The sequence below is a fragment of the Helianthus annuus genome, chromosome 16, assembly GCF_002127325.2.
Source record: "Helianthus annuus cultivar XRQ/B chromosome 16, HanXRQr2.0-SUNRISE, whole genome shotgun sequence".
Taxonomy (NCBI): Eukaryota; Viridiplantae; Streptophyta; class Magnoliopsida; order Asterales; family Asteraceae; genus Helianthus; species Helianthus annuus.
The window spans coordinates 156227277-156299365 of record NC_035448.2 but is presented as its reverse complement, the minus strand read 5'-3'; the positions used below and the strand labels follow the sequence as shown (position 1 = coordinate 156299365).

At 39.2% G+C, this 72089-nt stretch overlaps 4 long non-coding RNA genes and 1 pseudogene across 4 annotated transcripts; all 5 read left to right on the top strand.

The window, feature by feature from the left end:
• Positions 1-29949: 29949 nt before the first annotated feature.
• Positions 29950-32195, top strand: LOC110902153 (annotated as a pseudogene).
• Positions 32196-32359: 164 nt separating this feature from the next.
• On the top strand, positions 32360-33321 carry LOC110903477. Its single transcript, XR_002571985.2, has 4 exons — positions 32360-32511; positions 32770-32824; positions 33072-33159; positions 33237-33321. It is a non-coding gene; the product is annotated as an uncharacterized LOC110903477 (long non-coding RNA).
• Positions 33322-33398: 77 nt separating this feature from the next.
• LOC118488379 lies at positions 33399-33784 on the top strand. Its single transcript, XR_004884445.1, has 2 exons — positions 33399-33533; positions 33630-33784. It is a non-coding gene; the product is annotated as an uncharacterized LOC118488379 (long non-coding RNA).
• Positions 33785-34312: 528 nt separating this feature from the next.
• On the top strand, positions 34313-35647 carry LOC110903478. Its single transcript, XR_002571986.2, has 4 exons — positions 34313-34497; positions 34606-34652; positions 34732-34768; positions 35549-35647. It is a non-coding gene; the product is annotated as an uncharacterized LOC110903478 (long non-coding RNA).
• Positions 35648-43858: 8211 nt separating this feature from the next.
• Positions 43859-44231, top strand: LOC110903479. The gene is made up of 3 exons (XR_002571987.2): positions 43859-43881; positions 43956-44000; positions 44158-44231. It is a non-coding gene; the product is annotated as an uncharacterized LOC110903479 (long non-coding RNA).
• Positions 44232-72089: the final 27858 nt, after the last annotated feature.

Here is a 72089-nt window from a genome sequence, read left to right as displayed (position 1 = left end):
TTTACTCAAAGAAAATGCAAGAAATCAAGTAAAAGCAGGTGCAAAACCAAGTGTTTCAACACACCAAAACTTGTAAAAACCCGGTTTTAAACAAGGTTAAGAGCCAAGCTCTGATACCACTTGTAGGTCCCTATCCGGTGGATGACGAACCTCAAACCTTGTTATACAAACCTACTAGCAAGTGCGGAATCCAAGCTAGCAAGCAAACCGAGTTAGTAGCAAGTAGAGAAACAAACACACACAAGTTCACCGATTAACACAACTTGTATTAATGCAATGAGGGTTCGGTTACAAGCTCAATGTTTACAGAAATGTTCTATAAACTCTCAAAATGTATGTGTGAGTTTGGACAGAATTCTCGCAACCTATCTCTCGGTATCTTTCTGTCTGTGTGTCTTATGAAACTCAACACATGCATGGGTATTTATACCCAGCTCAAGATGCTATGTCCGAAAGATTCGACAGATGGTCCGAAGGATCATCTGTCGACCACATGTTACACGAAAGATCAGCATGGACCTCGAAGGATCATCCTTCGAGGTCTAATGATCGAACCATATCTTTCGAGCATCTCGAAGGATCAGTTGTATCCTTCGAGGCTATCCTTCGATCCAGACAAACATCTTTCTAACTGTTGACTAAGTCAAACCGGAGGATGGTTGACTTTGTCAACTTACAGAACTGACATGGACATCGTTTACATACAGACCGAATACAGACAAAGTACAGACACAAGTGCACCAACAGGAACATTCTTCCGTCACAGTCCTCTAACCAGCACTCTTTTCTTTTAGCCACTCGAGCGGAGATGTGTATGGCCATCGGTTGTCTAGACAACATGAACTTTTTTCCTGTTTGATGGGGCACTTGTCCGCTACAACTTGCACACACCACTGAATGCAAGAAAGTCGACAACTCCCAGCCGCATCATGATTAACAAGGGAATTTCTGGGATCGACCAGGATGGTGTATCATCATCTTCGTAATAGTCTTGGATCTCTTCCTTTTGCTTGCATTTTGATTCTGCTTTCCAGACATCCCTACAGTATTGAAGGAAAACTGACTATTCAAGCTCCTGGTAATATATGGAAAGGCTCGATTTATAAGAAAAAATAATGCGAGAACAAGATTAGTTTATTTACACAACCTTGAAAATTTTTCAATCTTGAAAATTTTAAAAGTGTAAGAAATTTATTGAAATGCATCTTTTATTCATCTATATTGAAATAAAATTTACAAATTAGACAAACAGCACACATAGAGTATCCTTCCAGTTTTGTAAGTTTGGTTACGTTGGAAACTAGAAATCGCAAAATGCAATAACAAAGATACCACTATAAACAAATTTACTTGATCTTAACAAAACTCTCTAAACGAACCATCATTTAGATCTCTGGAAACATAGAAATCTTCAAACAGATTGTATTCTTATCAAGTAACTCAATTTTAACAGTGTAATATTCAATAGCATAAATCTTTTTGAGAAAACAAAATCTCAAAACTTTAATAGTACCTTTCGTATAGGTAAGAAAGCAAAATCTCAAAACTTTAATAGTACCTTTCGTATAGGTAAGAAAGCAAAATCTCAATAGAATAAACTTTAATTTTGAGAAAACATAGTCTCAAAACTTTAATCAGTGACTATGGCACCATCCACGCTATTGCCATCTCTACTCAGATCTAAAAGCAAGAAGTAACAACTTATTCCGTATATGTTCAGGGTCTTCTCCTTCATCAACAAGCATTTCAAAACACATTCCGGGAGAATAATTAACGTTAAGTGCTTCCATGACCTTATCATAGGGAACTATGAAAGCAGAAGCACACACCCTGCAGTAAATTTTGATGTTTAATTACATACGATGAGACCATTTGCATTTAAGTGAAGAGGTGTTGGGGTAGAGAAGGATACCTAGGATGGTAAATTACTTCCAAGTTAGTTCTTGTGTTCATGGCATAAGATGCATGTGTTGGTGCACTTGTGTCACACCCCCAAATTCCACGTGTCACCGGTGGGCCCGGTGTGGGGTACAGTGACGTAGTTGGCATCGTCATAGACAATCAACACAATATAATAATGCACAGCGGAAGCAGAATAGAAACATTTCAACTTTTAAATAAAGCGTAATAATAAATATCACAGTAGTTGAAATGGATCCACAGGCGGATCAATAAAACAGAAATAAATAGTTCAACAGATAAATGTCGTCCGAGTTTGCGAGACTATGGTGGACGCTCTCTAGGAAACAGCCAGCCTATTTCCGTATAGTACCTGCACTTAATCTTTTGGGAAAAATACGTCAGTTTACACTGGTAAATACAAATCGACTGACTCATTTTGAAAATGATTAAAAATTTATTTAAATGCACAAGGCATAAATATTTTATTAACTTGGGATAATTATAAAATATAAACTTGTGAACGATTTACATGCACTTATATCTCTGGTGGCCCGGGATCTACTGTCTGGGCTAGAGATTTAATTGACACACCACATCAAAGAGTTATACACGACGGGTGTACGCCTACACCCCGTGCTCTGGTCGTGGCCATCTCGTAAGATAATGCCAAGGATATCCGGGACATGGTCAATAACCCCCCAAAGCCTTTAAGTAAAACAAGACTGTTTAAACGAAGTCGCACAAGCTATTCAAGACTGAACACCTATAAGGAGCAGGACTTGTGCGCCCGATCAAGCGGTATTTTAAATACCGTACCCCAAGCCCGTATAGGGAAAATAAGTCAAAATGTATTTACCTGAGCAAGTATAAGTCACAAACGATAAGTGGTGGTAGCTTTTACCGGGCTTCCTAATCTGGAACAAAGGTTTATAATTAACCTATTAGATTCCTAACGGCCTTTTATTTAAGCTTAAGCTTTGACCGGTTAGTTTTAGGAATGATACGGTTTACGCACGATTAAGCGAAAGACCGGATAGAATGTGATTTAGACCCGATAAGTTTGAATACTTGTATAATACGGGTATACTAAATACATTCTGGATTTTGAAGCAAAAACGATATCGTTTGACCCGTTTCGGTCATTTTACGCAAACTAGTTACGTAAACCGAACCGAACGCGAAAAGGGCGATGCGGGTAGCCAAAAGATTCAAATGCAAGTTCCCTGAATTAATATGCTTAGAATATGATATTATATCAGTAAGTTATGTCCTATATTGCCCGGGATAATTTTAAACTCAATTTATGCCTTAGAAGGGCATTTTGGTCATTTAAAAGATAATAAAAGGATAAAATTAGAAATCTGAGTTTCGGGTCTGGTTCATACAGTAAATATACTTAATATAACATATCATATCAGTGGGGTATGACCCATATATCAAATATATCATTTAAAACCAAACTATGCACCGTAGGGGCAATTTAGTAATTTCACAAGGGCTAAAAATGCCAAAACTGGAAACCTGAGTTCAAAATATTATACTTACTGTTATTATATGAAAATATGTAATTTACATCAGTAGGTATAAGTCTTGTAGGTATAAAACAAGTACAACGCTTACTATGCGCTTAAAACGCTAAAAATACGATTTAAGGGCGTTTTTGGGTTTTCACAGTAAATCTGAGATTTTTATATTTCCAGAAGTCTTATAATAATTTATTCATCATACAAAATCAGTAGAAAAAGGTTTCGGGTCAAACGGATGTGTAAAACTCATTTTATGGCTAAAACGGTCAAACCGACATAAGCCGAAATGGCTAGGTGATCGAGGATCCGTTCAGCCAAAAATTAATTAAAAATCATCAAAATTCCCAGAATATTATATATAATCAGTTGGTAAAAAGTTTTGTACCAAAACGTGGCCAGAAACGGGTTCTACGCAAAAAGGACCGTTTATGTAAATTTATAATATAGTTTTACGCTAATGGCCATAACTCACAATCTGGACCACCAACTGATCCGAAACTTTCGGTGCAAGTTTATATAATAAAAATAAAGATTTCTATCCTTTCACTTTTCCAAAAATCCCGTTTTAAATCAAAAAGGGCAAAATAGTCAACTTTATGCATAAACCGGAAACAAGCATTCGAATAGGCTAAGCATAGACTTAATCAACGAAAATTCCAGAAAGTTTAACTACAATAAAAATAGTCAAAAATACTTTTCAATACAGATCTTGAACATGCATGTACGAATCCGAATCGATAGTCTACGAAATAATCGTTTTACAAGACTTTCGGTTCCGATTCGTGGCTATACTATAGATTGTCGAGTTGATGATGATTAAAACACATTCATATATATACTACAAGTTATTTTCAATGATCAATCAGGTTGCATGTCATCTATATCATTAATCATGTCATTTTTCGCAAAAATCACTTCTGTTGACTTTTTAGAAATAGGTTTGACTCGACATTAAGCATGCATGTAGTGGGAATCAGTTAGTACCCTTTAGAGGGTTTGTTTCCCACACAAATACCAATCTATAACAAGTTTCAATTCGAGAAAATACTGAAAGAAATCCGTTTAATCAGAAAGTCAAAGGTTATGAACACCCAGTTTGACTTTTACTAATAATCACAACAAGAATGGATTAGAGAACGAATTGAATGCTTACAATGGTCCTATAGATGTTAAATGATCACTAGTAGTCGACCTTGATCTTCAGAAATTCCCCAGAAAGCCTGCTTGAAGTTCTTGAATGTTGAGAGCTTATGTTCTTCAAGTGCAAATGATCAAAATGAGATCAATTCTTGTTTTAAATCAGTATTTTCGAGGTTCCTGTAGTTGTAGGCATGCAAGGCATGCTATTGGGTCGATTGGAGGTGCAAGTGAGCTGGATTCCACTCAAAATCGGAGCCAAAACAGCCCAATTCGCGACTGTTGTCGCTGGGCGCTGGGTCGCGGCCCGCGTGGCACCTCAGGCGGGGCGCCTGGGGGTCAGCTGGTCAAACTTGGCTCATTTGTTGCACGTTTGGTCCTTGAACTTTAGATGCGATGGTTTGGCTACTTATCTTGATCCGTAAACCCCCAACCTTGGCTTTTAAGGACCTTAGGACTTTTACCAACATGGTAATGCCCTCGGATAACTTTGCGCTCAACCGAAAAGCCCTGAATTCGACGTTGACGCTTTTAGTCCCTTAAGTACGGTTTTGGCCATAACTTTCTCATACGTTGACGAAACTTCATGAAATTTTTACCACATATTCTAGTGAGTATATTTTAGCTATACAAAGCTTCGGGTCTGCCAAAAGTTCACTCAGAGGTATAAATTAAACATGTTGACACTTTTGGCCCCTATAGTTTACGATACTTCACTTTTGGGCAATTTCCGCGTCGTATGATCCATGAACCATCCGTTAAATGTTATAAACATTATGTGGGGTTATCATTGAGCCTATTTATCCATTGTTGACACTTTGGACCCTTACGTTCCATAGTTTTCACTGTTTGTCACTTTTAGTCCCTCTAAAGTATGTTTTCACATAACGGAACCTTATGACACGTGTCAAGACATTATTGGACGAAATTTTTTCGAGGTGTTACATCCTCACCCCCTTAAAAGAAATCTCGACCCCGAGATTTATTCAAACAAATGGGGATATTTCTCTTGCATCGTGGATTCCACTTCCCACGTGTATTCGGGACCTCTACGGGCATCCCATTTGACCTTTACAATAGGCACATGCTTCCTTCGAAGTTTCTTTACCTGTCGATCCTCAATCGACAAAGGTTTTTCAACAAACTTTAGACTTTCGTCTATGTGTATATCTGTATGCGGTATAACCAGTGAATCGTCAGCGAAACACTTCTTCAAATTACAGATGTGAAACACATTATGAATGGCACTAAGCTCTTCAGGCAAGTTTAACTTGTAAGCGACTGCCCCGACACGTTCGATTATCTCGAAAGGTCCTATGTATCTTGGGCTCAGCTTGCCTTTCTTTCCAAATCTCATCACACCTTTCCAAGGTGATACTTTGAGCAATACTTTTTCACCTACATCGAAGTGAAAATCTTTGCGCTTAGGATCCGCATAACTTTTCTGCCTATCCCTGGCAGCTTTCAAACGATCACGGATCTGAACGATCTTGTCTGTCGTCTCAAAGACGATATCTGGTCCAGACAACTGGACATCTCCAACTTCTGCCCAACAAATGGGCGATCTATACTTCCTACCGTATAGGGCCTCAAAAGGCGCAGCCTTTATGCTGGAATGGTAGCTATTGTTGTAGGAGAATTCAATCAGTGGTAGGTGCTTATCCCAACTACCACCTAAGTCGATCGCACATGCACGAAGCATGTCTTCCAAAGTTTGAATAGTACGCTCACTCTGACCATCAGTCTGAGGATGGTAAGCCGTACTAAAATTCAAACGAGTGCCCAACGACTGTTGGAAACTCTTCCAAAAATGTGACGTATATCTAGTATCTCTATCAGAGATAATAGATATAGGTATACCATGTAGCGCTACTATCTTATCGACGTATAATTGAGCTAACATATCTGAGCTATACGTCTCTTTGATGGGTAGAAAATGAGCTGACTTAGTCAGTCTGTCAACTATGACCCATATGGTATCATTTCCCTTTTTCGTCTTTGGCAACTTGGTGATAAAATCCATTGTCACCATTTCCCATTTCCATTTGGGAATTTCAGGTTGTTGAAGCAAACCTGACGGCTTCTGATGCTCAGCCTTGACTTGCGCACAAGTCAAACACCTGGCCACATACTCGGCCACGGACTTTTTCAAACCAATCCACCAGTAGTTCGATTTCAAATCCTGGTACATCTTATCAGCTCCAGGATGAACGGAATATTTAGAGCTGTGGGCCTCCTGGAGGATAACATCCCGAAGTCCTCCATATACTGGAACCCATATTCGTCCGTTTAGTCGTAGCATTCCATCTTTGTCGTGGGATAACTGCTCCTCAGTTACTCCCAACTTTTCTGCAGGATAGTTAGCTTCCAGCACAGCTTCCTTCTGTGCAGCTAACACCCTTTCATTCAAATTATTTCTTATTTCAATGCGCTTAGCATTGATTCTGATCGGTTTAACCCTTTCCTTTCTACTTAAGGCGTCGGCAACCACATTTGCCTTGCCTGGATGGTATCTTATCTCACAGTCATAATCATTGAGTGTTTCCATCCATCGCCTTTGACGCATGTTCAATTCCTTCTGATTGAACAGATGCTGGAGACTCTTGTGATCCGAATAAATGATACACTTGGTTCCATACAAGTAATGTCTCCATAGCTTCAAGGCAAATACAACCGCACCCAATTCCAAATCGTGGGTGGTGTAGTTCTTCTCGTGCACCTTTAGCTGGCGAGAAGCATAGGCAATGACTTTGCCTTTCTGCATGAGTACACAACCCATGCCAGTATGTGATGCATCACAATACACCACAAATTCATCTATACCATCGGGCAATGTCAACACTGGCGCATTGCTCAGCTTCTACTTCAGAATGTCAAAGGATTCCTGCTGCTTAGGGCCCCAATCAAACTTAATCTTCTTACGGGTCAACGAAGTTAGGGGCGCAGCAATCCTTGAGAAGTTCTCGATAAATCGCCTATAGTATCCTGCCAATCCGAGGAAACTGCGAATCTCGGTAGGAGTCTTCGGCTCCTGCCAGTTCATGACTGCTTCTACTTTAGCGGGATCTACTTGGATACCACGCTCGCTCACTACATGTCCAAGGAATTGGACTTCTCGAAGCCAAAATTCACACTTCGAGAATTTGGCATAAAGCTTCTCTTGATACAGAAGTTTGAGAATACAACGAAGGTGATTCTCATGTTCAGCTTGGCTCTTCGAGTAGATAAGAATGTCATCAATAAAGACTATGACGAACTTATCTAAATAAGGTTTGCAGACACGATTCATGAGATCCATGAACGCGGCTGGTGCGTTAGTGAGTCCAAAAGGCATCACTAGGAACTCGTAATGTCCATAACGAGTCCTAAACGCGGTCTTGTGTACGTCTTCATCCTTGACCTTCAACTGATGATAACCTGACCTGAGGTCAATCTTTGAGAAGTAGCTTGCTCCTTGCAGTTGATCGAATAGATCGTCGATCCTGGGTAACGGATACCGATTCTTGATAGTGACTTTGTTAAGCTCACGGTAATCGATGCACAGGCGCATCGATCCATCCTTCTTCTTAACGAACAAGATTGGCGCTCCCCAAGGAGATGAGCTAGGTCTGATAAAACCCTTAGCTAATAGATCATCCAACTGCGTCCTCAACTCCTTCATCTCCGTTGGTGCCAATCTGTATGGTGCTCTTGCTACAGGTGCTGCACCTGGAATGATGTCTATCCGAAACTCTACTTGTCTCCGGGTAGTTCTTCAGGGAATACCTCAGGGTATTCCGAAATAACAGGAATATCTTCAATCTTCGGCTTCGGCTCATCTATGGTAACTTGTGCCATATAAATGACACATCCCTTCTGCATGCATCTGGATGCTTTGAGCATGGACACTTGCTCCGGCAATCCATGCTGGGTGTCTCCTTGAATAGTAAGTGACTCACCGGACGGAGTCTTAACTATTACTTGCTTTCTGTTGCACAGAATCTGGGCTTGGTTACTAGACAACCAATCCATGCCTATCACTATGTCGAATCCAGCTAGCTTAAAGGGAAGCAAGGATAACGGGAAAGAATGATTCCTAATGGATATAACACATCCATCTAGAACAGTTGAGGCGGTTTCTAAGGTTCCATCGGCTAATTCCACCTCATATTTCACGCTTAAGGTTTTAACAGGAAGGTTCAACAGTTTACAAAACTTATTGTCTACAAATGACTTATCAGCCCCCGAATCAAACAAAACTCTAGCAAATATATCGTTTACAAGGAACGTACCGGTAATGACGTTATCATCAAGGACGGCTTCCTTTGCGTCCATTTTGAAGACTCTCGCATTAGTCTTCTTTCCTTCCTCGGCCTTCTTCGCAAACTTTGGACAGTTGGGCCGAATGTGACCTTTTTCGTTGCAACCAAAACACGTTGCATCCTTCATCTTCTTGCAATCCACAGCCTTATGATCTGTGGATTTGCAGATTCCACATCGTTTCTCTGAAGACTGGGATTTTGTTTCAAACCGACACCTCCCAAAGTGGTGTCTCCTACAAAACTTGCATCTGGGTTTTTCACCCGACTGATGATCACTTTTCCTAGACCCCGACCCTTTCCTGTGGTCGTTGTTCCCTCTATGTCGCTTTTCAGATCTTCGTGAGGTGTCATCCTCACGTTTTCGTTTGTTCTCCTCAGAGCTCTTCATGGCTCTCAATCTAACCACGTCTTGAGTGAGGGAGAGGGATAGATCCGCTACGGATCGAAATGTTGTAGGTCTTGAAGCTTTGACGCTGGCTTTAATCTCCGGTGCCAGACCCCCAATAAATCGAGCAATCCTACGCGGCTCCGGGGTCACCAAGTAAGGCACTAAACGAGACAGCGTGTTGAACGTAGTAAGATACGTTTGACAGTCGAGGTTCTTCATGACTAAGGATACAAAATCCGATTCAATTCGCTCGACCTCGTGCTGCGGACAGAAGTTCTCTTTAATCAGGGCCACGAACTGTTCCCATGACAAACCGTACAGTGTGGCCTTACCGGCAGCTTGTAGGAGTGACCTCCACCATGCTAACGCATCTCCTTTGAATGATTGGGACACGTACTTAACGACGTCCCTATCAGCACACCCGCTGATATCAACCACAGTATCCATCTCGTCAATCCACGTCATGCAGTCGACGGCTCCTTTTTCCCCAGTGAAATCTCTGGGCTTGCAAGATACAAAATACTTGTACGTACAGGACCTGCTGTACGTGTCATGCTTCAGCTCAATCTCCTGCTTTGGGACGCTGCTGTGGTTGGAGGAATGATTATCATCCTCAACTTTCTTTGGCTCACTCTTTTTAGACGGCGGCTTACTATGAGCCCCAGAGTGAGTCTTAGCTTTGACATGCGTCACTGAACGGGTTCTACTCTGAGTACCACTAGATTCTCTGAACTGCCTATCCATAGCCTTGGCGACAGCATTATCAATCAGTGCTTGCAATTCTGCACCGGTAACGTGAATCTTTGCATTATCTGAGCGTTCCCCAGAATGACTGTTGGTTTCTTCCGATTTGGCCATCGTAGCTTTAAGCTACAATAAAGGACAAGGTCTTTTTTTAGAACCTAACAGCATTATCGTCCTAGACGATTTATTAACCATGGTATCAAAAACCTTAGCAGTTAATTTAATAAATTTCATTCAGGCTCTTGTTAGCAATCAAGGAATGAAAATATATATATTGGCACCATAGGCCTAGTCACAAGGACAATCACTAAATTATAAATTTAGATTTTTATAGGACTATAAATTGTATAATTAAACAAATAATCCTTTACTAGACAGAGAGTCATAAACCACAACTGTCATTATATAACATAGTTATAACCCGTAGGTATCAAGCCATTAATAGACTTGTGTACAGATAAAAATCTGTAGATAATTCTTTACTAGGCAGGGAGTCATAAACCACAACTGCCACTATATGACATAGTCATAACCCGTAGGTATCAAGTCATTAATAGACTTGTATACAGATAAAAATCTGTAGATAATTCTTTACTAGGCAGGGAGTCATAAACCACAACTGCCACTATATGACATAGTCATAACCCGTAGGTATCAAGTCATTAATAGGCTTGTATACAGATATAATCTGTAGATAATTTATTAAAAAGGGTGGCTTGTGTGATTCTACAGATCACGCTTAGCCAGAATGTTAACATGTTCTCAGATGTTAACAGGGAGTTGAATCCTTTCAACCAGGTTTTACCATCAGGGCCAGGCCTGTTAATAAGGCATTCAGGCTAGGTTATACCTTACTAAGATTCTTATGAAATGGCAATCAAATAAAAATTGATATTTTCCATTATTTTAATATTATTCATGCATATAAATAAAATGATAAATTCAAATTAACCATTTAAATTTCCAATAAAAATACCAGTACATAATTGCCCTAAACGGGACTTTGAAATAACATAACTAGCATGAATAACATGCCCGCGCAGGGGCTAAACAAGTACAACAATAACAAAATAAAATAAAACAAACCCACGCAGGGGTTAACAAGATAACATACCCACACAGGGGTAGAGAATGATAGATTTACCCACGCAGGGGTAGAGTACTGGAAATAATGTCCACGCAGGGACATGAGTACATGAAACGATAACCGAAGGATTTCAACGATCCTTCTTGCCCTTACCCTTGAGCAAATCAAATACCTTCTTAAACAGGCCACTGGTGCGTCGGCGATCCTCTCGCATATTGTGCTGAAACTCGCGTCGCATGCTATCAATCCCCTGCAGGATCTCCTGAACCTGCGGTGGCGACATCATAGGCGCCGGTGGTGGTGGCTGGTAGTGCTGTGGCTGCGGCGGCTGGTAAGGCTGCGGCTGCGGTGGCTGCTGGTAACCCGGAGGGTAACCAAAAGTAGATGGGCCAGCAGCCCAAGGGTCTCCAAGTGGACCACTATGTGGGAGTGAGCTGTAGTTCACAGCTTGCCAATAAGGGTCTCCCGTGTAATCATAACCCTGAGGGAATACCTGCTCGAACGGGTTGAACTGAGCGGCACTAGCATAAGCCGGAATCGGCTCTCCAAAATTCTGCGGCGGCAGAGGCGGGATCGGAACAGAAGTAACCTCCGATACGGGATGCTGAGACTCCCCTGTCTCAGACTCCCCGGGTAGAGACGTGTAGCGGCTGCTACTAACACGTGGAGGGGTGCCTATGCGAATCCCTCCGCGCGTAGACATGCGCGCATTCCTCCTCGGCCTCTGAGGTGGAGGAGGTAAAACTGGCGGCGGCGGTGGTGACGGAGTGATCACGTCACGCCACAGGGCCTCAGATAGGTCCTGCGGTAGAGGCGGCTGCTGCTGGAGCTGCTGCTGCTGCGAGTGGTGCTGTGAGTGCACCGGCGAACCATGGAGCGATTGAAGCATCGGAGTACCATGGAGTGATTGAAGCATAGGAGAGTTGTGGCTAGGGGTGAAGTACCAATCATGCTGCTTGAACCTCTCCTGGAAGCTGTCTACACCATTAAATGGTGATCCTGTGTATGGCGACCCATCCGATATCTCAATCGGGTGGTTTGGTGTGCCTGATGGTGGGAGCGAAGGGTCCGTCTCCTCGTCTACGTCCATCTCGTGACCACCAGAAAAGTGGTCCTCCTGTCCAAGCGGGTTATGGCCCACTGGCTCCTCCACATAAGCATTAGGGTTATACAAACCCTGGTAGGCTGGCGCTGGGTGCTGGTGTGGTGACTGGTGCAACGGTATGTATGATCCAAGCGAATCATGGGGCCCGTTCTCCGAATGGGGCCCAAACGAGTGGGGTAATGACGGAGAAGTGCTCGCGGAAACCGAATGCCTAGCAGGCTCGGCAATAGACCTCCAAAGGTCGTTAGCGGCTGTGTGGTGTGTAGCAGATGGGGCCCGCCTATGCGAGGGACCAGCCTCATGATCGTGCGATGTAGGAAATCCTCCACGACCTCTCATCCTTGGCGGCATCCTGTTCCTGTCAAAAGTCAAACAAGTTGCACAACAAAATATATAAGACAATGCAATAATAAATAAAAAAAAAATTAAACGAAATGTCGAACATTTCCTAAGTTCCTTGTCTAGACTCGAAAATCGAGAATGTGCAATTGTGTAACTGAGATTAAACACAAAAGACTAGTGTTTAATTCACTCAGCGTTGGCTCTGATACCAACCTGTCACACCCCCAAATTCCACGTGTCACCGGTGGGCCCGGTGTGGGGTACAGTGACGTAGTTGGCATCGTCATAGACAATCAACACAATATAATAATGCACAGCGGAAGCAGAATAGAAACATTTCAACTTTTAAATAAAGCGTAATAATAAATATCACAGTAGTTGAAATGGATCCACAGGCGGATCAATAAAACAGAAATAAATAGTTCAACAGATAAATGTCGTCCGAGTTTGCGAGACTATGGTGGACGCTCTCTAGGAAACAGCCAGCCTATTTCCGTATAGTACCTACACTTAATCTTTTGGGAAAAATACGTCAGTTTACACTGGTAAATACAAATCGACTGACTCATTTTGAAAATGATTAAAAATTTATTTAAATGCACAAGGCATAAATATTTTATTAACTTGGGATAATTATAAAATATAAACTTGTGAACGATTTACATGCACTTATATCTCTGGTGGCCCGGGATCTACTGTCCGGGCTAGAGATTTAATTGACACACCACATCAAAGAGTTATACACGACGGGTGTACGCCTACACCCCGTGCTCTGGTCGTGGCCATCTCGTAAGATAATGCCAAGGATATCCGGGACATGGTCAATAACCCCCCAAAGCCTTTAAGTAAAACAAGACTGTTTAAACGAAGTCGCACAAGCTATTCAAGACTGAACACCTATAAGGAGCAGGACTTGTGCGCCCGATCAAGCGGTATTTTAAATACCGTACCCCAAGCCCGTATAGGGAAAATAAGTCAAAATGTATTTACCTGAGCAAGTATAAGTCACAAACGATAAGTGGTGGTAGCTTTTACCGGGCTTCCTAATCTGGAACAAAGGTTTATAATTAACCTATTAGATTCCTAACGGCCTTTTATTTAAGCTTAAGCTTTGACCGGTTAGTTTTAGGAATGATACGGTTTACGCACGATTAAGCGAAAGACCGGATAGAATGTGATTTAGACCCGATAAGTTTGAATACTTGTATAATACGGGTATACTAAATACATTCTGGATTTTGAAGCAAAAACGATATCGTTTGACCCGTTTCGGTCATTTTACGCAAACTAGTTACGTAAACCGAACCGAACGCGAAAAGGGCGATGCGGGTAGCCAAAAGATTCAAATGCAAGTTCCCTGAATTAATATGCTTAGAATATGATATTATATCAGTAAGTTATGTCCTATATTGCCCGGGATAATTTTAAACTCAATTTATGCCTTAGGAGGGCATTTTGGTCATTTAAAAGATAATAAAAGGGTAAAATTAGAAATCTGAGTTTCGGGTCTGGTTCATACAGTAAATATACTTAATATAACATATTATATCAGTGGGGTATGACCCATATATCAAATATATCATTTAAAACCAAACTATGCACCGTAGGGGCAATTTAGTAATTTCACAAGGGCTAAAAATGCCAAAACTGGAAACCTGAGTTCAAAATATTATACTTACTGTTATTATATGAAAATATGTAATTTACATCAGTAGGTATAAGTCTTGTAGGTATAAAACAAGTACAACGCTTACTATGCGCTTAAAACGCTAAAAATACGATTTAAGGGCGTTTTTGGGTTTTCACAGTAAATCTGAGATTTTTATATTTCCAGAAGTCTTATAATAATTTATTCATCATACAAAATCAGTAGAAAAAGGTTTCGGGTCAAACGGATGTGTAAAACTCATTTTATGGCTAAAACGGTCAAACCGACATAAGCCGAAATGGCTAGGTGATCGAGGATCCGTTCAGCCAAAAATTAATTAAAAATCATCAAAATTCCCAGAATATTATATATAATCAGTTGGTAAAAAGTTTTGTACCAAAACGTGGCCAGAAACGGGTTCTACGCAAAAAGGACCGTTTATGTAAATTTATAATATAGTTTTACGCTAATGGCCATAACTCACAATCTGGACCACCAACTGATCCGAAACTTTCGGTGCAAGTTTATATAATAAAAATAAAGATTTCTATCCTTTCACTTTTCCAAAAATCCCGTTTTAAATCAAAAAGGGCAAAATAGTCAACTTTATGCATAAACCGGAAACAAGCATTCGAATAGGCTAAGCATAGACTTAATCAACGAAAATTCCAGAAAGTTTAACTACAATAAAAATAGTCAAAAATACTTTTCAATACAGATCTTGAACATGCATGTACGAATCCGAATCGATAGTCTACGAAATAATCGTTTTACAAGACTTTCGGTTCCGATTCGTGGCTATACTATAGATTGTCGAGTTGATGATGATTAAAACACATTCATATATATACTACAAGTTATTTTCAATGATCAATCAGGTTGCATGTCATCTGTATCATTAATCATGTCATTTTTCGCAAAAATCACTTCTGTTGACTTTTTAGAAATAGGTTTGACTCGACATTAAGCATGCATGTAGTGGGAATCAGTTAGTACCCTTTAGAGGGTTTGTTTCCCACACAAATACCAATCTATAACAAGTTTCAATTCGAGAAAATACTGAAAGAAATCCGTTTAATCAGAAAGTCAAAGGTTATGAACACCCAGTTTGACTTTTACTAATAATCACAACAAGAATGGATTAGAGAACGAATTGAATGCTTACAATGGTCCTATAGATGTTAAATGATCACTAGTAGTCGACCTTGATCTTCAGAAATGCCCCAGAAAGCCTGCTTGAAGTTCTTGAATGTTGAGAGCTTATGTTCTTCAAGTGCAAATGATCAAAATGAGATCAATTCTTGTTTTAAATCAGTATTTTCGAGGTTCCTGTAGTTGTAGGCATGCAAGGCATGCTATTGGGTCGATTGGAGGTGCAAGTGAGCTGGATTCCACTCAAAATCGGAGCCAAAACAGCCCAATTCGCGACTGTTGTCGCTGGGCGCTGGGTCGCGGCCCGCGTGGCACCTCAGGCGGGGCGCCTGGGGGTCAGCTGGTCAAACTTGGCTCATTTGTTGCACGTTTGGTCCTTGAACTTTAGATGCGATGGTTTGGCTACTTATCTTGATCCGTAAACCCCCAACCTTGGCTTTTAAGGACCTTAGGACTTTTACCAACATGGTAATGCCCTCGGATAACTTTGCGCTCAACCGAAAAGCCCTGAATTCGACGTTGACGCTTTTAGTCCCTTAAGTACGGTTTTGGCCATAACTTTCTCATACGTTGACGAAACTTCATGAAATTTTTACCACATATTCTAGTGAGTATATTTTAGCTATACAAAGCTTCGGGTCTGCCAAAAGTTCACTCAGAGGTATAAATTAAACATGTTGACACTTTTGGCCCCTATAGTTTACGATACTTCACTTTTGGGCAATTTCCGCGTCGTATGATCCATGAACCATCCGTTAAATGTTATAAACATTATGTGGGGTTATCATAGAGCCTATTTATCCATTGTTGACACTTTGGACCCTTACGTTCCATAGTTTTCACTGTTTGTCACTTTTAGTCCCTCTAAAGTATGTTTTCACATAACGGAACCTTATGACACGTGTCAAGACATTATTGGACGAAATTTTTTCGAGGTGTTACAACTTGTGTCTGTACTTTGTCTGTATTCGGTCTGATATAAACGATGTCCTGATTTGTGTTGTAAGTTGACCAAGTCAACCATCCTCCAGTTTGACTTGGACAACAGTTGAAAGATGTTCTGATCGAAGGATAGCCTCGAAGGATACACCTGATCCTTCGAGGTGATCGAAAGATATGGTTCGACCATGGTTCGACCATTAGACCTCGAAGGATGATCCTTCGAGGTCCATGCTGATCTTTCGTGTAACATGTGGTCGACAGATGATCCTTCGGACCATCTGTCGAATCCTTCGAGCAGACCTGCTGAGCTGGGTATATATACCCATGCATGTGTTGAGTGTGAGTTAGTTCTGCCATTTGCACCGAGAGATAGAGAGTCTTCATTGAGAGCATTCTGTCCAGAACTCACACACACACTTAGAGAGTTTATAGAACATTTCTGTAAACATTGAGCTTGTAACCGAACCCTCATTGCATTAATACGACTAGTGTTAATCGGTGAACTTGTGTGTTTGTTTCTCTACTTGCTACTAACTCGGTTTGCTTGCTAGCTTGGATTCCGCACTCGCTAGTAGGTTTGTATAACAAGGTTTAGGTTCGTAATCCTCCGCGAAAAGGGACCTACAAGTGGTATCAGAGCTTGGCTCTTAACCTTGTTTAAAACCGGGTTTTTACAAGTTTTGGTGTGTTGAAACAATTAGTTTTGCACCTGTTTTTACTTGTTTTCTTGCACTTTCTTTGAGTAAAAACGTGTTTAAACTAACCGGGAGTGTTTAAGGTGGGGTTGGGTAACTTGAAAAATTGTTTTAAGTGACTTTGTATTTTCTGGTTAAATCTCCGGTTAACATTCCGGTGACTGGTGTTGAAGATAAGGATTTCATTTTTGGCAAAATTTTCAAAGTTGGTGGGAAAGTACGTCTGACCATACCTTTTGCCGAAAGTTGACCTTACCAACCTGTCACCTTTTCACCAACCTTTCACATCAGATCAGATTGTGTCAGAGCTCTCGAAAGATATCTTTCGACATCGAAAGATCATCCTTCGATATCTTTCGACCAAGGAGGGCTCGAAAGATTAATATCCTTCGACCCATTCTTCGAAGTCTGAAACATATCCTTCGAGAAAGGAATCATTTCGAAAGATTAGTGTCCGAAAGATTAGGATCCTTCGTATTGGTGAATCTTTCGAGATCTGTTATTCGAAAGATAAAGAGTTAACTCGAAAGATAAGGATCTTTCAAAAGGGAATCCTTCGAGCTCTTGAATCTTTCGAAATCATTGTTCGAGAGTCAACAGTAATCTTTCGAATACTGTTGATCCTTCGAACAATAAATCGATCTTTCGACTGTGGTCAGTTTTCTGCTAACAAGTTTCTGTGATTTCAGATCCTTCGACCAGGATCCTTCGGCTGTGTATCTTTCGGATCATTCTTACTTAGCATTTATTTTGCTTATCTATCATGAATCCGAGTTGGTGGGGAAGTCCGGCTCCAGACAGTGGAAAATACATGAATACTAGTCAATCTCCATCATGGGCCGAATCTCCGGTATCTACATCCTCACAAACAAATGCCACTCCAGCTGGTCAATGGGCGTTTGTTTCAAATCAAACTCCGAGTATTCAAAGTCTTCTACTAAGCGAAAGTGAAACTGGAAGTTTGAACAGGCCTCCAAAGTTGATGCATCTTCATGAATATCCAGGATGGGTTGATCGTTTCCATACATACATTCTTGGTCAAAATACAGAGTTGTGGTTACGGTTCATTACGGAATTCGATCAAACTATCGAGGTTGCTGCTTCTTCGACAGCTACATTTGCCGATCTTCCTGATGATCAAAAGAAGACGTATGACTTAGAAAAGAAAGCATACGCTATTCTCACTCAAGCACTGAGCAAGGATATTTATCATCAGTTCGTCTGTTTCAAGACAACGAAGAAAGAAGCTGTGGGATGCATTGAAGACAAGAGGAGTAGGTAATGAAGCCACACGTCAACTAAGACGAGATCTACTGAAGAAAGAATTCGATGGCTTCACATGTATGGATAAGGAGTCCTTGGGAGATATGACAAGCCGTTTCTATCACCTGCTTACTGAGCTGACAAACTTTGAAGTCACAACAACTCCAACAGAGGTGGTAAAGAAATTTGCCGATGCATTGCCTCCTCAATGGAATAACTTCCTGGAAATCTTGAAGTACAACGGAACGTTGAGAACTACAAATATCAACGATTTTGTGCAGCTTCTGGAGAACAAGGATCAGGAAGAAACGTTGAAGGCAAAGAGAGTTGCAGTGCCACAGAATCCAGAGATGTATTATGGCACCTCCACTACGTCATCTGCAAAAGCCGGTTCACATGCTCCACTTCAAACGGCGTTTGTCACAAGCACTGATATGTATGGCAATCCAGTGCAAGTTCCTGTAAAGCCGCCTCCAACCACAGATCTGTATGGAAATCCAATACAACCACCTCCTCCTCCTCCTGCTCAACAACCACAATATGCATGTTATGGAGGAACATCATCTGCTGCAGGTCAACAATCAAAGCCAAAAACAGTACAGCTTGACACTTCAAGTTTTTCTAAAATCAGTGTAGAAGTAGCTAAGGAACACATGGAGCTGCTTAACACTGTAGTGAGCGCGTACTGTGGGTTGATAGAAGGTCAGATTGGAAACATTAATCTGACACAAGAAGATTACAGGCAGATTGATAAGGAAGAGATGGACTTGATGGACATCAAGTGGGCCTTTGCGAGTGCAGTGAGAAGAGCAAAGGATTGGATGGAAAGTACTGGCAGAACCAGCTTGGAAAGTAAGCGAGACACCAAGTATGGGTTCGATAAGCAAGCTGTTAAGTGCTTCAACTGTGGTGAACGGGGCCACTTTAAACGGGAATGTACAAAGCCAGCCCAGCACGGGAATCAAAACCCCTTCAGGAACCAAGGCAACCAGCAGAACAGAAACAATGATCGTACATTGGTGCCTGTCAACAACCAAACCAACCGAGCACTTGCAGTTCAGGTGGATGAAGGTTGTGACTGGTCAATCCAGTTGGGTGGTGATGCTCCTGATGGAACAGCATGTTTTGCTCAGATTGTGAAGGAGCTAGTTCACACCAGTGGTGGAGAATCTTCTGCCAGTGGTGATGAATCGTCTGAAGATGAAGACTCCTCTGGATACAGCAGGAGTGTTGATGAAGAATCATCCAACTCTGGTGATGATCATGTGGGTGAGACATCTAATGTTTCGGATGATATTGACATTGATGAGCTCTTGGGGGAAGCTGTAGCAGAAACTCAAAGAAGATCTATTCTGGTGGATCAGGCTGCTTACTCTTCGTCTTCTCTCCATTCAGCCTTTATGGCTAATGTCGACGGTTCATCAAGTCAGGTATGTGTCGATGAACCCACTGCTGTTAATTGTGATGAATGTGCTAGGTTGCATGCTAGATGTGCTGATCTTGAGAAAAGTATGTCTGAGTTGCAAGGCAAACATGATGCTTTACAAGCTAGTTTGTTTGACTTGCAAGACAAACATACTACTGTGAATGAGAATTTGAGTGACTTGCAAAGTAAGCATGACGCTTTGCAAGAGAAATATGATGTGACCTTTCTCCACAATCAGAAACTGACTGTAGATCTCTCTAAATGCACAGAGGCCAACATGTTTTATGAAAACCATGAAAAGGAATTTAAGTCAGTAATTGAAACATTAAAGAAAGATAAAACTGAACTGACTAAAATGGTTTCAAGAAAACAAACTGATATTAATTTGTATATATCTCGCCTTGAGAGTATGCAAAAAGAGATGGCTTGTGTGAAAACCGAAAGTGATGCGATCCAACTCAAGCTAGACAGTTATTTGAGTTCTAGCTATGTGTTAGATCACATCATTGACGTTCAGAAGGAAAAGAGAGATGTCACATGCATAGGCTACAAGAAGTGTCCACCACCAGTGAGACATAATTATGACGCCATGCCTGATGAAGAGGACAGAGTTTTCTTTGAACCTTCTGTGCCTCTAGATGTTAAGGAGTTTGCTGCAGGACTCGGATACCAAAAGGAAGTATCCTCAGATTCAGATGTGTCAGCAGATACATTTGTGAGTGCTGAACAGAATCAAGATCCTTCAGTTGTGATTGAGGATGCTGATTCGTCTGATGATGAATCTGATGATACTGTCCCAGCAAAGTCTGATGCGGTAGTCAAAAATGAGGACATACCTCTTGAGAATCACATTCTATGTGATCCCCCTGTTCAACCCGCTAAGACTGTTGCAACTGAGTCCTCATCTGCAGGAGAGCCGGAGAGTGTGAATTTGCTGTACACTCTAGTTGGTGATGATAAAATTTACTCAGACAAAGATTTTCCCATTAAGAACGTTAATCAATCCTTAATCTGCAAAGTCTTTGAGAATTCGACGAGTAAGTTCTTGGGAAAGGCAGGACCTAAAGTTACAGTTACACAGTGTCCTCCTATTCCAAAGGCTGAAATTCGAAAACAATTTGGCAACAAGAAATTACCAACAGTGCCAACACAGCAAAATCACACCAAACCCAAAGGTAAAGCACCGGCTCAAACTAACAAGAAGCCGAACCAAAAGAAGAAGAAAAATGTTAACTTTGTGAAATCGACGGGAACAGACAAAATTGAAAAGTTTGAAAATCAATCTAACTTAGATTTTGTCAAGAAAGCTATTGTCGAGAAAAGAAATGAATCAAGCAGTTCAAAGCCTAGTACCTCGGGTTCACAAAGTTCAACATCATCGGCTAGACGATCACATGATTCTTCGGGGTTTGTAGAACGAAGATCATGTTTTGAGTGTGGAACCATTGGGCATATTATTAGAAACTGCCCATATCTTCATAAACAAAAAGGAAAGGTTGATGATCCCCGTGGCAAAACTGACCGTAAGCCAACTGTTTCCACAAAACATGATCCCCGCCTTGTAAAAGAAAGGGAAAAGAAACAGAAACGCCAACAGGTCAAAAAGATAGAAAAAGCGATTAAAACCGATGTGGTTCAAAAACAATCTGTTATTGTAAAACCAGACAATTCTAAAACTTCAAATCATCAAGAAGTTAAACTTTTAAAGAAAAACACTGGTGAAACCAAACAGACTTGGAAACCAAAAACGGTTACTGAATCAGGGGGGCCATCACAATTCACCAACCATCAAAGACAAGAAGTTATTGTCATTGATGAAAATGGAAGACCCAAGACCACAATGGCTTGGGTCCCCATCTCCAACTAATTGATTGAGTTCATGTGCAGGGTGCTTCAGGAGGAACTATCAGTAGTCACTGGATTGTTGATAGTGGGGCATCCAGGCACATGACAGGCGACATGAAGCTTCTCTACGACGTTAAATCTATTAGAGGAGGTTATGTTGCTTTTGCTGGAGATAAAGGTGGATACATTACGGGAGAAGGAATGATATCTAACGGGATTGTCAGCTTTGACAAGATCAATTTTGTGCAACAACTTGATCACAATCTTCTTAGTGTTTCTCAAATTTGTGACAAGAAATTTTCAGTACACTTTGATGCTAATGGATGTTATGTGCTGAAACCCGGCTTCAAAATTCCAAAAGAATGGATTCTCTTGTCGGCTCCAAGGATAAATGATTTGTACGTCCTTGACATGAGCCAGGCTATTACTACGTCTGCACAAGCAACTTGTTTCGTTTCCAAAGCCACAGAAAAAGACACTATCTCTTGGCACAGACGAATGGGTCACATTCACTTACGCAAAATGAATCATTTGGTTTCAAATGAATTGGTGAATGGTGTTCCTCTCAAAAATTTCCATCTTCAAGACATCTGTGTTTCGTGCCAGAAAGGAAAGCAAACAAAGAAGAAGCACCCTACAAAGAAGATCAACACAGTGGCAGTTCCTCTTGAACGTTTGCACATGGATTTGTTCGGTCCTGTCAAGCACAAGAGTATTCGGGGTGATCAATACTGCCTCGTGGTTACTGATGATTATTCAAGATTTTCTTGGGTTGCGTTCATGGCACACAAGAGTGAAACCTTTGGCATCATCAAAAACTTGATCATTCAGATTGAGAATTTGTATAAGTTAAAGGTTAGGCGGATACGTAGCGACAATGGTACTGAATTTAAAAATCATTCCATGGCGGAGTTCTGCACTTCAAAGGGTATTCTTCATGAGTTTAGTGCAGCTTATACTCCTCAACAGAATGGTGTCGCTGAACGTAAGAACCGCACATTGATCGAGACTGCTAAGACAATGTTGGTAGAGTCACAGTTGCCCATTCCATTCTGGACTGAAGCCGTGGCCTCTGCATGTTACACACTGAACAGAGTCCTTACAGTCAAAAGACACAACAAGACCTGCTTTGAGCTTCTTCAGAAACGGAAACCAGATTTGTCTTATCTAGAACCGTTTGGAGCTCCATGCACAATCATCGATCCTAATGGAAAGTTTGGGGCAAGAGCAATTGATGGATACTTTCTTGGGTATGCCACCCCTAACTTACGAGTCTGGAATCTAGAGACTAAAAGGGTCGAGGAATGGTCTGAGGTCAGAGTACAAAGGCACACCTTGCCAGTCAAAAATCCGGGTCAACCTTGGATGTTTGAGTACGATGACTTCTTCAATTCGATCAATGTTGAAGCCGTTGAAGAAAATGCTGCGGCTAGGATGTTTTTCGAGAGTGACAATGCAACAGTTTCACCGGTGGTTCGTCCAATTCTTGTGAATCAAGAACCATCTTCTTCGGTGAACAACAATACTCTCAACAATGAGGATTTTCATGATGCAAACGAATTGAACGAATCTTCAGAGGATGATGAATTTCTAGATGCAGATCAGGAAGCTCCTACAACAGCAGTTCATGGTACTTCAGAGGGTACTCCTCCAGTGGATACACATAGAGCAGCTGAGGCTACTGCATCATCCTCTTCGTCAATTCCGGGTCTTGAATTGGTTGTTGATCTTAATCTTAACAACCTGGGTATAAATGTTCCAGTTCCAGATAATCCAGAAACAAGGATTCATAATACCCATCCTCAACAAAACATCATTGGAAATGTGCAAAGTGGCGTTCAAACAAGAAACATGTTGCGAAATAACAACAATGCAGGCTTGTATGCAGCTATTCGGGAATCCGGGCAACAAAACGATTGGTCCTTCGCGTGTTATGTCTCACAGGAAGAACCAAGAACGTGGAAAGAAGCCTTGAAGGATAATGCCTGGGTTGAAGCAATGCAGGAAGAACTGCAACAATTCCAGAAGCTGGGTGTCTGGAAATTAGTAGAGAAACCTGCTGGATACAAGAAGATTGGTACCCGTTGGGTTTTCAAATGCAAAAAGGATGACCGCGGAGTTGTTATCCGAAACAAAGCTCGTTTAGTCGTTCAGGGTTTTCGTCAGATTGAAGGGATCGACTACAACGAAGTCTATGCACCTGTTGCACGTCTCGAAGCAATTCGAATCTTTCTAGCATATGCGTCCTTCAAAGGATTCAAGGTCTATCAGATGGACGTGAAAAGTGCATTTTTACACGGTGTGGTTGAAGAAGAGGTGTACGTCGAACAGCCTCCAGGTTTTGAAGATCCTATCCATCCCGATCGGGTTTGGTTGCTCAACAAAGCTCTTTATGGTCTTCATCAAGCACCACGAGCTTGGTATGCAACCTTATCACACTATCTGCTGGAGAACGGTTTTCGTAGAGGTCTTATCGACTGTACTCTTTTCATCAAAGAACAAGATGGAGATCTTCTTCTGGTACAGGTATACGTTGATGACATTATTTTTGGTTCTACTAATGATGTCTTGTGTAGGGAATTCGAGCGCATTATGCAGGATAAATTCGAGATGAGTGCTATGGGGGAAATGACCTTCTTCTTGGGCCTACAAGTACAACAAACGGAGTCTGGGATATTCATCCATCAGACTAAATATGTTGGCGACATCTTGAGCCGGTTCCAGATGTCTGATGCAACGCCCATTAGTACCCCATTGCCAACTAATCACGGAATTACTCCAGACTTGAAGGGAGAAGCTGTTAGCCCTTCAATCTATCGCGCTATGATCGGATCTCTTATGTACCTCACAGCATCAAGGCCAGACATAATGTACCCGACGTGCCTGCTTGCCAGATATCAAGTCAACCCGAAGGCCTCACATCTTGCTGCTGTTAAAAGGATTTTTCGTTATTTGAAGGCGTACCCTGACACCGGTCTGTGGTATCCTAGGGATAATAACTTTGAATTGGTAGCTTTCAGTGATTCTGATTTTGGCGGATGCAAAATCGACGGCAAATCAACAACGGCTGGATGTCAGTTTTTAGGAAATCGCCTAGTTACATGGCAGTGCAAGAAGCAGACGTGTGTAGCTACATCAACATGCGAAGCTGAATACATTGCTGCCTCAAGTTGTTGCTCCCAAGTTCTTTGGATCCAACAACAAATGCGGGACTACGGTTTTGAATTCCTAACTACTCCTATTTACGTTGATAATTCTGCTGCTTTAGATATCACTAGAAATCCTGTGCAGCATTCAAAGACCAAACACATCGAAATCAAATATCACTTCATACGTGATTGCTTTGAGAAAAGGCTAATCGATGTTGTTAAGGTCCACACCGATGACCAACGTGCCGACTTATTTACCAAAGCATTTGACAAATCAAGATTTGACTTTTTATTATTGGTAAACGGCATTAAGGTCAAGCAAGAGTAAAACCAACATCGGAAAATCATTTTTGTAAATATCTTTGTGTGTTTTTAAATTTATCTTAGTTTGTTGATTTTAGGGGGAGTAAATCCAAAAATCTGAAAATCCAAAAACATCGAAAAATTTCAAAAACACAAAAACAATAGAAAATCAAAAATGAGTTTCCTGGAGAGCAAAAGAGAAAATGATAGTACATCAGTGGTCTATCCTAACCTCTTTAAACCTTAAATGAAAAACGATAAGCAGCTCTATATAAGATGTATCGGTAGGCTCACAATCATTTTAAAGTGTGCAGGGTGATATAAATCTTAATCGACTGAAGACCAGGTGGGAACCATTCATTGGCATATGGTCTTAGTACCGAAATTTCGTTTGATAGATTGCCGAGGTTCTGAGATATTCGGTCTTTATGCTGCTTATCATCTGGGTATCATGGTTGTATCTTTTACCGAAAAATAACGGGGATGCAAGTCTAGATCTTCCATGATACCATACATACGTGTACATATTGCATACGACCTCAATAAGTGATAAACAATCACATGTCCAATTCAAATAAGTGATAAAAATATCACATTTATCCGGGTGCCAAGTTCGTCTCTCTGCTGTACGGAAGTACTGACCTGTTCACGGACTTGCACCTGTGCCCTCATGCATACGAAAATCAAGTTCCTCATCAATAAGTGATTATATCACATAGGGCTTGTTTTCAATTCAAAATAAGTGAGTATCTCACAATTTATACGGTCAAACAGATGATAATCGGTATACTCACCGGTAAGATGAACTCTCGTGCATACCTTGATACGGGAATGTGTCGTGATGTGGATGAACACCGGTCGGTAAGTATAAATCATACATTAACGTATCCTCTAAACATGATTACATCTGATAAGTTGAGCTTAAGTGGACAACAATACCGATAATTGTTATAGGATGCTTATCTTAATGTTAACTAACTGAACAACAAGAGTGTTTTGGCATGACCGTACACTGATATGATTCTCTTACCCTCGAAACTCGCAAAAAGAATGTTTGTATATATTTATTTATTTACTGCTTAATTTTTATTGTTTTTCTTTTAAACAGTTTCGTCGTTTGGTGCATATCAGCACGACATTAGCGGTGATGTCGTTTGATAACACTCAAAGGATTTTAAATTGTTGTCTTTTAATTTCAAAAATCCCAAAAAGATTTTAGGTGTGTTTTAATTTAAACTTTATAAAAGCCAAAAAGATTTTATTTCTATTTTAATTTCGATCGTACGATGTTGGAACTCGAGTCTTCGTTGCCTGAAACCTGAACGAAAACCGAAATGACTAAATCTTCATAAACGGTCGAAATTTGCATGTTTTGAAAGTTAAAGACTTAAATTGACAAATTTATTAAACTTTCAAACTGTCGGACGGTGTTTGATTATGACATGGTCATTCGTGTGTCATTTGTTTATACTATATTCCAAGCAGTTGTTCTCATTACGCGTTTAGATTTCTTGCATGTGCAGATTCTAAAGGCTGGGAGAACATAGTCGATGACAAGCTCTGGAATGAAGACACGACGAGAAGGCGCTCAAGTGATGAAAATGATCGAGTTGCCGCTGCCCATCATCAACACCACAAGGATCTTACTTCATAAAGTTAAAGTATTTCACGAGCATAACTCAAGGGGGAGCTTATGTTAAGGGGGAGTTTGTCAACACACTTCCTACATGATACGGGTAGTTTGTTGATACACTTTCTACTTTCAAGACGTGAAGACTTTGAAGATCCTCCGACATTGAAGACATGATAGGACATCAGAGTCTTGAAGACCTGAAGACCAAAGACCGTCGAAGTTCAAGACGAGTCTACACTTTTGGAAGAACAAGACAAAGCTTAGAGATCAAAGACAAAGCTACAGCCAAGGGGGAGTTTGTTGGTGCACTTGTGTCTGTACTTTGTCTGTATTCGGTCTGATATAAACGATGTCCTGATTTGTGTTGTAAGTTGACCAAGTCAACCATCCTCCAGTTTGACTTGGACAACAGTTGAAAGATGTTCTGATCGAAGGATAGCCTCGAAGGATACACCTGATCCTTCGAGGTGATCGAAAGATATGGTTCGACCATGGTTCGACCATTAGACCTCGAAGGATGATCCTTCGAGGTCCATGCTGATCTTTCGTGTAACATGTGGTCGACAGATGATCCTTCGGACCATCTGTCGAATCCTTCGAGCAGACCTGCTGAGCTGGGTATATATACCCATGCATGTGTTGAGTGTGAGTTAGTTCTGCCATTTGCACCGAGAGATAGAGAGTCTTCATTGAGAGCATTCTGTCCAGAACTCACACACACACTTAGAGAGTTTATAGAACATTTCTGTAAACATTGAGCTTGTAACCGAACCCTCATTGAGAGCATTAATACGACTAGTGTTAATCGGTGAACTTGTGTGTTTGTTTCTCTACTTGCTACTAACTCGGTTTGCTTGCTAGCTTGGATTCCGCACTCGCTAGTAGGTTTGTATAACAAGGTTTAGGTTCGTAATCCTCCGCGAAAAGGGACCTACAGCATGGAATAGTACGCCACGTCGCATAGTGTTTCCGTGTACATACACATCTGATTTATGATAGCGCATATTTAACATTAAAAAATACAAAATCATAATCTGAAAAGAAAAAAAAAAATCATATAACAAGGATATGGACATTTGAATTTATAATACCTGAGAGATACCCCATGAACAAGCAACATGTTATGATCCAATCCTCGGACTAGAGTGAAATCAATGGATACCCTGAGTGGATTGATGGCTAACACACACAAAAAATATATACTTTTATAATCAGAACACGTTCGTGACAGAAAACCCTCAGACCAAATCGTGAATTAATGTTTTCAATTAGCCAACACATTTAATTTAGAAAACCGAAAATCCTAAAACAAACACATTAGAAAATGTAAAAATAAAATCTATACATGTATTCCTTTAAATTATGAAAAGCAAAAATCGACAGATCAGAGGGTTTTGAAAACAAGTCGCTATTTTGATACATGTATACCAAAGATTATAGTTGAACTCTTAATGCACATGATGTATAGTTAGATAACAATCGGAAAATGACTTACATGGACACTGAATCGGATATCTCATCTTGCCCTAAAGTTACTGTGTTAGAGCAGGCTGCGGCGTCCATGAAAATCGAACATTGTATAAACCAAATTTAGGCAAATTTAATAAACCAAATCAAACCGATTAGATCTCACTGACTCAAGAAGAGCACAAACTAAAATCATGTAAGAATAGGTTAAACCAAATTTAGGCAAAATAATCAGAGTTCAGATTCATAGACGGAAATCGGTAAGATGTTACATTGTAACTGCAACAATTAAACTAAATTTTGTAACCCTAAATCTAAAAAAAAAAGTCAGCAGGTTTTAACTGAGAAACCTGTGGAAGCTAAGTCAACAAGAAAAGAAAAAACACAGTGTTTGCGACAATAGCAAACAGCGATTAGGTAGGTTAGAGATACACAATAGTCAAACTAACTTAACCCAAACTTATGCAAAATAATAAGATTTTGGATTAAAATATCCGATTTGTAGACGAAAATAGGTAAAATGTGAAATTGAATGCGTAACAATGAAACTAGACTTTGTAACCCTAAATCAGAAAGAACATAAGGCCAAAAGATTTAACGGATAGATCTATGGAAGAAAACAAGCAAAGTGGAAACATTCAAACAGAGAAACCATGAACGAACAAATACCTGCAATCGCAAACAAGCGGCGCTGAAAATGGAGACGTTGATGGAACAGTCGCGACAATGGCAAATAGCGACTGGAAATTAGGGCCCAGACAAATTAGACGTTGATGGAACACATAACATTTTAATATTTGTTTTAAACTAGAAAATAATCTATCTACATTAGAAACTCTATAGAATAATACATTCGGGACCAACAAAATTCATTAATTAATCGATAAATTAATAATTATTAAATTAATAATTATTAATTTATATATTAATTAATATTTTATTAATTTATAGTAGAATACTTAGTTTACAAACACCTTTCAAGCTTCCACTTAATTATTTGTTGATGCATTTTTGTGTCTGTTATTAGTCTTGTAATTTACGATGTATTTTGCACGGTCTTTTATCGTTTATCGAGTCTGTATTTGCCGTCGACCAAGTCCGATATCATCCTATCCACTTGTGTCCGACTTGTTTGTCTCCTTTTGGTTTGTAATGCTCTATGAACAATGCATGTTGCATGTAAAGGGTAGTTCTGTCTTTGGTAGGTGTTTATTTGTTAACTGTTGTTTGCTGTCTGTTTGTAGCAAACAACTGAGCTATTGCAGCCTTCGACGAAACAGGTTGTTTCGTCGAACACAGGACCACGAAACAGGCTCTTGTCCATTTCACTGTGTTTCGTCGTGGTCTGCGACGAAACAAACTTGTTTGGTCGGACTTTGGGATTCTTCAGGCCCAAGTATATGGACCCTTGTGTTTCGTCGGCCCACTTGGTGTTTCGTCGATCACTAAGGCCCAGGCTGCTATAAATAGACACCCTCTGTTTCGTTTAGAACTTAGAGATGAGAGCATACCCAAAAAGTCATTTTGTCTAGACTGTGTTTGTATCAGTTTGTATTCTCATCCAGTTTAATCAAACGATTGTGTTTCTTTGGTTAAACCATTGTTGTTACTGTTTTCTATGTTTGATTTGGCTTAGTTACGTGGATTCCGCACACGTGACTTTGTTTGTTATAAACAAGGATTTGGTTGTGTAAATCGGTCCTCCGATTTCGGGACCTACATTATTGTATACAATGCATGTATATCAAATGAACGGCCCAATTTGAAAGAAACCTTCAATCTCCCACCTTATTATGCTTCTTGTGTTCAATGTATCACTTTATGGACATTAAAAATATTTTCTATATAAATACAAGACCAAAATAGGTTAACACAAACAAATCATACACACAACATGGCTTCCCATCTTAAAGGTGTGAAAAAAACAACAATGACAGACGAGATTCAAAGAGCATTATGCAAGCACAACAAGGATAATCTAAGTCTCACTCAAAAGCAATTGCAAGAATGGGTTCATAGTAACTATGGTTTGCAGATGAGTCAAGCGACAATATCGAATACAGTTAAGCGGTATTTAGAGTATCTCTCACTTGCTCCCGAAAGATGCGATGTTAAGCGTCACAAACCGGCAAAATTTCCTGACCTAGAAAAATCTCTCTATGAATGGATTCTTCAATATCATGAAAGATATGTATCCAGTGGATACTCCATACTTTACTTTTTCTATTGGTTGGCTTGGAAAGTTCAAAGCAAGATATGGAATTAAAAATTTCCGGCGTTGTGGAGAGAGTGGATCTGTTGAAATGGAGGGCATGGAGGACAAATTAAAATCCATAAGAGACAAAGTTGATCAGTTTGAAATGAAAGACATCTTTAATATGGATGAAACAGGTTTGTTTTTTTATTATTTTATTTTATATTTTGTACTTTAGTGATGTAATTATTTACATGTTTTGATCTTAAACAGGTTTGTTTTTTAGACTTCAACCGGATCATTCCCTTGCAACAATGCAGCTTGAAGGGAAAAAACAAGACAAGGAAAGACTAACTGTTGCTATTTGCTATAATGAGGACGGTTCCGAAAAACTTCCTTTATGGATTATTGGGAAATATGCTAAACCAAGGTGCTTCAAGAATGTAAACTTGAACATTCTAAATGTTGGTGCACTTGTGTCTGTACTTTGTCTGTATTTTGTCACGATATAAAACGATGTCCTTTGTTAGTCCTGTAAGTTTGACCAAGTCAACCATCCTCCTGGTTTGACTTGGCCAAACAGTTAGACAATGGTTGTAGATGAGTTGTCGAAGGATGACTCATCGAAGGATGAGTCATCGAAGGATTGTTTAGATCCTTCGATGAGCTCGAAAGATAAGCCTTCGATGGATGTTGATGGACCTCGAAGGATATCATCATTCGAGGTGTATATGTGGATCCTTCGATAGGTTTCAGATCGATAGATGATCTTTCGATCATCTATCTGATCCTTCGATCAGCCTATCTGATCCTTCGACCAGACGACCTGTGTTGGGTATATATACCCGTGTAATGTGTTCACTTCATTTGGGGGACGAGAGACAAGATAGACAGAGAACACAGAACACACACACACTGTTTTAGAGGGTTTGCAAAACACATTTGTAAACATAGCTTTGTAACTGAACCTTTCATTCGTATTAATACAAGTGGTGTTAATCGGTGAATATTGTGTGTCTTGTTTGTGCTTGTTTCATCTCGGTTTGCACTCTAGCTTGGATTCCGCACTTGCTAGTGTGTTAACATAACAAGGTTAAGGTTTAACCTCATCCTCCGAGGGACCTACACTGAACTGTGAGTACCGTGCTAACTATGAGAAAACAACACCAGAAGTTCTTACCATGCTAAGGAAAATTAGAGACGAGATTCAAGGGGAAATTGATTTCAACAAAAAAACAAAAGACAATTGAGTCATTTTTCAAGAAACTTTCATAAATCATTCATGTAATATGCTATATATAAGGAATTATTAATTTATATTTTATATGGGGTTTAAAGAAATTATCAAAAATGTATTATCTTATAATTTTAGCGAATTATTAATTTAGCACCCTATCCCCGAGTCGGGACCGGCAAAAAATATTATCTTAGAGAATTTATTAAATATTCGAGTATTAATTTATCGAGTTTCTACTGTATCTACTATAATAAAAGAAACTATTTATAGGACACATGTCACTCATTGGAGCCATCTATTTTTTAGCCTATTAAAATTAAATAATTGTTTCTGAAAATGTTATATTATGAGATATATACGAAGAGTTATCCATTTACTATATATAATCTATACTATTATAAAAAGGAGAAGTGATGGATAAGAATGTAATTTCACCAAATATACATGTTCTTAAGCAGCATGTACAATAGGAGTTTAAGCAACACAATTGGAATTGAAGAGTCATTTTAAGACGCCTACAGAGTCATTCTCGGAATCATATTTTCCCAACAGTTCTCAAGAAACCCAAGCGTTTTGATTGTCCCCAATTCAAGCCAATCTAATTGATAATCATTGAAATTGATGGCACTATCATTCTCGGTAGCTAAATGTGATGGAAGATGTTCTTAAACAACACAGTAATCAACAACTTGATTTGGATTCCCCGTAGAGCAGAGGAAGCTGGTATGTGCGAGCGGCGGCTAGGATTTTGCCATATTTTAGGTGGAATGGGGTCAGAGCAGGATCTCCATCCCGATTGGGGTCAAACCGATCGAATTCTGGCTCTGCTATGCTAACTCTATTAGCTACATGCGATGTTATTGGATCGACAGGTATTATTTTATTGTGTTTTCTCGCAGAGTGCTTCAGGAGGAGGAGTGCTGGATTGACTTAACTCAAATACAAGGAAGATGAGCAAGAAGAACCCACTTGTATACTTGGACGTGTCTATAGATGGAGATCCTATTGAAAGAATGGTTTTTGAGGTGCTCTTTTTGTGCCATTACCAGCTTTTATTAATATTATTTGTTTTTTAGATGTTGTCGTGACCGGTTATTTATTTTTTAATGGGTTTTCAGGTGTTTTTTGTGCCCTGAATGACAATTTTTTTGTTTCTTTTTTCAGTTTGCATGATGTATATATACTTCTGATCTGTCATTTACATAGTAATGCTATAAATGCCAACTTATTACTGTTAAGGCATTGCAATGGCTATAAACTTATTTTTCTGTATGGTTTTGCAGCTCTTCTCAGGTACTGTTCCTAAAACTGCTGAGAATTTTCGGGCACTTTGTACTGGTAAAATATTTACACCATGTCTTGGTACTCGTGTTTTGAAACTTTTGTGACATTTCTGATCTATTATCATTATATAATCTTGAACATATATGATTTGGTCAACTATATTTTTTTTAGTTCATTGATGAATATACAGTATAAAATTTGAAGGTCAGGTTTATAAGGCCTTTGTTATTATTAAGTTTGGCGGGTTTTGGGACTGTTTATTTCATCAACTTATAGTAATGCATGCTTGATTAAATTTCAGGAGAAAAGGGGAATGGTCAGAAAACTGGAAGACCCTGCACTACAAGGGATCCTTTTTCCATCACATAATTAAAGGATCTTTGGCTCAGGTGTGTTTTTTATCAGTTATATTAATATATTATACGGTTTTATTATTTTCTACTTAGTGAATAACAAACATGAATAGGCATATGTCTATTGGTGTTATGTCAAACGGCTTGCGAAGTAGACAGCAACCAAGACTTGGAATCCCAGAAAGAAGTGTCATAGGTAAGGCTGGAAGCATATATCTTCATAAACATGGATAAGTTGACGGGTCAAAAGTACGCGTGCAGGTCGATATTGAAGAAAAAACTTGTGACCCAACCAACTCCTGGGGATTATGTAATGCTTGCTTATCACCATTGATGTGGGGATTAACAACCAAAAACTATTGCTTGATGAGTTTTATATTGGTCTCAAACACAAGAATGCCACTCGAAAGGTACATCAAGACTACTCGCACTAAATTAGGGTCCTAGAAGTTGTCCAGATTTAGTATTATCTTAATCATGCCTATTCTTTTCTATCATTTATGTAGGAATATTATGACTTACTTGAAGAGTTATGTCTGCAGTCAAGCAAAGCTATGGTCAAAAAGTGTTTGTGCAGTGTCTCTTAAAACTTAGATTTACCCAATAGCTCATAAATGTACCTATCAGCCAAATATAAAACCACTCAGTTGGCGTTCAGTGATGATATTTATATTGTTTGATTGATGATTTTCTATTCAAACTCAACAACTTTCATGTAGTTAGATAACCTCAATTTTACTCTACAGAACTAGGCATTAGGCATGGTGTCGGGCCGGGCGGGTTTGAGATGCGGGTCAGAATGGGTAGTTCAAAACAGGTTGGTTCAGTAAGGGTTACTTTTGTTCGGATCGGGCTTGAGCGCTTAACCCAACGCTCGACTTGTGCGGTTCTGGGCTACGCTTGCACCGGGTTGCGACATTGGATTTGTTCAAAAGGTCTTATCTTCTTCCATCTCAATTTATTCATTGATATGCGCAGAAAGAAACACACAGTTTCCCCCGGTTTGAAAAATAATACCAACCCATGCTGACCCATTTGAAATATAACACCGACCCATTGTGACCCATTTCATTAGAAAGGGTTGTCTCCATCAACCCACACTGGCCCGTTTCAATTTATGCCACCTTCTAAATAGTTTTATTCAATAATATATATTTATTTTTATAATGATATACTCTGTGGCCCCACCCGACCAGACCTGACTAACTTTAGTAAATTTTTGTGAAGATTGTACCAAAGTTTTGATTTCTTGGAAGCTTTTGATTAATAACCAAGATGCAATTTGAGTTTTGTATCGGTGAGTTCGTCACCTGGAAGTGGAGACACAACAGTCATCGAGGCAAGCGGCGTCCGAGGTGTCGAGCTAGACCTTAGGTCCGTACCAGTTTGCTTTTGAACAATTTTTCACATGCAAGATTGCCTTTTCTTAACTGTAATATCATGCGTTAATCCATTGTTATTGCTGCTGATAATATTCTGTAGGCAAGAGATCAAAGAGGCATTTGAGTTGTTTGATACTGATGGGTCTGGTATGTTGTCTATTCATTATTGTATACTGTTTTAGTTAAAGTTATTAAAGTTGAGTGCTTTAATCTGTTTAAAATGTAGGTACCATTGATGCCAAGGAGTTGAATGTTGCTATCAGGTATGAGTTTATTGTATGAATACAGTTACTACAGGTGGGGAGACGGGTCGGGCGGGTTGCGTAATGGGTCAAAACGGGTCATTGTCGGATACGGGTCGAAGCCAGTTGGGTTGAGCCGAAACATTTTTTTGTTAGAAATCTTTACAGTTTTATAATCTATCTTCTTTGTTACAGGAGTAATATTATTTCAGTAACAATCTATTTTCGGCCCCTTTTGTTTTAACTCGGTTTTTTTTAATAGTAAAGGGTACTTCTAATGCATGCAACTTCATTATTGTTTTATCATAAAAACTTAAATCATTACCGGTTAACTCAACGACCTAAGTTTTCTTTCACTTTGAGCAAAAAGAATGGATTTAACAAACTAGGACGCTCAAGTCTTGCAAATGAGGCTATTAAAATGGTATTTCTGGTACAGAAAGAACAAAAAAAAGAGAAGTTATTGCGTTAATAACGCAAAATTACAACCACTTGACGATGAGATGAAGGTCAGCTCAAGTTTAAGTTATGAATGCTCGAGCTCGAGGTTGGCTGGTCGATAATTTTTCAAGTTCAACGTCGGCTCCACTTTGGCTTGTTTATTAATTATAACTTTATATTAGATTTTAATTAGTTTTTATATATAATCTTGTTGTTTTTTAATAACTTATATTATAATTAGTAATTATAACTATTTAGTAAAAGTTATATAGATTGTGGGCTCAATTAGGTTCGTGGCCTAGATTGTGGTAGATAAGTGTCGGTCGGGCTTTACTAAACGAGCGTGTTTGTATTTTTTAGGATTCGAGTCGCGCTGTTTTAAGCTCGGCCTGGTTAAGCTTGTTTTCGAGCCGAGTTCGAGTAGGTCGGGTTGTTTGCACCACCTACTTAAAAACAACCTAAATGTAGGTCCCGTTTTTCTGGTGGATCGATAACGAAACCTATCCTTGTTTATCACAAACACGGTAACGGGTGTGGAATCCCCGTGACGGTGCAAACCAAACAAAGTGTAAAATAAGAACACGCGTCACCAAAAGATTCAATATCTATTGATTATGGATGAGCACAACCACAAACATATACAAACAATGTTTTAACGGACTCTCACTAAGTCTCTCTGTGCTCATCTGTTTCACACTGAAACAATGAGGGGTATTTGTACTAAACAGACACACAGATCGATGATGAAACGCAACAAAGCCACGACGAAACACTAAAGTCGACGAAACACTATCTGTTTCATCGACATACATATTAAATCCACTTCCTGTTTCGTCGATTGTATTTTGGGCCAAATTCAAGGAAGTTACGGCCCAAATGCAAGCCCACACAACATTTACATAACAAACTGATTGGCCCAGCACATGTTTCGTTCAACAATTTTCACAAATTCAATGACCATGACATCATCATGACATCACAATGATGATGTCATTGTGATGTGTCACCGGGACTTGGTTTGCGGCGCTCCGTGCTTCGCGTGTCGAACTCTGGGGCGCACGATGGAGGAATGTCGTGACATCGGGCTTGAGCCAGACCTAACCGTGTCGAAACCAAGTCGAACCGAGCCGAGTCAAACCGAGCCGAGTCGCGTCCACCCAAAGTGTATCAACAAACTCCCCCTTGGACGCTACTCGAGATGGTTCGTCTTCTGTGATTGTTCGTCTTCTGTGTCTTTCATGTCGGAGGATCTTCAAAGTCTTCACGCGTCGTAAGAAGAAAGTGTATCAACAAACTCCCCTTTTCATTTAGGAAGTATGTTAACAAACTCGCCCTTAGAATGAACTCTCCATTGAGTTATGCTCGTGAATCTTTTGATCGTTAATTCTTCAGATCCTTGTGGTATTGATGAAGGGTCATCGGCAACTCGATCATCTTTATCCTTTGAGTGCCTTCATGTCGTGTCTTCATTCCGAAGCTTGTTATCGAACATGTTCTCCTCGCCTTTAGCATCTGCACCTGCAAGAAATCTAAACGCATAATGAGAACAACCGCTTGGAATATAGTTTCCATAAACAAACGACACATGTGAGATCAAATCTCAATCAAACACCGATCGACAACAGTTTGAAAGTTTAAAAATTGATCAATTTTAATCCTTTAACTTTCAGAACTTGTTAACTTCGAACATTTATGAAGATGCAATTGTTTTCCGGCTTAAAATCGGGATTTTGGGTTAGGATAGACTCGAGTTCCAACATCGGTCAATCAAAAATAAACTAGAAGCAAAATCCTTTTGAATTTTATAAAGTTTATTTTAAAACACACCTAAAATCTTTTTGGAATTTTCATTTTTCAAAAGTAAAGACGGAAAACAATAAGTAAATATATACAAAGATGCTGCAACTGAAAGTAGTAAATAAATATTTACAGACATTCTTTTTGCGAGTTTCGAGGGTAAGAGAATCATATCAGTGTACGGTCATGCCAAAACGCTCTTTTTGTTCAATTAGTTAACATTTAGATAAGCATCCTATAGCGATTATCGGTATTGTTGTCCACTTAAGCTCAACTTATCAGATGTAATCATGGCGAGGGGATACTTTAAGGTATGATTTCTACTTACAGACCGGTGTTCATCCACACACGACACATTCCCGTATCAAGGTATGCACGAGAATTCATCTTACCGGTGAGTATACCGATTATCATCTGTTTTACCGTATAAAAGAATGTAAGAAACTCACTTATTTTGATTGAAAACAAGCCCTATGTGATAGAATCACTTATTGATGAGGAACTTGATTTTCGATGCATGAGGGCACAAGAGCAAGTCCGTGAACAGGTCAGTACTTTCGTACAATAGAGAGACGAACTTGACTCCGGCATAAATGTGATATATTATCACTTATTTTGTGGACATGTGATTGTTGATCACTTATTGAGGTCGTATGCAGTATGTACACGTATGTATAGTATCATGGAAGATCTAGACTTACGTCCCCGTTATTTTTCGGTAAAAGATACAACCATGATACCCAGATGATAAGACAGCATAAAGACCGAATATCTCAGAACCTTGGCAATCTCTCAAACGAAATTTCGGTACTAAGACCATATGCCAATGTGTGGTTCCCACCTGGTCTTCAGTCGATTTAGGATTTATATCACCCTGCACACTTTAAAATGACTGTGAGCCTACCGATACATCTTATATAGAGCTTCTTATCGTTTTTCATTTTAGGTTTAAAGAGGTTTGGACAGACCACTGATGTGCTATCATATTCTCTTTTTCTCGCCAGGAAACTCATTTTTGATTTTCTATTGTTTCTGTGTTTTGAAATTTTTCGATGTTTTTGGATTTTTTAAATTTTGGATTTACTCCCCCTAAAATCAACAAACTAAGATAAAATTTAAAAGACACAAAGATATTTACAAAAACGATTTCCCGATGTCGGTTAACTCATGTTTTACCTTAATGCCGTTTACCAAAATTAATTTTAATCAGAAATGATTTATCGAATTTTGGAAAAATGAGTTGGCACGTCGGTAAGCGGTGCGGACCAAGACAACATTGACGCGTTTCATAATGAAAGAATCACGTGTGAGGTGATATTTGAGATCAACGTGTCAGGCTAAAGAGTGATGTACGAGATGATAATAATTCATAAAGCAGCTTAAAAATCGACAAGTATAGGAGAGATTAGAAATTTAAAACCGTATCTTGCAACTGCTTCGTGCATTGCAAGGAATCTAAGCACTCTCCCAAACTGGACATCCACCTGGTGCGGATTTCAAAGCCGATTTTTGTAGCTACTGAGAAATCTCTTCACAGCAACAAGATCATAAACCTTTGGGTCCGGCTGGTCTTCCAATTGCACCAGCGAAGGTCTTTGTCTTTCTCCTTTAGAAGTAGTGTGCGGTTGTTCAATCCACGCCAAGGCATCCACACACCCAGTTGGTTTGTTCAACAAACACATTTTCTTCAATCACACCGCGAAGAAATGTACACTGCACGTTAATCTTGTTGATTGTGAACTTCAGACGTGCTGCAGGTGCGTACATTTTGATTTGAATCTATCCTGGGGACCCGATTAAAGCCTTGAACAATCAAACTTTGAAATGATTTTCATTTTGTCGAAGCTTTCAATTTCTTTTAACAGACAACTCTGTTTCCCCTTTCTTTTTCTCTCCATCAAAGGCAACAATTTCTTCTGTCGCCTATCTTGTGCAAGGACGCTCCACTATCAACAATCTTACGACTATCGAAAGTTCCTCCTGGAACATCCTACACACTCACTCAGAGATTAGTTGGAGAGGGGGACCCAAGCCTTCATAGACTTGGGTTGCCCCTGAGAATCAAGAAATGTAATTTCAATTTCTTGAAGGTTTTCAAACACAGCACCTCCCCCTGAACTTTCACCCGATTTAGGTCTCCAAGCTTGTTTCCGTTTACCAGATTGTGTGTTATGTACAATTTCTGGTTTTAATGGTTGTGACAAACTAGGTTTCCTTTTAACCATTTTGACTTCAGATTTTAAAGCTTTTTCAACAGCTTTGATGTTATGACGTCTTTGTTTCGTTTCTTGTTCCTTAACAGTTCTTTTATCATGTTTTGGAGAAACAGGACGACGTTGTGAGTGACCTTGTTCAGAAGGGGTTCTTTCAACAAAATTTCGTTTGGGCGAGTTTGTGCAGTCTTTAATGATGTGCCCAAACTTCCCACATTTAAAACACGTTCTCCTTTCAACAAACTTAGGAGAATTTGATCGACTAGCAGATGTCGAACCTGTAGAACCTGAGGTACTTGCTCTTTCATCACACCCGTTTGTGTGTTGGGTGTAATTGTTATCGCTATTACGTTTCAAAATCTTGACTTGTTGTACAAAATTAGTGTTTGATTTGTTTTCAAAAGTCTCAATTTTATCCGTACCATTTGATGCTACAAATTTAACATCTTTTGCTTTCTTCTTGTAACGAGCTCCTTTTGATTCAACCTTAGCCTTTGGCTTTGAAGCTCGTTGTTGTTGTTTACCCTTAAAAGCAATTGGTTGCTGCTTTGTCGGTGATTTCTGTTTTCCAAATTGTTTTCTGATTTCAGCTTTTGGAATTGGATCACATTGAGTTACAGTAACTCCCGGAATTGTCTTTCCCAAAAACTGGTTTGTAGTATCTTCAAACACTTTGTCAATCAAAGATTGACTGACGTTTGATTGGAAAATCTTTGTCTGAATAAATTTTACTATCACCGACCAAAGTATACAACAAGTTATTGCTCTTAACAGCAGACGCACATTCCTTGTCATCTTTGACATCCTTGACAAGATTTATCACTTGCTTGGCAACAGGTTGCACGGCAGGAGTAGGAGGATCACAAAGAATATGATTCTTAATTGGAATTTCTACTCCTTTCGTCTCATCAAGTGATTCATCCTGGTCACTCACATCTGAAGAATCATAGTCCTCAATAGTTGGAGGACTTTGATTTGAAGCACATGACGACTTTTCTTTGTTATCAGATGAGCCCTCCGATGAACTGTCCGGTTTGAACCCTAGGCCAGTAGTAACTTCCTCATAATCAAGAGGCACACAGGGTTCATACCGAGGCATATCCTCTTCATCGGGCATTTTGGTATAGTTGTGTCTCAAAGGAGGTGGACACGCCTTATACCCTACGCCTTTCACGTTCCCTTTCAGTTGTTGAACGTCAATTATGTGATCGAGCACAAATCGGGAGTTAGAATAACTCTCCAATTTTTGCTTGATTGCATCATGCTCGCATTTGGCAATGGCTAATTCCTTTTTGGTTTCCTCAATGATGTTAATGTAATCATTAATACTAACTTGTTTATGATAAACAACTTTTTTCACTTCGGAACCACATTTCTTTAATGTTTCAATTACAGATTTAAATTCCTTTTCGTTTCTAACCAGAGCCATATTTGCCTCTTTGCACTTTGACAGTTCAATAACCAAACTCTGATTGTGACTATGAACCGTTTCATATTCACGTTTCAATTCAGCACATTTAAGTTTCATATCAGCACAATCACTACATATGCTAGAAGTTTCAGATTTTACCTGACTCGTAGAGGCTGAGACATTTGCCATAAAGGCAGTTTGAGAAGAGAAAGATCCATCTTCAGTGAGAATCTTCTCCATTTCTTCTGATGTAGCATCAGCTTTCTTGATCAAGTCAGATTTCTTGTTAGCATCATTCGGCAAATTATCAGCTTCAGAATCAGTTCTTTCATTCAAATTCGATTCGTCATCCAAACTGCCACTGTATCCCGAACTATCATCTTTCTTGAAGATTCACCATCATTGACATTCTTGACAATTTCAGCATAAAACACAGTTCCTGTTTGATCACCGTTTCCCAACTGTATGGGCGGACCACAATCGACACTTGGATCAAATTGAGGTTGTGTTGTGGAAACTTGGGCTTGTGGTGTGGGTATTGATTGTGAAAGATAGGCACTTTGATCGAACAGTGATTGAGTAGTGGTAACTTGAGGTGGAGGTATGGATTGTGAAAGATAAGCACTTTGATCCCACTGTGGTTAGGCTTGATTGAACTGTGGAAACGGAGAAGAGCTTGTATTGGATACAAACGCCGTTTGAAGCTTCGGTTGCTGAACGGAACTAGAGCTAGCTGAAGGACCAAAACCAGGCAAATACATTTCTGTGTTTTGAGTGGGTGCAATCCTTTTAGCTTTCCGAATTTCCTCTTCGTTTTTGTGCTCCAACATCTAAATGAATTCATAGATATTAACATGACAGCATCTAAAACGCCCGTATGCTTTAAAAGCTCAATGAATGGGCTCCACTTTGGAGGTAGAGCATCAGCAAACTGTGCTACCATTTCCTGTTGAGATGCAAGAACACCAAAATAATACATTTCACACATCAAATGATAATAACGAGTAGTTATATCATTTAGGGTTTCATTCTCTAAGAAATGAAATGATTCGAATTTCTTCTTCAACAGATCATGGCGTGTCTTTCTATTAGCTGCATATCCTTCTCCTCTCGTTACCAAAAGGTTCTGTATGTTTTGATTTTGATTCGACAACAAAGCCCATTGACTTGCACTTATGGATGGTTGAGGAATCATATTTCTTGCCCACGCGGCTGCGGAAGTTTGATCTTGACCTGGTTGTGGATCCGTACTCCAATCCCAAGGGCTAGTACAACTCATGATTGATGTATGTATGTGAAAAACCGATCACACTCTTGAAAACAGACTGTTATCACACTTTTGGAAGTCCTCTGTTTAAAATTGATAAGTTTCTCGACGAAACACTGATGTTAATGAACGACGAAACTCAAAAGAAATTAATGATTCGACGAAATTGATTTATATGACGAATCTGAATGATTTGCGACGAAACTAATATATATATGACGAAACAGAATGATTTGCGACGAAACTGATATATATATATGACGAAACTGATTTTGCGACGAAACTGATTTCAGAACTTTATGCGACGAAACAGATTTTGCGACGAAACTGATTTAAGAATTTTATGCGACGAAACAGATTTTGCGACGAAACTGTTTGATATAACTATTGCGACGAAACAGAATGATGTAAGTATTGCGACGAAACAGAATTATGTTGGAGTGTGCGACGAAACAGAATGGAATTTATATGTGTGAACTCTTTTTGACCAAACTGATGTGATCTTATCTTTTGGCTAGTTTTTTTTTTTTTTTTTTTTTTTTTTTTTTTTTTTTTTTTAACAAAACCTTATCCCTCTGACAAAAGGCCACAAATTTCAAACCTAGTTTTCGTTGACTTTAGTGCACAAACAAATGAAATGATATTTTGAAAATCAAATCTTATCACTTATGGAAATTCGTGAACCAAAATGTCAGACACACCTTACCAAGACACATGTGTTTACCAACCATACACCATGCCTTGTACCCTAAATTCAAACAATGATATTATATTTAACAACAATAATTCATGCACAACTTTAAAGATCAAAATCAAATAATTTATGAAGAACGATAAGAACTCTTTGAAGATCCAAAAGAACAGTGATGAACTCCATGGGTTTTCGTCACCGGAAAAATTATCAAATACGATTTTGCTTAAAACTTCAATAAAAAACCAAATGCTAACATGTAGACATGCAAAATAATAAGGTTTTCACTAAAACTTATAGCAAAAACAACAAGATAAACACTGATTTTAGTGACTTTTCCAGAAAATATATAAATTTTTAAAGCACAAAATATGAAAATTCACCAAAAACCACTTGATAAAAACCCAAACTTGTTTGGTTTTAAACAAGGATTAGAGCCAAAGCTCTGACACCAATTGTAGGTCCCGTTTTTCCGGTGGATCGATAACGAAAACCTATCCTTGTTTATCACAAACACGGTAACGGGTGTGGAATCCCCGTGACGGTGCAAACCAAACAAAGTGTAAAATAAGAACACGCGTAACCAAAAGATTCAATATCTATTGATTATGGATGAGTACAACCACAAACATATACAAACAATGTTTTAACGGACTCTCACTAAGTCTCTTTGTGCTCATCTGTTTCACACAGTAACAATGAGGGGTATTTATACTTAACAGACACACAGATCAATGACGAAACGCAACGAAGCCACGACGAAACACTAAAGTCGACGAAACATATCGGTTTCGTCGACATACATATTAAATCCACTTCCTGTTTCGTCGATTGTAATTTGGCCCAAGGAAGTTACGGCCCAAATGCAAGCCCACACAACATTTACATAACAAACTGATTGGCCCAGCACATGTTTCGTTCAACAATTTTCACAAATTCAATGACCATGACATCATCATGACATCACAATGATGATGTCATTGTGCTGTGTCACCGGGACTTGGTTTGCGGCGCTCCGTGCTTCGCGTGTCGAACTCTGGGGCACACGACGGAGGAATGTCGTGACGTCGGGCTTGAGCCGGACCTAACCGTGTCGAAACCAAGTCGAACCGAGCCGAGTCGAACCGAGCTGAGTCGCGTCCACACAAAGTGTATCAACACTAAATGAGTCCAAAAAATCCGTAAATATATTCATGTTCACAAATAATCATAAAAAATAAGGTGGGTTAAGGGTGTACACTTCTACATGGTTACATCGAAGAGTTCAGGAAGACGTTCAAGAAAGACAATTGAAATGTGAAAGTTGTTTCAGCTGTAAAGGTTACATAACTGCTGGTGGTTTTTTTGGGTGGTTTTACATGTTATGTGTAATATTTTTGCGCGTATAGGTCGGGAAACCTGCTGGAGAGAAGTGGAAATATTTGAGTGCAGATGTACGCAAAATATGGTTTTCGATCTTTCATAGTTTCATATATATGGCATACTTTTTAACTTCAGTCATTCAATCAAGTAGTTATGTAGTAATCCTATCAATCAATAAATATGTTTTTATCACCCAGTTTGTTCGAAAGTATTGGCTATTGATCACAGGGACATGCTGGGACAGTTAGCATTTCTTCGCTGCAGACCCAATGGTTGGTGCAGCTGAATTAAGGATTATAAACTGGTCAGCCTGGTATACAGAACCATTTTTTGATTTATATTCCCGTCTGTATTGTCGACTCCGCTGCAACGCGTGGGCTCACCACTAGTTACTAAAAATACTGATAATGATAATAAAAAGAGTCATGTTAGATTATATTATTATATATATCAAGTACCATCGATAGTTTGCGCCAGTTCTCTTTTTGACTTTTGCCTTTCCACCACTAAAGTTTGATTTATTTGATTTTTCATTTACCTTAAAGACATATATTTAAATAATAATTTCTATGTTATATTTCGTTAATTTGAAAGAACGTGAGGAACCGAGTTGGTGCAATCCAAATAATTTAGTATCATAGTACTGCTATTGCTGATTTGTTTTTTATGGTTTTCGATATAGCAACTTTATTTTTGGGAGTTTTTCTTTCGATTGTTACACTGAGTGTCAACAGTGAATTGATACCATAAAGCCACTTAATTTTTTTTTTCATCTATTAGTGAAAGAGTTTCTTGCTTCCCCTCAACTTTCAATCATTTTCACCCTCCCCTTTCTAAAATTTTTATATATTATCTCCTTCATCCTCTTGACTTTCTAATATGTGTCGGTATAAGTTCGATTGCAATCATCTATGCTTTACGTCGTGTGAATCAGTTGGTGTTATAAATTTGTGTTCGTCAAGCCACTGCAACGCAACGGAATCAAACCACTACAACCCATGTATACATTATGTATATATATTATTTAGAAAATATACTATTAATATTAATTTATTATTTTTATAACATATTTCCTTAGATATAGTAATTCGTTACATGATAGTTTTATTATATCGTAGAGAGATTTTATTTTAATATTTAGGTTTATACTTTTACATCCAAATTTAGGCAAATATTCAAATTGTCTATGACTCTTTATAATCAGTAATATGTTTTAAATATATTTAACTTTTTATAATCAGTAATATGTTTTATACTTAAAGATGTAATTTTAAGGAGAGAAAAATTATTATTATTTAATAGGAGATAAAATGCACGAAATCAAAATCTAAAATTAATCAGAACTCAACTCGTGTATTACACGAGCTTTTATAAAGATATAACTTGTTTATTATTTACTATATAAAATTACATTTATTCAAACCGTGTAATACACGTAGTTTTTTAAAGTTATAACTTTTTTTTATTATTTACTATACAAAATTACATTTATCCAACCCGTGTAATACATGAAGTATTTAAAAATATAATTCTTTTATTATTTGATATATAAATTCAACCCGTGTAATAGACGTGTTTTTTTAAAGATGTAACTTTTTTTATAATTTTCTATACAAAATTACATTTATCCGACTCGTGTAATACATGAGGTTTTTTAAAAATATAACTTTTTTATTTAACCCGTACAATACACGTGGTTTTTTAAATATATAAATAATTTATTATTTAGTATTTTTTTCGTTATTTAATGTATAAAATTACATTTATTCAACCTATACAACAATACACGGGGTTTTTAAAAATATAACTTTTTATTTTTTAGTATATAAAATTTTATGTATTCAATTCGTGTAATAAACAAAGTTTTTAAAGATATATATTATTTTATTATTTAGTATATAAATTAACATTTATTCAGCCCATGTAATACACATGGGGTTCTAATCTAGTTATAATAATATAAAATTAAAGAAAATAAAATACTCATATATTTGTTGTTTGATTTACTTAAAAGAATATTAACGTAAAAAAGTTATAACTGTTTAAAATCCTTGTGAGAAATTAGTTTAAGAACCTACATTATGTCTTAAAAGTTGTAATTATTTAAAGTCTTACGTAAAATTACCATTTTTATTCTCCTTATATGTATTATAACACAAGTACGTGAGAGTGAGGGAAGAAACCATGTCTAAGCAAATCTTAAGGCTAAACGGTGTATAGGCATTTATGCCTAGTGGAGATGGACATGATCGTGTGGTTCCACTGGTGGCACGATAATACTCCAGTAGTCCGTCAGTAGTCCAAATTTGTCGTTAAAAAATTATGATCCAATGACCATAGTAACGTAGCCTAATGAATGTGTAGGTCCCTAGAGGAGGATCTAGTAACCTTATCCTTGTTACAGAATACACCCGCAAGTGCGGAATCCGAACGGGTATGCAACCAAGACAAGAACACGAGATACAAGAACAAGATTCAATGTTAAAACTCACTTGTATTATATTCATAAGAGTTACAACACAAAGATTTACAAGAAAACTCTCAAACTCTCTGAATACACCCACTCTAGGTTCTCTCTGTGTGTTCTCCCAGATCTGTTTGCTACTGCTGCCTTTATATACTAAACTTATCTACAGCTCACGAATAACCTACTGGGCCTATTATGAAAGCCTACGAAGAACATGAGTTCTTCGTGAGGGGTTCTGCGGCCAATCTTGTGCATGTGGTTCTTCGGCTGGATGGTCTTTCGTGGGAGTCAACATCAAACAACAAACACCTTCACGAAGTATGTTTTTCATGTAGACCATGGGTTCTTCGTGAGAGGGTAGACACCAACATGAATCTTGGTGGATAATGTGTTTATCAGCAGGTTCTTCGTTGAAGTGAGGTTATTCGTGGATGATGGTTCTTCGTAGTGAACATACTCAGCAAACCATCATAACAAAGTATCTCAGTTCTTCGTAGGAAGCTGCATGCAGACACATACTTGCAGATTTGTTGCAAACAACAGTTTAACAGAACACTATCATAAAACAGTCTGCTCATATGTAACTGTTTTACACTAAACATAGTTTAATCACCATACCGGGTCAAGATAGGGGGATATCTTGACCACGGTCTTCACTTCGTAACGAAATCAAACCGAACCGAGTCGCGTCCACATAATATGTATCAACAAACTCCCCCTTGGTCGCTGCTCGTGATGGTTCATTTTTCACATTGTCGTCCGATCTTTCAGAGTCTTCACGTGTCACGGACATGGAGTACATCAGCAAACTCCCCCCTGGACATTGCTCGTGAGATGTTGATCTTCAAATCTTCAGATCCTTGCGGTGTTGATGAGTGGTCAGCGACAACTCGATCATCTTGATCCTTTGATTGTATCCATGTCGTGTCTGCATTCCAAAGCTTATCTTCTAACATGTTCTCTTCGCCATTAACTGGTTTTGATGTCGCATCTGCACATACAAGAAAGCTAAATGCATAATGAGAACAACCGCTTTCAATATAGTTAACATAAACAAACGACACACATGTGACCAACTCTCCATCAACTACCGACCGACAACAGTTTGAAAGTTGTAAAATTTGAACAATTTTAGTTTTAAACTTTCAAAACTCGTTAACTTTTAAAGTTTATGAAGATGCAATTGTTTTAGGTTTCAATCAGGATTTTAGGTAGAATAGACTCAAGTTCCAACATCTGGTAATCAAAAATAAAATAGAAATAAAATCTTTTTGGCTTTTATAAAGTTTATATTAAAACACACCTAAAATCTTTTTGGTATTTTTGAATATTTGAAATGTAAAGACTCTTTTTGATATTTTTGAATATTTCAAATGTAAAGACTGAAAGCAGTAAATAAATATATACAGAGATGCAGAAACGGAAAGCAGTAAATAAATATTTACAGACATTCTTTTTGCGAGTTTGGAGGGTAAGAGAATCATATCAGTGTACGGTCACGCCAAAATGCTCTTGTTGTTCAATTAGTTAATATTTAGATAAGCATCCTATAACGATTATCGGTATTATTGTCCACTTAAGCTCAACTTATCAGATGTACTCTCGGTTAGGGGATACGTTAAGGTATGATTTATACTTACCGACCGGTGTTCATCCACACACGACACATTCCCGTATCAAGGTATGCACGAGAGTTCATCTTACTGGTGAGTATACCATTTATCATCTGTTTTCAACATATATGATGTGAGATACTCACTTATTTTTGGATGAATACAACCCCTATGTGATAAAATCACTTATTAATGAGGAACTTGATATTCGATGCATGCAGGGCACAATAGCAAGTCGGTGAACAGGTTAGTACCATCGTACCGACAAAGAGACGAACTTGACTCCCGCATAAAAGCTGTGATATATTATCACTTATTGATTGAGACATGTGATTGTTTATCACTTATTATTGAGGTCGTATGCATCATGTATTATATACATGTTTGAATGATATTTACACGTATGTATGGTATCATTTGCGTTCCCGTTGTTTTCGGTAAAAGAAACAACCATGATACCCAGATGATAAACATCATAAAGACCACGTATCTCAGAACCTCGGCAATCTATCAAATGAAATTTCGGTACCAAGACCATATGCCAATAAGCGGTTCCCACACGATCTTCAGTCGATTTAGGTTTATATCACCCTGCACACTTTAAAATGATTGTGAGCCTACCGATACATCTTATATAGAGCTGCTTATCGTTTTTCATTTTAAGTTGTAGGTCCGGCTAGGGGAGGATCTAGTCGCCTAATCCTTGTGTACAAACACACCCGGTTGTGCGGAATCCAACCGGAGATGCAAACCGAGATAGAACACGCAATGATAATATGGACACGAGATTTCAACGATTAACACCACTGTATTAATACTATGAAAAGTCAGTTACAAATCAACGTTTACAAATGTGCTCTGTAAACTCTCTCTCTCGTGTGTGTGTTCTGTGGAAATCTATTCAGACTTCTCTTAAGTTATGTCTGTTGTCTGTGTTTATATAGTAAAGTGGTCCACGAAATCAAGACCTACGAAAACACATGGACGAAATCAAGAATATGGACGAAATCAGGTGATTTCGTCCTATTTGGTTTTCATCCATAAGTGTTTTCACCACTTATGGATTTCGTCCTATTTGGTTTTCATCACATGTGATTTCGTCACATCTGTTGGGCCTGGACATGGGCTTCATCAATGATGGGCCAAGCAACCAAACAGACAACATACAAACTTAATCTAAACACAAACTAATCATGTATACTGCACACACGCAGTTACATGTTCATCAAACGATACAAAGTAAATCGCATACCGAGTCAAGACAGGAGGTTGTCTTGACTACGGCCTTCACTTCGTAGCCGAGTCGAACCGAGCCGAGCTGTATCCACACGATATGTATCAACAAACTCCCCCTTGGATGCTGCTCGCGAGGTTCGTAATCTCGTTCTCCATCTCTTGATGGTGCATTCATTCTCGGAAAGGATCTTTAAAGTCTTCACGCGTCGTAAGTAGAAGTGTATCAACAAACTCCCTTTTCATTTAAGAATTGTGTTAACAAACTCCCCCTTAAAATAAACTCTCCATTGAGTTATGCTCGTGAATCTTTCGACTTGTCAATTCTTCAGATCCTTGTGGTGTTGATGAAGGTCAGCGGCAACTCGATCATCTTCATCACTTGAGTGCCTTCTTGTCGTGTCTTCATTCCGAAGCTTGTCATCGACCATGTTCTCCTTGCCTTTAGAAACTGCACATGCAAGAAATCTAAACGCGTAATGAGAACAACTGCTTGGAATATAGTTAGCATAAACAAATGACACACGTATGACCATGTTCAAACAACTACCGTCCGACAGCTTGAAAGTTTAACAAATTTGTCAATTTTAATTTCTCACTTTCAAAACTTGCAAATTTCGACCGTTTATGAAGATTTAGTCAATACAGTTTTCAACAGATTTCAGGCAAGGCAATGAAGACTTGAGTTCCAACATCGGTTAATCAAAACTAAAGCAGAAATAAAATCTTTTTGACTTTTAGAAAGTTTATATTAAAACACACCTATAATCTTTTTGGTATTTTGAATATTTCAAACTTAAAGACTGAAAGCAGTAAATAAATATATACAAAGATGCAGAAACTGAAAGCATTAAATAAATATTTACAGACATTCTTTTTGCGAGTTTCGAGGGTAAGAGAATCATATCAGTGTACGGTCATGCCAAAACGCTCTTGTTGTTCAATTCGTTAACAGTTGATAAACATCCCATAACGATTATCGGTATTGTTATCCACATAAGCTCAACTTATCATATGTAATCATGGCGAGGGGATACGTTAAGGTATGATTTATACTTATCGATCGGTGTTCATCCACATCACGACACATTCCTGTATCAAGGTATGCACGAGAGTTCATGTTACTGGTGAGTATACCATTTATCATCTGTTTGACCGTATATGATGTGAGATTCTCACTTATTTTGATTGAAAACAAGCCCTATGTGATATAATCACTTATTGATGAGGAACTTGATTTTCAGATGCATGAAGGGCACAGGAGCAAGTCCGTGAGCAGGTCAGTACTTTCGTACAGCAGAGAGACGAACTTGACTCCTCGATAAATGTGATATATTATCACTTATTTTGAGGGACATGTGATTGTTGATCACTTATTGAGGTCATATGCAATATGTACACGTATGTATAGTATCATGGAAGATCTAGACTTGCGTCCCCGTTATATTTCGGTAAAAGATATTGTTGGTGCACTTGTGTCTGTACTTTGTCTGTATCCGGTCTGTATATAAACGATGTCCTAAGTCAGTCTGTAAGTTGACCTAGTAAACTATCCTCCTAGTTTGACTTGGACAACATGATGTTGTCTGGATCGAAGGATAGCCTCGAAGGATACAACTGATCCTTCGAGGTGCTCGAAAGATATGGTTCGACCATGGTTCAACCATTAGACATCGAAGGATGATCCTTCGATGTCCATGCTGATCGTTCGAGCTCCCTGTCATCGATAGATGATCCTTCGGACCATCTATCGATCCTTCGACCAAGACCTGCTGTGTATGGGTATAAATACCCATGCAGTGTGTTAGTGTTATATACTCAGACAGATGCACACATAGAGAGTTAGAGAAACTCTGCTGGAAAACACACACACACACACTTTAGAGAGTTTGCAAACAGATTGTAAACCTTGTGCTTGTAACCGTAAACCTTCATACGTATTAATACAGTGGTGTTAATCGGTGAACTTTGTGTGTTCTTGTGTTTGTTCTTGCTTCATCCCGGTTTGCCTACTAGCTTGGATTCCGCACTCGCTAGTGGGTTAGTATAACAAGGTTTAGGTTGTTCTCGATCCTCCGAGAAAAGGGACCTACAAGTGGTATCAGAGCCTCGCTCTTTACCTTGTTTAAAACCGGTTTGTTCAAGTTCCTTGGTGTGTTTGGACACTTGGTTTAGCACCCGTTTTTGGTAGTTTTCTGCATAAAAACGCGTACTAAACCTATCGGGAGTGTTCGGGGTCGGTTTGGGTAACATAAAAATTGTTTTTGTGAAACTTTGATTTTTCCGGCCGTGTTCCGATCATCTTTCCGGTGACTGGACTTGGGGATAAGGTTGCCATTTTGGGTAAACTTTTTGAAAGTCAAAAAGTTGGTGATAAAGTTGTTGACAGAAACATCCTTTCTGCCGAAAGTTGGCTCACCAACCACATCAACTTTTCACCAACCTGTCGTACTTTGTGTCAGTGTGTCAGAGCTGTCGAAAGATATCCTTCGACATCGAAAGATATCCTTCGACATCTTTCGATCAAAGGCAGCTCGAAAGATAAGCATCCTTCGAGTAGTCTTTCGAAGTCTAAGGGTTATCCTTCGTAGTTGGAATCTTTTCGAAAGTTGGTTGTCCGAAAGATAAGGATACATCTCGAAAGATAAGGATCTTTCATTGTGAATCTTTCGAGATCAGTATTCGAAAGATATAGATCTTTCGAACTGTGAATCTTTCGTGATAATCAGTCGAAAGATAAGGATCTTTCATTGAGAATCTTTCGAAGGCTTTGCTCGAAACTCAACAGTAATCTTTCGATCACTGTTGATCCTTCGAACAAGTCTTGATCTTTCGATCAGATTGTATCTTTCAATTGTTGTCTGTTTGTTATTGACAGTTTGTGGTGTGTAGGTTATTTATTAATTTTTGATCACAATGAGTTGCACAAGTCCTTGGGATTGGAGTACGGATCCACAACCAGATCTGAAACAGATGTCGATGGCTGAATATATGACGAGTGCCATTCCAAAACAACAACAATCAATAAGTTCGTGTCAATGGGCTTTGGTATCCAATCAAAGTCAAAGTCTTCAGAATCTTCTGATTAGTGAAAGTGAAACAGGCAGTAACAATCGTCCACCAAAGCTGAACCACATGAACGATTTTCCGTCATGGAAAGGCCGCTTTCACACATATGTTCAAGGACAAAGCACCGACCTTTGGATGTGTTTTGTCAATGCATTCAATGAAAGTCTTGAAAGTAGAGCATCCACTTCAGAAGGCTACGCCAACATGCTTGAAAATGACAAGAAGGCTTATGAATTGGAGAAAAAGGCCTATGCCATACTTACTCAAGCACTCAACAAAGACATCTACCATCAGTTTTCATATTGCAAGACCACGAAAGCATTGTGGGATGCCTTAGTTGCTAGAGGAGAAGGCAATGCAGCTGCTCGAAAGTCTAGGCATGATTTGTTGAAGAAAGAATTTGAATCTTTTCAATTTTTGGAAAACGAGACTCTGAATGATATGACCACACGTTTCTATCATTTGATTAGTGAAATGTGTGCTTATGGGGTGGCAGCTACTCAACAAGACATGGTGAATAGGTTTGCTGACGCCCTACCCCCAAAATGGAGTTCGTTTATTGAGTTGTTGAAGCATACTAAAGCTCTAGATGAGATTAACATCTATGAGTTCATTCAGAAGCTGGAACATAAAAATGATGAAGAAATTAGGAAAGCAAGGCGTGCTCCAGCTCCTCAGAATACAGAAATGTATTTGCCTGGTTTTGGTCCTTCAGCTAGTTCTGTTCAGCAACCGAAGCTTCAAACTGCTTTTGTGTCCAATACGAGTTCCTTTCCATTTCCTCAATCAACAGCTGCTCCACCACAACCTCAATTCGATCCGAGGTCTTACATCCATGTTCCAACACAGCCACAACCACAACCTCAACAACAACAACAGCAAGCTCACTATACAAGCAATCCTCAACCTCAATCTCAAAGTCATCATACAATCCGAGTCGACAACTCAAATCTTTCACACCTTAGCATTGAAGTCGCTAAGGAACATATGGAAATTATCAACACCATGGTCAGTGCTTACTGTGGTTTGGTAGCTGGTCAGCTTGGAAACATCAACATGACCAATGAAGATTATGATCAGATCGACAAGGAAGAAATGGAGTTGATGGATATTAAATGGGCTTTTGCTAGTGCGGTTAGAAGGGCAAAAGATTTCATGGCACGAACTGGAAGAACTTCGTTGGAAGGAAAGAAAAACACGAAGTATGGGTTTGATATTAATGCCGTCACGTGCTTTAACTGTGGCGAGAAAGGGCACTTTAAACGTGAGTGCACTCGACCAACGAAACACGGCAATCACAACCCTTTCAGAAACCAGACGAACGTGAATGCCCAACAAGAAAACCGTGAGAGGAGGATGGTGGCAGTGAACAACAATCAGGGACAGCCTGGAGCTACCAATCACAATCGGGCTTTGGCTGTTCAAGCTGATGAAGGATGTGACTGGTCAGTGCAGTTTGGTGAAGGTGATCAAGGAAGTGGAACTGCATTGTATGCTAAGGTCATCGAGCAGGTTCAAAAAGAAGAATCTTCTGGGAGCGATGACAGTTCTGGTTATTCGGGCAGTTCGGATGAAGAAGGCTCTGTTTCTGGGGATAATCACTCAGAGCCTGATGTGAATGAGGAAGGAGATGATGATATACAGGAGCTACTGAATGAAGCTGATGAGCTTAAATGTCAGAAATCAATTCTGATTAGGAAGGCTGCTGCTACATCAATGGAAATGGAAAAGCTATTTTCTGAAGATGGAGCTTTTTCTTTTCAAACTGCCTTTATGGCAAATGGTTCAGCCTCTACTAGTCAGGTAACTTCTGAACCTCCTGCTCCTAGTATTTGTAAATCATGTGCAGAGATGAAGCTTGAATCAGAAAAGCTTCATAGTCATAATCAAAATTTGGTTATTGAACTGTCAAAATGCCAAGAGGCAAACATGGCTTTAACCCGGAATGAAAAAGAATTTAAATCTGTAATAGAAACATTAAAGAAAAATGTGTCCGAGGTTAACAAAGTTGTTTACCACAAACAAGTAAGTATAAATGAATACATTAACCTTGTGGAAGAAACTAAGAAGCAATTAGCCATTGCCCAATGCAAGCATGATGCGATCAAACAGAAATTGGATAGTTATTCTAACTCCCGATTTGTGCTTGATCACATCATAGACGTTCAACAACTGAAAGGTAACGTGAAAGGTGTAGGGTATAAGGCGTGTCCACCCCCTTTGATGGACAACTATACCAAGATGCCCGATGAAGAGAAAATGCCTCGGTATGAACCCAGTGTGCCTTTGAACTTTGAGGAATTTTCTACTGGCCTAGGGTTCAAATCGGACAGTTCTTCAAACACAGCCCCTAAGGAACCAGAAACTTCACCATCCATGAAACAAAGTCCTCCAATTATCGAGGACTATGAGACATCGGATGATGAATCAGATGTGGCTGTAAGTGATCAGGATAAATCACTTAGCAAGATGAAAGGAGTAGATATTCCACGAGAGAATCACATCCTTTGTGATCCTGATACTCCTGAGGTTCCATCTGTTGAGAAGCAAGTGATTGATCCTGTCAAGGTTGATAAGACAGGTGTGTCTACTGTTAAAAGCAGTAATGTGTTGTACACTTTGGTTGGAGATAATAAAATCTACTCAGATCATGTTTTTCCAATTAAAAATGTAAATAAATCTTTGATTGACAAAGTCTTTGAAGACAATACAAACAGATTTTTGGGAAAAACACTTCCAGGAATTGTGGTAACACAATGTGATCCAATTCCTAAGGCTGAGGTTAGGAAACAATTTGGAAATCAAAAATCTCCAATCACTCGACAACCTACTGCTTCTAAGGGTAAACAACCTCAACGAGCTCCAAAGCCAAAGGCTAAAGTTGAATCAAAAGGAGCTCGTTACATGAAGAAAGGAAAAGATGTTAAGTTTGTAGCATCAAAAGGTACAGAAAAAATTGAGACTTTTGAAAACAAATCAAACACTGATTTTGTACAACAAGTCAAAATTTTGAAACGTAACAGTGATAACAATTACACCCAACATACAAACGGGTGTGATGAAAAAGCAAGTACCTCAGGTTCTACAAGCTCAACATCTGGTAGTCGATCAAGTTCTCCTAAGTCTGTTGAAAGGAGAACTTGTTTCAAATGTGGAGAAATTGGGCACATTATCAGAAATTGCCCAAATGCTCCAGAGAAGAAGTTAGTTGAGAAGGCTCCACCTGAAGCAGTTCACCCTCAACGTCGGTCAGTTCCACCTAAACAAGATAAACGAACTGTAAAAGAACAAGAAACTAAACAACGACGTAAGAACATAAAAACTGTTGAAAAAGCTTTAAAATCTGAAGTTAAAACAGTTCAGAAGGAACCAAGAGTGTCACAACCTGTAAAACCAGAATCTTCAAAAAATGGTAGGCACAGACAAACTTGGTTACCTAAGTCGGGTGACAGTTCAGGGGGAGCAGTTGTTCTTGAAAACCATCAAGAGATAGAGCTTACGTATCGTGATGCCAAGGGACGACCCAAGACCACTAAGGCTTGGGTCCCCATTCTCAACTGATGTTTTACTTGACATGTGCAGGATGTTCTAGGAGGAACTATTAATAGTCATTGGATTGTTGATAGTGGAGCATCCAGGCACATGACTGGCGACTTACGGCTCCTGTATGACGTGAGAAATATTAGAGGAGGGTATGTTGCTTTTGCCGGTGATAAAGGAGGATACATCACTGGAGAAGGAAGTATCTCCAATGGCATCGTGTGCTTTGATAAGATCAATTATGTGAAGCAAATTGATCACAATCTTCTCAGTGTGTCGCAAATCTGCGATAAAAAGTTCTCAGTGATTTTTGATGATGCTGGCTGCTATGTGCTGAAACCTGGATTCAAAATCCCACAAGAATGGATTCTCTTATCGGCTCCGAGAGTTAATGATCTTTATATTCTCGACATGAGCCAGGCGATTACAACATCTGCACAAGTTACTTGCTTTGTCTCAAAAGCCACAGAAAAGGAGTCTATATCTTGGCACAGAAGAATGGGACACATTCACTTGAGAAAGATGAACCATTTGGTGAAAAATAATCTTGTGAATGGTGTGCCTGTAAGAAGTTTTCATCTACAAGATATCTGTGTCTCGTGCCAAAAGGGGAAGCAAACGAAGAAGTCTCACCCTTTGAAGAAAATCAACACTGTTAGCATGCCTCTCGAACGTCTTCATATGGACCTTTTTGGACCTATGAAGCACAAGACAACGTTTGGTGATGCTTATTGTTTAGTAGTTACTGATGACTACTCTAGATTTTCTTGGGTATCTTTTATGGCACACAAAAGTGAAACTCCTGGCATCCTCAAGGATCTTCTTACAATGTTAGAAAATCTCTATACGTTGAAAGTGAAAAGGATCCGAAGCGACAATGGAACTGAATTCAAGAATCAAGTTATGGATGAGTTTTGTACTTCTAAAGGCATTCTTCATGAGTACAGTTCTCGTTATACTCCACAACAAAATGGTGTCGCTGAGAGGAAGAATCGAACTATTATTGAAACTGCAAGAACAATGTTAGTAGAGTCGGAACTCCCTATTCAATTCTGGGGAGAGGCTGTATCGGCTGCTTGCTACACGTTAAACAGAGTTCTTACAGTAAAGAGACATGGCAAGACTTGCTTCGAACTCCTTCAGAGAAGGAAACCGGATCTTTCTTACCTTGAACCGTTTGGTGCTCCTTGTACTATGATTGAGTCAGATGGAAAGTTTGGTGCAAAAGCTATCGAGGGTTTCTTTCTTGGATATGCTACTCCGAATTTCCGTGTTTGGAATCTAGCTACTAAAAAGATTGAGCTTTGGAGCGAAGTTAGGGTTCAAAGGTACACGAGTCCTGTTAGGGCTCCGGGTGATCCGTGGATGTTCGATTATGATGGACTATTTAACTCCTTCAATCTGCCAACCTTTGACGAAGAATCAGCAGCGGCTCGGATGTTGTTAGAAAGTGACAACGCTGCTGTCTCGCCATTGGTGAGACCTATTGTTGTTGACCCTCAAGCTTCTACGTCAGTCAACAATATGGTTCAAAATGAGGTTTATGAAGATGCTGCTGACTATAATGACTCTTCTGAAGATGATGAATATCATGATGCAGCCGAAGGATCTTCAGCTCCAGCTGCTCCTGTTCAAGGTGCCTCTGGTGATACACCTCATACGCAGAATGTCGATACTGCTGAAGGGAATGCATCCACTTCTAACCACATTCCTGGTATGGAGTTGGTTGTTGATCTTAATCTGAACAATTTGGGTATCAATGCTCGTGTACCGGATAATCCTGAAATGAGGATTCACGACACCCATCCCCAGCAGAATATCATAGGAGATGTCCATCACGGTGTGCAGACGCGTAATCAGCTGAGAAACAACCGGAATGCTGGTTTGTATTCAGCTATAAGAGAATCTGGTCAACAAAATGACTGGTCCTTCGCGTGTTATGTGTCACAAGAAGAACCAAAGTCGTGGAAAGAAGCTTTGAAAGACAGTGCTTGGGTTGAAGCCATGCAGGAAGAATTACAGCAATTTCACAAGCTGGGTGTTTGGAAGCTTGTTGAAAAGCCTGAGAATTATAAGAAGATTGGCACTCGATGGGTCTTCAAATGCAAGAAAGACGACCGTGGAGTGGTTATTCGAAATAAAGCTCGTTTAGTCGTTCAAGGTTTTCGTCAGATAGAAGGAATCGACTACAACGAAGTCTATGCACCAGTTGCACGTCTGGAAGCTATTCGGATCTTTCTGGCTTATGCCTCATTCAAAGGATTCAAGGTTTACCAGATGGACGTCAAAAGTGCATTTTTACATGGTGTGGTTGAGGAAGAGGTATATGTCGAACAGCCTCCAGGTTTTGAAGATCCTGTTCATCCCGATCGGGTTTGGTTGCTCAACAAAGCTCTCTATGGTCTTCATCAAGCGCCACGAGCTTGGTATGCAACCTTATCTACATATCTGCTGGAGAACGGTTTTCGACGAGGTCTTATCGATTGTACTCTCTTCATCAAAGAACAAGATGGAGATCTTCTTCTGGTACAGGTATACGTTGATGATATTATTTTTGGTTCTACTAATGATGTTTTGTGTAGGAATTTCGAGCGCATCATGCAGGATAAGTTCGAGATGAGTGCTATGGGGGAAATGAATTTCTTTTTGGGCCTACAAGTGCAACAAACGGAGTCTGGGATATTCATCCATCAGACTAAATATGTTGGAGACATCTTGAGCCGGTTCCAGATGTCCGATGCAACGCCCATTGGTACCCCATTGCCAACTAATCACGGAATAACTCCTGATTTGAAGGGTGAACCTGTTAGCCCTTCATACTATCGTGCGATGATCGGATCTCTTATGTACCTCACAGCATCAAGGCCAGATATAATGTACCCAACATGCCTGCTTGCCAGATATCAAGTTAACCCGAAGGCCTCACATCTTGCAGCTGTCAAAAGGATTTTTCGTTATTTGAAGGCGTACCCCGACACCGGTCTGTGGTATCCTAGGGATAATAACTTTGACTTAGTCGCATTCAGTGATTCTGATTTTGGCGGATGTAAAATCGACGGCAAATCCACAACGGCTGGATGTCAGTTTTTAGGAAATCGCCTAGTCACATGGCAGTGCAAGAAGCAGACGTGTGTAGCTACATCAACATGCGAAGCTGAATACATTGCTGCCTCAAGTTGTTGCTCCCAAGTTCTTTGGATCCAACAACAGATGCGGGACTACGGTTTTGAATTCCTAACTACTCCTATTTACGTTGATAATTCTGCTGCTTTAGATATCACTAGAAATCCTGTGCAGCATTCAAAGACCAAACACATCGAAATCAAATATCACTTCATACGTGATTGCTTTGAGAAAAGGCTAATCGATGTTGTTAAGGTCCACACCGATGACCAACGTGCCGACTTATTTACCAAAGCTTTTGACAAATCTAGATTTGACTTCTTATTATTGGTAAATGGCATTAAGGTCAAGCAAGAGTAAAACAACATCGGAAAATCATTTTTGTAAATATCTTTGTGTGTTTTTAAATTTATCTTAGTTTGTTGATTTTAGGGGGAGTAAATCCAAAAATCGGAAAATACAAAAACATCGAAAAATTTCAAAAACACAAAAACAATAGAAAATCAAAAATGAGTTTCCTGGAGAGCAAAAGAGAAAATGATAGTACATCAGTGGTCTATCCAAACCTCTTTAAACCTTAAATGCAAAACGATAAGCAGCTCTATATAAGATGTATCGGTAGGCTCACAATCATTTTAAAGTGTGCAGGGTGATATAAATCTTAATCGACTGAAGACCAGGTGGGAACCATTCATTGGCATATGGTCTTAGTACCGAAATTTCGTTTGACAGATTGCCGAGGTTCTGAGATATTCGGTCTTTATGCTGCTTATCATCTGGGTATCATGGTTGTATCTTTTACCGAAAAATAACGGGGACGCAAGTCTAGATCTTCCATGATACTATACATACGTGTACATATTGCATACTGCATTCGACCTCAATAAGTGATAAACAATCACATGTCCAAATCAAATAAGTGATAAAATATCACATTTATCCGGGTGTCAAGTTCGTCTCTCTGCTGTACGGAAGTACTGACCTGTTCACGGACTTGCACCTGTGCCCTCATGCATACGAAAATCAAGTTCCTCATCAATAAGTGATTATATCACATAGGACTTGTTTTCAAATCAAAATAAGTGAGTATCTCACAATTTATACGGTCAAACAGATGATAATCGGTATACTCACCGGTAAGATGAACTCTCGTGCATACCTTGATACGGGAATGTGTCGTGATGTGGATGAACACCGGTCGGTAAGTATAAATCATACATTAACGTATCCTCTAAACATGATTACATCTGATAAGTTGAGCTTAAGTGGACAACAATACCGATAATTGTTATAGGATGCTTATTTTAATGTTAACTAACTGAACAACAAGAGTGTTTTGGCATGACCGTACACTGATATGATTCTCTTACCCTCGAAACTCGCAAAAAGAATGTTTGTATATATTTATTTATTTACTGCTTAACTTTTATTGTTTTTCTTTTTAAACAGTTTCGTCGTTTGGTGCATATCAGCACGACATTAGCGGTGATGTCGTTTGATAACACTCAAAGGATTTTAAATTGTTGTCTTTTACTTTCAAAAATACCAAAAAGATTTTAGGTGTGTTTTAATATAAACTTTATAAAAGCCAAAAAGATTTTATTTCTACTTTATTTTCGATCGTACGATGTTGGAGCTCGAGTCTTCGTTACCTGAAACCTGAACGAAAACCGAATTGACTAAATCTTCATAAACGGTCGAAATTTGCAAGTTTTGAAAGTTAAAGACTTAAATTGACAAATTTATTAAACTTTCAAACTGTCGGACGGTGTTTGATTATGACATGGTCATTCGTGTGTCATTTGTTTATACTATATTCCAAGCAGTTGTTCTCATTACGCGTTTAGATTTCTTGCATGTGCAGATTCTAAAGGCTAGGAGAACATGGTCGATGACAAGCTTTGGAATGAAGACACGACGAGAAGGCGCTCAAAAGATGAAGATGATCGAGTTGCCGCTGGCCATCATCAACACCACAAGGATCTCACTTCATAAAGTTAAAGTATTTCACGAGCATAACTCAAGGGGGAGCTTATGTTAAGGGGGAGTTTGTCAACACACTTCCTACATGATACGGGTAGTTTGTTGATACACTCTCTGCTTTCAAGACGTGAAGACTTTGAAGATCCTCCGACATTGAAGATTTGAAAGGACATCAGAGTTTTGGTAACTCGAAGACCAAAGACCGTCGAAGTTCAAGACGAGTCTGCAACTATAGAAGATAAAGACAAAGCTACAGCCAAGGGGGAGTTTGTTGGTGCACTTGTGTCTGTACTTTGTCTGTATCCGGTCTGTATATAAACGATGTCCTAAGTCAGTCTGTAAGTTGACCTAGTAAACTATCCTCCTAGTTTGACTTGGACAACATGATGTTGTCTGGATCGAAGGATAGCCTCGAAGGATACAACTGATCCTTCGAGGTGCTCGAAAGATATGGTTCGACCATGGTTCAACCATTAGACATCGAAGGATGATCCTTCGATGTCCATGCTGATCGTTCGAGCTCCCTGTCATCGATAGATGATCCTTCGGACCATCTATCGATCCTTCGACCAAGACCTGCTGTGTATGGGTATAAATACCCATGCAGTGTGTTAGTGTTATATACTCAGACAGATGCACACATAGAGAGTTAGAGAAACTCTGCTGGAAAACACACACACACACACTTTAGAGAGTTTGCAAACAGATTGTAAACCTTGTGCTTGTAACCGTAAACCTTCATACGTATTAATACAGTGGTGTTAATCGGTGAACTTTGTGTGTTCTTGTGTTTGTTCTTGCTTCATCCCGGTTTGCCTACTAGCTTGGATTCCGCACTCGCTAGTGGGTTAGTATAACAAGGTTTAGGTTGTTCTCGATCCTCCGAGAAAAGGGACCTACAGATATAACCATGATACCCAGATGATAAGCAGCATAAAAACCGAATATCTCAGAACCTCGGCAATCTATCAAACGAAATTTCGGTACTAAGACCATACGCCAATGAATGGTTCCCACTTGGTCTTCAGTCGATTTAAGATTTATATCACCCTGCACACTTTAAAATGATTGTGAGCCTACCGATACATCTTATATAGAGCTGCTTATCGTTTTGCATTTTAAGGTTTAAAGAAGTTTGGATAGACCACTGATGTACTATCATTTTCTCTTTTGCTCGCCAGGAAACTCATTTTTGCTTTTCTATTGTTTTTGTGTTTTTGAAATTTTTCGATGTTTTTGGATTTTCAAATTTTTGGATTTACTCCCCCTAAAATCAACAAACTAAGATATATTTAAAACACAAAGGTATTTACAAAAATGATTTTCCGATGTTGGTTAACTAGTGTTTTACCTCAATGCCGTTTACCAAAATTAATTTTAATCAGAAATGATTCTATTGAATTTTGGAAAAATCAGTTGGCATGTCGGTAAGCGGTGCGGACCATGACAACATTGACAAGTTTCATAGAGAAACAAACACGTGTGAGATGATATTCGAGATCAACGTGTCAGGCCAAAGAGTGCTGTACGAGATGATAATAATTCATAAAGAAGCTTAAATATCGACAAGCATAGGAGAGATTAGAAATTCAAAACCGTATCCTGCAACTGCTTGGTGCATTGCAAGGAATCTGAGCACTCTCCCAAACTAGATATCCACCCGTTGTGGACTTCAAGGCCGATTTTTGTAGCTACTGAGAAATCTCTTCACAGCAACACGATCAAAAACCTTTGGATTCGGCTGGTCTTCCACATTGCACCAACGAAGGTCTTTGTCTTCCTTTTGAGAAGTAGTGTGCGGTTGTTCAATCCATGCCAAGACATTCGCACATCCGGTGTGGTTTGTTCAACAAACACATTTTCTTCAATCACACCGCGAAGAAATGTACACTACATGTCCATTTTGTTGATTTTGAACTTTAGACGTTCTGCAGGTGCGTACATTTCATTGGAATCTTTCCTGAGGACCCGATCAAAAACCATAACAACCAAATTTTGGCACATTCTTCATCTGGTCGAATTTTGTAACTTCATTCAAACACATTCTTTCATCAGACATTTTTGTCTTCTTTTCTTTTTCCTTTCCTCTCTCTCCATCAATGGCAACAACATTCTCCTAGTTTGTAACAATATTTCGGAGCCTTATGTCGCCAATCTTGTGCATGGATGCTCCACTATCAACAATCCTAAGACTATCAATAGTTCCTCCTGGAACATCCTGCACACTCATTTAGAGATTAGTTGGAGAGGGGGACCCAAGCCTTCACGGACTTGGGTCGTCCGTCATCATCGAGAATTGTAACATCCATTTCCCGATGATTCGGAATTGATGTAGCTCCCCTTGAAACAGTTACCGGTTTTGGTATCCAAATTTGTTTCTGTTTTTCATGTTTAACATTCGATTTAACAGATTTTGTTTGGATAACCTCTGGTTTTAAAACCTTTTCAACTTCATTTCTTTGTTTCTTTTTCTGTTTCTTTTCTCGCTGTTTAACAAGACGAGGGTCCTGTTTTGGTGAAACAGATCTTTTATGGTAATTGTTGCCATGGGGGGCATCAACTTTTGACTTTCCCTTGGTGAGATATGGACAATTCTTAATGATGTGGCCATACTCACAGCATTCAAAGCATGATCTCCGCTCAACAAACCTTGGAGTATCATAACTGTAATAGCTGGATGATGAACTTCGTGATCTTGAGGTACTTGGTCCTACATCACAATCGTTTGTTTGTTGTGTATAGTTGTTTTGACTGTTTCTTTTCAAAATTTTACTTTGTTTAACAGAATCCTTCTTGGATTTGTTTTCGAAAGTATCAATTTTATCAGTCCCTCTTGATTTCACGAAGTTTATCTTCCGGACCTTTTTCTGGTTTTCGCCCTGTTTGCCTTTTCCATTCTCTTGGGCGGCATGATTTTGTTCACAGGGATCATCAACCTTTGCTTTCAACTTATGAAGATATGGACAGTTTCGAATTATATGTCCAATTGTACCACATTCAAAACATGATCTTCGTTCAACAATCCCCGAAGTATTATGTGATCGTCTTGCCGATGATGAACTTTGTGATCCCGAGGTACTAGGTTTTGAACAGTCTGGTTCATTTCTTTTCAACACTGTTGCTTGTTTAACAAAATCTAAGTTAGATTTGTTCTCAAAAGTTTTGATTTTGTCCGTTCCCTTAGATTTCACAAAGTTCACATTCTTGTTTTTCTTTTGGGTCTGTTTCTTCTGACCCTGAGTCGGTGATTTTCCTTTAGGTTTGGTATGATTTGGCTGCCTTGTCTCTGTTGGTAATTTCTGATTGCCATATTGTTTTCGAATTTCGGCCTTTGGAATAGGAGGACACTGTGTAACTGTAACATGTGGTCCTGTCTTTCCCAAAAACTTACTTGTCGAATTTTCAAAGACTTTACTTATTAAAGATTGATTAACATTCTTAATAGGAAAATCTTTGTCAGCGTAGATTTTATCATCACCAACAAGAGTGTACAGCAAGTTCACACCCTCCGACTCTTGTGCAGACGAGGAATCGATTGCAACAGTCTTAGCGGGTTTTGAAGGAGGATCACATAGAATGTAATTCTCGAGAGGTATGTCCCCATTTTTGACTACCGCATCAGACTTTGCTGGGACAGCATCATCAGATTCATCATCAGAAGAATCAGCATCCTCAGTAATGACTGGAGGATCCTGATTCAGTTCAGCTGAAGACACACATGTATCTGCTGATACATCTGAATCGGATGATACATCTTTCTTATATCGGAGTCCTGTTCCAAACTCCTTTACATTTAGAGGAACAGATGGTTCAAAGAACACTCTATCCTCCTCGTCAGGCATTGCATCATAATTGTGTCTCACTGGTGGTGGACATTTCTTGTAGCCTATGCATGTGACATCCCGTTTTTCTTTCTGAACGTCAATGATGTGATCCAACACATAGCTAGAGCTCAAATAACTGTCTAGCTTAAGCTGGATCGCTTCACTTTCAGTTTTGACACAAGCCATCTCATTTTGCATCATCTCAAGGCGAGATATATACAAATTAATGTCAGTTTGTTTTCTGGAAACCATTTTAGTTAATTCGGTTTTATCTTTCCTCAAGTTCTCAATTACCGACTTAAACTCTTTTTCATGGTTCTCATAAAACATGTTGGCTTCAGTGCATTTTGAAAGATCCACGGTCAACTTCTGATTGTGGATGAATGTCACATCATATTTCTCTTGCAAAGCCTCGTGTTTGCTATGCAATTCACACCACTGATCCTTCAAAGAAACATGTTTGTCTTGCAAGTCAAACAAACTAGCTTGTAAAGCATCATGTTTCCCTTGCAACTCAGACATGTTTGCTTCTAAATCAGCACACTTAACTCTTAATCTAGCACAATTATCACAATCTACAGCAGTGGGTTCATCGACACATACCTGACTGGAATCACTCTCAGGTGTTGGCCTTTCTGCATCAGAATTAATAACCTCCCTTGATGATTCACATTCAGATCCATCCTCGCTTGAACTTGAAGTTGTATCACCCTCAACTGAAGTTGAAACATCTTCATCTGAACTACTGCTATGTTCAGAACTGTCATTACCTCCCGAGGATTCACCATTGCTGACATCTTTGACAATTTCAGCATACAACGCCGTTTTTGTCTGACTACTGTTCCTTGGACCAGGAGATGATGGTGCTTCAGTAGAAAGGGATGACATTGTGAGGCAACTGGTGGTAATGGATTTCCATATAAATCTGTTGTCATTTTCGGTTCACTTTGCTTTTGATTAGTAACCGATGCCCATTGTTCTGCCGTAATTCGAGGTCGTGTGGGAGATTCGGCCCATGAAGGCGATAAACTTGTATTCCTATACTTTCCCTCATCCGGAGCCGGAGTTCCCCACCATGAGGGAGATGAACTTGTATTTCTATACTTTCCCTCATCCGGAGCCGGAGTTCCCCACCAACTCGGATTTCCTTCATTTACAGACGGAGTACCCCACCAACTCGGATTCATTTTGATATGTAAGAGTGAGTACCTGAAAAACACACTTAAATCAAACAGTTAAATATGATTTAAAAAGCTTCTGTTAACAATATGAAAAGATATGTGACGAAAATAGGGGTTTTCGTTGCTGATATGTTTGATTTTGTCGCTGAAATGGTGATTTCGTTGCTGAAATGGTGATTTCGTTGCTGAAATGTTTTACTGACACTTCTGATTTCGTCAGGAAAAGTGATTTCGTTGCTGAAATGTTTTACTGACACTTCTGATTTCGTCAGGAAAAGTGATTTCGTCCAACAACAAGTGATTTCGTCCAATCAGCAAGTGATTTCGTCCAACAGCTTGATTTTGTTGACTAAATGTGATTTCGTTGACTAGAATAAGTTGATTTCATCCAGAAGTGTTTTCGTCTAGGATGTATGGTGAAATCAGGGCTGTTTTCGTCCAAACAAGTGTTGATGAAGACTTGGTGATTTCGTCCAGAAGTGGTGATTTGTTTCTGATTTCGTTGAAAGGATGCTTGATATTGTTGACTGAACAAAAATGATTTCGTTGACTGAGATATGTATGGTGATTTCGTCCAGCTGGTTTTCGTTGACAATTGAACCAGACAAGAAGATATTTTGAACACCAACCCTTATCTCTTACTGACACAAAGACTTCTTTGTCAAAGCCACCTTACCCTTACACACTGTCTTGCTTTAGGCTCACATTTTTCAAGTTACCAACCAAATGATGATGAACAATATTATAATCAAATCCAATTACCAATGCAGTAAGGTGATGGATTATTTTAATCAATCACAATTTTCAAAACAACAACTTTCACAATAACTTTCAAAGATCAAAAAGTATAAAACTTTGAAGAACACTTGAATATGTCAAGAACACAATGGTTTATCCGGTGAAACTATGAGTTTTCCGGTGAACCGACAAATTTCTGAAACGCGGTTTTGCTCGAAACTTCACTAAAAACCAACTTTTAACATGTAAGAATGAAAAATAACAAAGTTTTTATGTGAACTTCCAGCAAAATATGAAGATATTTGAAGATTTAACCAGATTTTTCAAGAAAAAATAAAAACTTCAAACACCCGAAACACACCCCAAAACTCTCGGTGAGAAGAGCCAAGGTTCTGATACCACTTGTAGGTCCGGCAAGGGGAGGATCTAGTCGCCTAATCCTTGTGTACAAACACACCCGGTTGTGCGGAATCCAACCGGAGATGCAAACCGAGATAGAACACGCAATGATAATATGGACACGAGATTTCAACGATTAACACCACTGTATTAATACTATGAAAAGTCAGTTACAAATCAACGTTTACAAATGTGCTCTGTAAACTCTCTCTCTCGTGTGTGTGTTCTGTGGAAATCTATTCAGACTTCTCTTAAGTTATGTCTGTTGTCTGTGTTTATATAGTAAAGTGGTCCACGAAATCAAGACCCACGAAAACACATGGACGAAATCAAGAATATGGACGAAATCAGGTGATTTCGTCCTATTTGGTTTTCATCCATAAGTGTTTTCACCACTTATGGATTTCGTCCTATTTGGTTTTCATCACATGTGATTTCGTCACATGTGTTGGGCCTGGACATGGGCTTCATCAATGATGGGCCAAGCAACCAAACAGACAACATACAAACTTAATCTAAACACAAACTAATCATGTATACTGCACACACGCAGTTACATGTTCATCAAACGATACAAAGTAAATCGCATACCGAGTCAAGACAGGAGGTTGTCTTGACTACGGCCTTCACTTCGTAGCCGAGTCGAACCGAGCCGAGCTGTATCCACACGATATGTATCAACATAAGTTCCAAGAGATTTCGCCAGACCACTAATGTACTATCATTTTCGCTTTTTCTCGCCAGGAAACCCATTTTTGTTTTTCTATTGTTTTTGTGTTTTTGAAATTTTTCGAATTTACTCCCCCTAAAACCCAAAAACTACGAGAAATTAAGAAAACACAAATTAGTATTTACAAAAATGATTTTCCGATGTTGGTTTTACTCTGGCTTGACCTTAATGCCGTTTACCATTAGTAAATAGTTAAATCGTGATTTTGTCAAATGCTTTGGTAAAAAGGTCGGCACATTGGTCATCGGTGTGGACCTTAACAACATCGATAAGTCTTTTATCAAAACAATCACGTATGAAGGGAACTTTGATCTCAATGTGTTTGGTCTTTGAATACTGCACAGGATTTCTAGTGATCTGTAATGCGGCATAATTATCAACGAAAATAGGAGTATATAGAAATTCAAAACCGTAGTCGCGCATTTGTTGTTGGATCCACAGGACTTGGGAGTAACAACTTGAGGCATCAATGTATTCAGCTTCGCAGGTTGGTGTAGCGACACAAGTCTGCTTCTTGCACTGCCATGTGACCAGGCGATTTCCTAAAAACTGACATCCAGCCGTTGTGGATTTGCCGTCGATTTTGTAGCCACCAAAGTCAGAATCACTGAACGCGATCAAGTTGAAGCTATCATCCCTAGGGTTCCATAGACCGGTGTCCGGGCAACCCTTCAAATAGTGGAAAATCCTTTTTACACCTGCTAGATGTGAGGCCTTCGGGTTGGCTTGATATTGGGCGAGCAGGCACGTAGGATACATTATGTTGGGCCTCGAGGCTAGGAGATACATAAGAGATCCGATCATTGCATGTTAAAGTGAAGAGTTAACGCTTTCACCCTTCAAGTCCGGAGTAATCCTGTGATTCTGCGGAAGTGGGGTACCAATGGGCGTCGCTTCGGACATCTGGAACCGGCTCAAGATGTCACCGACATATTTAGTCTGATGGATGAATATCCCAGACTTCGTTTGTTAAACTTGTAGGCCCAAAAAGAAACTCATTTCCCCCATGGTGCTCATCTCGAATTTCTCCTACATAACACACTCGAAGTCCCTACACAAAACATCGTTAGTTGAACTAAAGATAACTAACTAAAGATAATATCATCTACGTATACCTGAACCAACAGAAGATCTCCATCCTTTTCTTTGATGAAGAGAGTGCAATCGATAAGACCCCAGCGAAAACCGTTCTCCAGCAAATAATTAGATAAGGTTGCATACCAAGCTCTTGGTGCTTGATGTAATCCGTAGAGAGCTTTGTTGAGCAACCAAACCCGATCAGGATGAATAGGATCTTCAAAACCCGGAGGTTTTTCGACATACACATCTTCTTCAACCACACCATGTGAGAATGCACTTTTCACATCCATTTGGTAAACCTTGAATCCTTTGAAGGAAGCATAGGCTAGAAAGATCCGAATAGCTTCAAGACGTGCAACTGGTGCATAAACTTCGTTGTAGTCTATCCCTTCAACCTGACGAAAACCTTGAACAACTAATCTCGCCTTGTTTCGGACAACTACTCCATGGTCATCTTTTTTGCATTTAAAAACCCAATGGGTGCCAATCTTCTTGTAGTTCTCAGTTTTCTCAACCAGTTTCCAGACACCAAGCTTCTAGAATTGTTGCAGTTCCTCCTGCATAGCTTCCACCCAAGAATTATCTTTTATAGCTTCTTTCCAAGACCTTGGTTCTTCTTGTTAGACATAACACGTGAAGGACCAATCATTCTGCAAACCCGATTCTTTGATCGCTGCATACAAACCAGCATTGTTGTTGTTTCTCAACTGATTCCTCGTCTGCACGCCATTGTGAACATTACCAATGATGTTTTGTTAAGGATGGGTATTATGGATTTTTGTTTCTGGATTATCCGAAACTGGAATACTTATACCCAGATTGTTGAAGTTGAGTTCAACAACCAAATGAATACCCTGAACTAGCGAAGAGGATGATGCAGTAGCTTCAGCTGTTTTAGTGCAGTCCTCAGGAGGTGTAGCCTCAGAAGTACCATGCACAACTGTTGCAGGAGCTTCTTGGTCTGCATCGAGAAATTCATCATCATCTGAAGATTCGTTTAGTTCAGCAGCATCGTGAAAATCCTCATTCTCGAGAGCATTATTGTTAACTGATGATGATTCTTGATTGTTGACAATAATTGGACGAACCAACGGTGAATCTGTTGATTTGTCACTCTCGAAAAATATCTGTGCTGCAGCATCTACTACTTCTTCCTCAATATTGATCGAATTGAAAAAGTCATCGTACTCAAACATCCATGGCTGACCCGGACATCTGACTGGCAATGTGTGCCTCTGTACTCTGACTTCAGACCATTCCTCGATCCTTTTCGTTTCAAGATTCCAAACTCTTAAATTTGGGGTGGCATACCCAAGAAAGTATCCCTCAATTGCTTTTGGCCCAAATTTACCATCAGGATCGATCATAGTGCAAGGAGCCCCAAACAATTCAAGAAATTGTAAATCTGGTTTCCGTTTGTGCAGTAGCTCAAAGTAGGTCTTATTGTGTCTTTTTAGTGTAAGGACTCGGTTCATCGTGTAGCAAGCAGAGGCCACAACTTCACTCCCGAAAGGAACGGGCAACTATGATGCTACCAACATAGTCCTTGCAGTTTCGATCAATATTCTATTCTTACGCTCAGCGACTCCATTTTGTTGAGGAGTGTATCTGGCACTGAATTCAAGAAGAATGCCTTTGGATTTACAGAACTCCTCTACAGCATGATTTTTAAATTCAGTTCCATTGTTGTTGCGTATGCATCTCACTTTCAAAGTATACAAATTCTCATTGTGATCAAGTTTTTGATAATTTCGAATGTTTCACTCTTGTGTGCCATAAACGCCACCCAAGAAAATCTGGAATAATCATCGGTCACCACGAGTCAGTATGAGTCATTACTGATGCTTTTATGCTTGTCAGGACCGAATAAATCCATGTGCAAGCGTTCAATCGGCACTGCTACCGTGTTGATCTTCTTTATAGGGTGCGATTTCTTTCTTTGTTTTCCTTTTTGGCACGAAACACAGACGTCTTGTAGATGAAAGTTTTTGACGGGAACACCAGTTACTAACTCATTCTTCACCAGATGATTCCAGTTACTAACTCATTCTTCACCAGATGATTCATTTTCCTTAGGTGAATGTGTCTCATCTGCCTGTGCCAAGAGATTGTTTCCTTTTCTGTGGCTTTAGTAACAAAACACGTTACTTGTGTAGATGTTGTAATTGCTTGGCTCATATTAAGGACATACAAATCATTAATCCTTGGAGCAAATAAGAGAATCCATTTTTTGGGGATCTTGAAACCGGGTTTCAACACATAACATCCATTAGCATTAAAGTGCACAGAAAACTTCTTATCACAGATTTGAGAAACACTTAAAAGATTGTGATCAAGCTGTTGCACAAAGTTGACCTTGTCAAAACTGACAACCCCGTTGGATACCATTCCTTCACCTGTAGTATACCCGCCTTTATCTCTAGCAAAATCAACATAACCTCATCTAATAAATTTGACGTCGTAGAGAAGTCTCATGTCGCCGGTCTTGTGCCTGGATGCCCCACTATCAACAATCCAAAGACTACTGATAGTTCCTCCTGGAACACCCTGCACATGTACTCAAACGAGCAGTTGGAGATGGGGACCCAAGCCTTCGTGGACTTGGGTCTTCCATTTTCATCGACAAAAGTTATTTCAACTTCGCGATGGTTTGGAAATGGTGATGCTCCCCTTGAGTTTTAACCAATTTAGGTTTCCAAGTCTGTTGAGTTTTACCAGTTTGATTGTTTGAAACTTTATCTTCATGATTGTTTGAAGTTTTTGAAATTATTGAAATTTTTGGTTTGACTGAAACAGATTGTTTTTGAACCACATCGGTTTTAAGAGCCTTTTCAATTACCTTGATTTGCTTGCATTTCTGTTTCTTCTCCCTTTCTTTCACAACACGGGGATCTTGTTTTGAAGAAACAGATCGCTTTTGGTAATTTTGCTCACGGGGAACATCAACTTTAGCCTTTAACTTATGAAGATATGAACAATTTCGAATTATATCTCCAAACTCACCACACTCGAAACATGATCTTCGTTCAACAAACCCCGAAGTATCTTTTTTGATGTCTTGTTGATGAACTTTGTGATTTCGAGGTACTTGGTCTTGAGTTATTTTGCCATCTCTTTTCAAAATTTCAACTTGCTTAACATAATCTATGTTAGATTTGTTTTCAAATGTTTCAATTTAAT